Source organism: Melanotaenia boesemani, chromosome 2, assembly GCF_017639745.1.
Source record: "Melanotaenia boesemani isolate fMelBoe1 chromosome 2, fMelBoe1.pri, whole genome shotgun sequence".
Taxonomy (NCBI): Eukaryota; Metazoa; Chordata; class Actinopteri; order Atheriniformes; family Melanotaeniidae; genus Melanotaenia; species Melanotaenia boesemani.
Window position 1 is genome coordinate 6,430,480 of NC_055683.1, and position 72,089 is coordinate 6,502,568.

At 41.6% G+C, this 72,089-nt stretch overlaps 2 protein-coding genes and 1 pseudogene across 3 annotated transcripts; 1 reads left to right on the top strand and 2 right to left on the bottom strand.

Moving 5' to 3' along the window:
* The first annotated feature begins 6,532 nt into the window (after positions 1-6,532).
* On the top strand, positions 6,533-28,667 carry LOC121653710 (interferon-induced very large GTPase 1-like). 2 transcript variants are annotated; one of them, XM_042007362.1, is made up of 4 exons: positions 6,533-6,565; positions 21,183-21,294; positions 23,747-23,778; positions 23,872-28,667. In XM_042007362.1, exons 1-4 carry the CDS (start codon positions 6,536-6,538, stop codon positions 28,597-28,599), a joined length of 4,902 nt encoding a protein of 1,633 aa, XP_041863296.1. In that variant the 5' UTR covers positions 6,533-6,535; the 3' UTR covers positions 28,600-28,667. The 2 variants fall into 2 exon arrangements, with proteins under 2 accessions (XP_041863296.1, XP_041863300.1); XM_042007366.1 differs by lacking the exons at positions 6,533-6,565; positions 21,183-21,294 and adding an exon at positions 22,153-22,202.
* A 15,222-nt stretch (positions 28,668-43,889) lies between these two features.
* On the bottom strand, positions 43,890-49,849 carry LOC121648615 (annotated as a pseudogene).
* A 4,845-nt stretch (positions 49,850-54,694) lies between these two features.
* Positions 54,695-56,677, bottom strand: LOC121648628 (THAP domain-containing protein 1-like). Its single transcript, XM_041998857.1, has 3 exons — positions 56,383-56,677; positions 55,523-55,986; positions 54,695-54,787 (listed from the first exon to the last, which is right to left on the bottom strand). Exons 1-3 carry the CDS (start codon positions 56,558-56,560, stop codon positions 54,695-54,697), a joined length of 735 nt encoding a protein of 244 aa, XP_041854791.1. The 5' UTR covers positions 56,561-56,677.
* Positions 56,678-72,089: the final 15,412 nt, after the last annotated feature.

Here is a 72,089-nt window from a genome sequence, read left to right on the forward strand (position 1 = left end):
AATCCCATGGGTCAGAGTCAGGCTTACATTACAGATTATCATACATGTCCCCAATCATGGATTACCATTTCAACAGCCATTTTTAAAAAAAAAGTAAAAATAAAAATAATATCACAAAAATTTAATTAAAGTAATATTGGAACATAAAAACTATTTACAGAAGTCAATAACATTTAATTTTTACACTGGACATAAAACTTTTTCAATGTAATAGTAATATAGTTCTTGTAAAAAACAGCTCCCGTATATTCCTGGAACATACATGAAAAAGACATAGACAATGCCTATAAACTCTTAATGGTTCTGCCCAATGGTAATTTGAAATGAACACAGCCCATCGGCTGTAGATGTGTGAAAGCAGAATTGGAACGTCCCCTCACATATTAGGCAAGGCAAGGCAGTTTATTTGTATAGCACACTTCATGTACAGGACAATTCAAAGTGCTTTACATAAAACAAAAGCATTAAAGATATTAAGAAATGGTAAAAGGCATCAACACAATCACAATAAAAAAAGCAAGATGAGTTAAAAAAGTTTCCTTGCAGATTTCATGCATAGGCACATGAGAAAAGAAATGTTTTTAACCTGGATTTAAAAATGTCTACATTTGGTGAAAGTTTAATCTCCACTGGCAGTTTGTTCCACTTGTTTGAAGCAAAACAGCTAAATGCTTCTTCGCCATGTTTAATCTGGACTCTGGTTTGGACTAGTTGACCAGAGTCTTTGGATCTAAGAGCTCTGCTAGGTTTATATTCTCTGAACATATCACAGATGTATTCTGGGCCTAAACCATTCTGGGATTTGTAAACAAGCAGAAGGGTTTTAAAATCTATTCTGTGACTGACTGGAAGCCAGTGTAAAGATTTCAAAACTGGTGTGATGTGTTCAGATCTCTTAGTCCTGGTTAAAAACTCTAGCAGCAGCATTCTGGATGAGCTGCAGATGTTTAATGCTCTTTTTAGGAAGTCCTGTTAAAAGACCATTACAGTAATCCAGCCTACTGGAGATGAATGCATGGATGAGTTTCTCTTGGTCTTTCTGGGAGACTAAACTTTTAAATCTGTTGATGTTTCTGAGCTGGTAAAAAGCTTCTTAGTGACAGCTTTGATGTGGCTGCTGAAAGTCAGGTCTGAGTCTATCAACACTCCAAGGTTACGAACTTGGTTGGTGATTTTAAGGGCCCGAGTCTCCAGGTGTTTGCCAATGCTGACCCTCTTCTCTTTGCTACCAAACACTTATTTGCTCCAGACACTGACACATTAAGTCTATTGGACTACAGTCATCTGGTGACAGAGACACATAAAGTTGTGTATCATCAGCATAACTTTGATAATAAATGCTATGGTTCTGTAATATTTGACCCAAAGGGAGCATATACAAGTTGAACAGAAGATGTCCAAGGACTGACCCCTGGGGGACTCCACAAGTCATGGCCACTCACTCGGATTCATAGCTGCCGATCTTAACAAAATAACTCCGGCCTTCTAAATAGGACCTGAACCAGTTAAGAACCGCTCCAGAAAGTCCAACCCAGTTTTCCAGCCTGTGCAACAGGATTCTGTGATCTGCAGTATCAAAAGCAGCACTGAGATCTAACAGAACCAAGACTGATACTTGACCAGAATCAGTATTAAACCTAATGTCATTTAACACTTTGACCAGAGCTGTTTCAGTGCTATGATGAGGTCTGGAAGCCGGACTGAAATTTATCAAGATTTCCACTTTCATTTAAAAAGTCATTAAGCTGGTGAAATATAACTTTCTCAATAATCTTGGAAATAAAAGAGAGGTTAGAGACAGGTCTATAATTGTTCATTATAGAGGCATCTAGAGTCCTTTTCTTTAGGAGTGGCTTAATAGCAGCTATCTTTAGTGACTTGGGAAAATGCCTGATGCCAGTGAGCTGTTAACTATGAGTAGGAAATCACCTTCTACTGAGGTAAAACCTCTTTTTAAAAAGTCGGATGATATCATGTCCAGAGTGAAAGTTGTTGATTTCAAATGCCAAACTGTTTCTTGTAGGATTTTTAAATCAACCATTTTAAATTGCAACAAAACATCAGATTTATTTCCAGGTTTTAGACACAGACTAGTTTTCTTGTGTGACTGTGTGGAATTAATATTTTGCCTAATTGTTTTAATTTTTTGGCTAAAAAGGTTGGCAAAATGGTTGCATTTCTCAGTGGAAAGGAGCTGTGGGCTTATCTGTATAGGAGGATTTGTATTAGCGTCCATAGCAAACACAGTAGCAAAAGAAAAAGACTGTTTAGCTTTTCTATTCAATGATGCAATATGTTTAAGGTCCATTGGGAATGAGAAGCAGTTTTTTCATGGTTGTTCCGACAGTCACAGTCACAGGATTTGAGATCTGCTGGCAGACTGGTATCTAGACGGACGGGATCTGGAGTCCTCCTGCATCAGTGCTGCTGATCAGCAACATGGAAAAATGATAACGGCCCGCTGTACCATATGAATGGGCTAATGACCGCTTCAGTGTGAGCGTCTCATTGCTTGTTCAGTGTCTGACTACACTTCTTGTTATTACCAATATTAGCAGTGAATTCATAATAGGAGGATAAAATTATCTCGTCAGTCACATATATGAAACCATTCAGGAGTCAGTGGACTTCATACAAAATGATCTGATGACATAAAAACACACACAGCAACACAATTATGATAAAGATATTTAAAACATGTTTTCTGGACTTTCTGCTTTTTTGTTGTAATTTTGGAGCCAGAAAAGTCCTACAGACAGCACGACAAAGTGCTTTCAGTAACCTCAACACTGATTGGTTTAGAATTTCTTAGGAATATATATGAATATCTGTGCACTGATTTTTGTAGGATATAATACGAAGCATTTGTGAGAGCAGGCCGTGCCTTTCTCCCTGTTGTGCATGGAGCAGGACAGATCAAGAAAACAATGAGAAGCAATGAAGAGTGGGGGATATTATATATAGAAACATTTTTATTTATCCATTCACCTTTTTTTTCGAGACAGAGCAAAAGGAAAGGTTACTTCTTTCACTCCTTTTTTGTGCCAGTTATTTATTTACTTACTTACTTACTTATTTATTTATTCATTCATTTCTTACTTTTGTTTATTTTGACGTCTCACAGCAGCACTCCCTCCAGTAATTGCTGCCCGGAGCAGCCCCAAATATTGCCTATTTAAAGAATCAGCTCTACCTACGTCATCCTATACAGTAGAGGAGATGGAGACTGGAAGAGTAATCAAGTTAAAGGTGAGATAGTAAAATTAATTTACTTTATCTTTATACATTTTTGAGGGCACATTTTCAGTTCCAGTCCTTTTAACTATTGACTAAGTGACTAATTTATGTTGATATATATTAAACAACATAATAAAAATGCAGAACTTCAGCAGATCCACCATTAAATGAACTGTTTAATTAATCTCTGACACAAATTAACACATTCAGGAAAATTATGGGCTTCCCTCATATGTTCACAAACAAACAACAAAATCCCTCACTGTACAGCACTCCTGTCTGCTGAAAAACCTTCAGATACAGGCTCTATTTTTTATTTATTTTTTTTTGTCTCTCAATTAGAACACAAGCATTATATCAAATATCTAAGATATCCTATCAGCAGAGCCATTCGGTATACCAGGTATTTTCCCAGTGGGCCAACATGTTTTTGGGCCAACAGAGTTTATTTATTGCTCTGACTGGCCCAGAAAACTCAGTAGATCACTTGTCCAACTAACAGTGGGCTGTCCTGCTCAAATTTTTAACACCACCCCCTTTTGCCGTGGTCCCGGTGCCTGAGTAACTCATTTGTTCAAATACTCAGTACAGAAATTTGTTTTCTGACCACCAGCTCATGAAATACGATCTGCAGTACATTTGTTCTTTTCTTAACTGACACCAAGCTGAACCATACAGATAATTTAAACCCCTTTTTGGTTCTGTAGCAGTGGATGCAGCTACCTGTTAGAACTGAGGAGAGAAAATGGAGAGGGGGAGGAGAAAAACTGTTCGATTATACAAACAAACAAACAAAAATAAATAAAACAATAAAAAACTGCCAACTGTCCAAAGTTGTTTGACATATTTGCTACATCAGCTGCCATGTCTTTTTTTTTTTTTTTTTAACTTGTCCTGTCCAGCAGACGTAAGCAAATAGAATGCTGGTCTGGCTGCTGTGTTGTACTGAACAAAAGTATCTCCTAATGTATAAACCCACTGGACAACTCAGTGACTGTGTCAGCATGCAGATTATGAGGAATGAGGACTGAGCAGAGATGTGCAAATGTGACCAACCTCCACGGAGGCTAGAGGCAAACTAGGGCAGCCCAGAGACCCGGGCGATCAGCAACAATCCCAGAGCCCAAACCCAAGCCACCCCAGCACGAAGACCAAAACATAAGCCAACTTATGTTTTGAATTACAAAAAGCTATTTTCCTAACTTGTTTTTAAAATTAATCTTCCACAAACAAATTGTTTATGTGAAATAAATTACCCATGGATATTATTCACGGTGATCTAGTGATAACTCATTCTGTTTATCAAATTTGGCCATCTCGCCCATAAAGTGGTGTGTCTCGACCGACTGTGACACCTAGACTGTATGGTGACAGCCAACCTGCCCTCTGTCTGTGAAACAGGCAGAAAGACCAAGCAGCAACCTTCGCCTGTAAAATATGAAGTCTTTGCGGAAGTGCAAAAAAATTGCAGTTCACCCATTATCCGCTAGGGGCTGGCTCCAAAACAGAGCAAATCCCCATAGACTCCCATGTTAAAAAAAAAAAAAAAAAACTGTTACTGTTTCACAGCAGAAATAAACATGCTTAAAGCCTGATACAAAAATCCATTTTATGATTAATAGGTCAAGTTTACCTTTATGACAACTGTGAGGAGGCTGAATTTTTTTTCTAACTCTGCATAATTAAGGGCATGTCCTTTTGATTGACATCTATCCAATATCCACGGCAAGAAGGGTGAGTGAAGCACAACCGTGGTTTTTAGCCGGCTAACAGCAAGCCTTAACTTGCTCGGGGTTAGCTCAGTTAGCTCTTAGCTACAGGCAGCTCGGAGTTTAATGGTTGTCAATCATCCACGCTCACAGCCCCCCTCTCAGCTCAACCTCTTTGCCCATTTTTGGATTTTCGGGGACTAACGACACGCGTGAAGCTACTGAGATGGCGACAATGGGAACGCCCTACGAGCTTCACTTTTGCTCAGAAACCTACGGGTGACGTCACAGAGGCTCCGTCCATCAGAGGTTGCTAAAAATGACAGGAACCAGTAGCCTATCAGTACACAGGGGTTTGTGATGTTACAGAAAATTGCAAGCTGAGGAGTTCAGTCATTTGTAACAATTCCGCTAGCAAAAAACTAAACAAAATTAGAGCTCCATAAGCTTCTGATAGAAGTGTCAATTTAGGTGAGAAAGGATGTTTCGATAGAGTTTATATAGACAATTCTCACTGACATGGAAGCTGTAGAAAGTGCCTCAACCAAAATATTTCCTCTTCAGGTCAAAGCCAAATAAGAAAACAGCAGATGCAGATAACGTTAATGCGATGCAAAAATTAAGGATTTTAAATTGTTACTAACAATTTCTGTAAGAAAACATCACTATTTTAAGTCTTTATAGGGACCACAAGAAAAGATATGTCTAACTTGTCATTAACATCAAAAACTGTTGTAACCGTGGTGATCTGCAGTGAAGGTTGAATTTGTCGGTTGTTGAATTTGAAGGTAAAACAGCTTTTTTATTTATCTTTTTAATTGTAAAATAAAGTGAATCTGATTTAGATGTTATTGATTTGAAAACTAGTGGTAAGTAAGTAAATTGTCTTTCACATAATTGAAGCCCCATATTGAATTAAAATGGAATGAGAGTCTCCGCAAAGTGTGTGTTCATTTTAAATATACTGATAATGATGAGACTTGTGAGAGGTTCAGCAGTCTGAAATGTTTTTCATTTTATGGAAACTGCTAATTTGTATCAGGTAAAATAAAATCAGAATTAGTTATTGGGTTTGAAACTGTAAATATTCTTAATTCCCAGGATTCTAAAAACAGCGGGGGAAAAAATTAAATTCATCCAATTTTTTTAGTGTGATCAAGCAAAATGTTATGCTGAAGACTCAGAGAAGAATGACGAGGATACAGCAGAACAACCTAAAATAAAACCTGGACCATGTGAACCAAAGGAGACAGGTAACATTTTAAAAAAGAATTCCATTGAAAAGTAACACGTTGCTCTCTCTCTCTCTCTCTATATATATACATATATATATATATATATAAATCATTCACATCTGTCACTATATAATCGAACATGGCAGCAAAATAAAGAATGAATGTTTCTAATGATTATTAAAAAACAAAATCAAAATAAAAAAAAAAACACTTGAACAGAGACACATTTATGCAATGCTATAAAAATGACAAATGATAGATACAAGTGCTGGATATTTTGCTGGGTTAATGTAATTGATCAAGCATTAAACTTCTGCAATCTTTTTTCCCCCAACATCATACTATACAGTGGAGATGGAGACTGGAAATAAAATCAAGTTAAAGGTAAGCAAGTAAACTGAATATGTTTAGTCTATTTACATTTTTGGGGTAAATTAAAGGTCTACAACACTTATTTTAATTAAAACAATTGAGAGAATCCAGTTTTTTGATGCACATGCATACAGTGAGCCTCATTTGCATTTTCACAAAGGGAATAAAGGTTTAACAAATCAGAACGTGTGTTTTAATAAATCTACATGCTGTGTAGAATATTTCAGTCCAGATTTCAACATGTAGTTTTTGATCAAGACCTGATCTATTGTGGTCCTGGCTCCCAAGAATTCAGATGAATTGCCATTTACACATATGGCAAATCTCAGCATTATTTATTTAAATGTGTTGACACTTAAGAGAAGTTCTTTCTGACATTAGCTCTGTTGTTGGCCAGAAATCAATCAGTGGATAAGACAAGTCAGCCATAGTTTCCGCCTATAGAGTTTCATCTGGTCATCGATGGAGGACATTGATGGACATTTGTGTACACAGTGGTTCAATGGGCTCTCCCGAGGGTGATTTTCTGCTTGCAATTACTGTGTTATTCCCTCACAGTGCAGAAATGCCTTCTGGACTGGGATTGCATGAAAAAATCGGCCCTGGCATTTTAGCTCAGACCAGCCCATCTACGATCATGGACACCACTAATCTTTGAGCTTCCTTATATGTGAATAGCAAGCATACAACTCCTTAAAACCACTAAAACTATGCAGTTAGTTTGCAGGAATCAATTAGAGCAGACATGTTTAATACTCCCAAAAAGTGTAATTTTTTTATAAAATGAAAATCTATACTTCACCACACTGATGGATGTTGGAGCAGCATTCATCCTACTTTGTGTTTTAAGGAGAAATAAACAGAAACTGTTGATAGTTGAAGTGTAGAAACCGTGGCCCTCATTTATTAAATGAATGTACGTCAGAAATCTGCGCACGACCATTTCCACGCAAGGTTTGGCAATTTGGAAGTGAGCTTAGGATACGATCAAATCTCACAACAGGGGTGAGATTGTGTATTCAAGTTTAAGGGAGTGTGGATTAGTGGTGAAAAAGAGCAGATGCTGAAAATAATTATTTAACAAACCTCAAACTGTTGTCTAACCATAAGCAGCCACATATTCAGTCTTCATGATTACCCAGTTGCAAAAAAAAAAAAACATATATAAATGGAAACAAAATTACCAAAATGGTAAAAAAATAAAATAGCTTACTGATATGCTTGGAGTGCACGTTGATGCACTTATACAGCATAAGTCTACACATGACAATTAGAATAGCTCAAATTTAATGAATAGGCCCATAAACCATTATACACTACAGTTTAAAATCACCTATTCACCTAACTGGCAAACCCTGCCACAGAGCAGGAGTGCAGGTTCAACAGTGCACACACGTGCCATGGTGGAGTGCTGCTTTGGGTGGCTGAAGGACAGGTGGATGTGCATCTCAGACCAGCGGGGGGAACACTGCTTTACTCTCCGGAGAAAGTCTGCGACATAATTCTGTCCTGTGCAGTCTTGCACAACATTTCTCGGGTTAATAGAGCCTTTTGATGCCCCAGTGCAGCCAGAGGAGGGGATGCCCAGGGAACCGTGTGAGCACAGCCTCCACGCTCGGGGATATTAACTCCACCCTACATTGGAGTGATTAAACAACTTGGACTTCACTGCTGCCCCCACTACACCCATAGAAGTTTCCCAAGAAAGTTCCTTTACTCACGGACAAACACCACAATCCTAGCGCTGTAGTCATCCATGCAAGCTGTTGCTCCTCATTCACGTCATCAGAGCAACGTATCCTATTGGATACATAGCTTGGGCATCTCAATGGCAACACTTCTACGGGACCCAGATGATGATGACCCATTGTCCTGCATGAAAATCATGTTTTTCTTGAACGATGCTGACTTCTTCCTGTACCACTGCTTGAAGAAGGTGTCTTCCAGAAACTGGCAGTAGGACTGGGAGTTGAGCTTGACTCCATCCTCAACCCGAAAAGGTCCCACAAGCTCATCTTTGATGATACCAGCCCATACCAGTATCCCACCTCCGCCTTGCTGGCGTCTGAGTCGGAGTGGAGCTCTCTGCCCTGTACTGATCCAGCCACGGGGCCATCCATCTGGCCCATCAAGACTCACTCTCATTTCATCAGTCCATAAAACCTTAGAAAAATCAATCTTATGATAATTCTTGGCCCAGTCTTGATGTTTTATCTTGTGTGTCTTGTTCAGTGGTGGTCGTTTTTCAGCCTTCCTTACCTTGGCCATGTCCCTGAGTATTGCACACCTTGTGCTTCTTGGCACTCCAGTGATGTTGCAGCTCTGAAATATGGCAAAACTGGTGGCCAATGGCATCTTGGCAGCTTCACGCTTGATTTTCCTCAGTTCATGGGCAGTTTTTTTGCGCCTTGTTTTTTCAACACGCTTCTTGTGACCCTGTTGACTATTTTGAATGAAATGCTTGATTGTTCGATGATCATGCCTCAAAAGCTTGGCAATTTTAAGAGTGCTGCATCCCTCTGCAAGACATCTCACTATTTTTGACTTTTCAGAGTCCATCAAATCTCTCTTCTGACCCATTTTGCCAAAGAAATGGAAGTTGCCTAATAATTATGCACACCTGATATAGTGTGTTGATGTCATTAGACCACACCCCTTCTCATTACAGAGATGCACATCACCTGATATGCTTAACTGGTAGTAGGCTTTCAAGCCTGTACCGGTTGGAGTAGAACAACATGCATAAAGAGGATGATGTGATCAAAATACTCATTTGCCTAATAATTCTGCACACACTGTATATAAATCTGCAAGTGATAGAGGAATTTGGATACCAAAATATTTAAAACCGTTTTTAGGCCATTTAAATCCACTTTGAACCTTAATAGTTTGCGGTATATTGCCCCCTATATCCATAGCCAATGTTTTGTCTAGATTAACTATATAACCAGAAAGGTGTCCATAATTGTTGATTAGCTTCTTTAAATAGGGAATTGTTATTTCAGGTTCAGACAAATATAACAGCACATCGTCAGCATATATAGACACTTTATGTTGCTCTCCATTTATTGAAAATCCCTTAATGTTATTGTCATCTCTAATTAACTGTGCTAAAGGCTAAAGACTGATATTAAACAACAGAGGCGACAAAGAACATCCCTGTCTGCAGCCACGCTCTAATAAGAACCTCTCGGACATCGTTCCATTTACTTTTACAGCAGCTTGTGGACTGGAATATAAAATTTCTATCCATTGCATGAGGTTTGGGCCAAATTGAAATCTTTGCAGTGTGTGAATTAAGTACTGCCAGGATACACGATCGAGCATCAAGAGACAGTATCATTGCTTCCTTTTGTTTAGCTTTGGAATAAGACATTAAATTTAACAATCTGCAAACATTATCCCCATAGTACCTCCCTGTTATGAACCCAGTCTGGTCTGGATTTATAATTTCTGTAATGACTTTACTGATACGTTTGGCTAAAATTGATGTAAGTATGCGCAGGTCTGTATTCAGTAATGATATTGGTCTGTTTGATTGACAATTGGTGGGGTCCTTGCCCTCTTTATGTATCACAACAATTGTAGCATCATTCCAGGAAGGTGCCATAGAACTAGATTGTAGTGCATGTTGGTAGGCATTTAACAATAAAGGTGTGACTTTCTTTGTAAAGTGTGACTTTCAGGTCCAGGACTTTTGTTATTTTTCAGACTGGATATTGCCTGTTGTATTTCCTGTTCTCTAATCGATTCATCTAATTGTTTTGCCATAGATTGGTCTGGTTTAGTGATTGTGACATGATCAGACCTCAGTTTTTGGACCATATTTGAAGACTGTTGCTTCTTAAGTCTTATTGCTAGCAATCTTCCCGCCCTATTGCCGTTTTCGTAGTATTTTTGTTTGGTGAATCTTAAAGTGCCCTCTATTTTCTCTGTAATTAGACTGTCGAGTTCTCTCCGCGTAGATTTAAGCTCGCATAGCAGGTCAGGGGTTGGTGTCTTTTTATGTTGCTGCTCTAAACATTTTATTTTATACTCCAAGTCACACAGCTGAGCTTCTCTTTTCTTTCTCTTAGCACTCGCAAAAGATATAATACGGCCTCTGATGTAAGCCTTAGCACAGTCCCACAAAATTAAGGGCGATATTTCAGGGGTGGCATTTAGTTCTAAATAAGTATCTAATTCACCATTTATAAAGTCACGGAATTTCCTGTCATTCAAAAGTGACGCATTAAGTCTCCAATGTTTAATTTTTGGTGTTTGCCCTAAATTCCATGATAATATTAGAGGAGCATGATCGGATAAGGTAATTGGTAAAATTTCAATGTCTTCTATTATATGCTCTTCTGTTTTAGGGGTGAAGAATAGGTCTTTTCTAGAATAGGATGAATGTTCATGTGAATAAAAGGTAAAATCTCTGATCCTGGGGTACCTGCCTCTCCAGACATCCACCAGACCTAATTCTGTTGTCAGATGCTTTAGCACCTTACTCATTCGAGAGGCAGGAATCTTGGAATTGGGCTGTCTATCCATGTGGGGGGACATAACACAATTAAAGTCTCCTCCAAGCAATAGATTTCCAGAGCTCTGTTGGAGCACTCTATTGAAAATATTGTGCATAAAATTAGGCTTGTCCTCATTAGGAGCATATATATTAAAGAGGGAAACCTGCACTCCATCAATTACTCCCTTAACCAACACATATCTTCCCTCTGGGTCTTTACATATGGTAAGCTGTGTGAAATTCACCTGCCTGTGCACCTCTCTTTCTGCCTGACTTGTGGGATGGGTAAAATACCTGATTTGCCCATGACTTCTTCAATTTGTCATGTTCCATATCAGACAGGTGTGTCTCTTGTAAGTATGCGATTTGACAATTATCTTTCTTGATTTGACCAAGGATTTTCTTTCTTTTGATTGGGCTATGAAGCCCTTTAACGTTATAGCTTATAACTCTAAGCGGTCCCATATTTAGAAATGTAAATAAATAACTGACACGGTCGGAGACCGTAGTACCAGGAACCGGACCCAAATGCAGTAACACTCGGAGAGATGAGGTAAGATGCAAACAATATTTATTACAGTGATTGTGAGTGGCAAGGTCCAGGTCCGGTGGGTCTTTCTGTGAAGAGACTGAGGATTAGTGTGGGTCTGACAAAGAGCCTGATGATATCTGTTGTGGCTGCGGCTTACTGAAGTCCAGAGAAAGGCTAGAGCTGGAGGGGGTAACCGGGAGGTGGTGAGAGTGTTCGGTTGCAGGCAGGGCGAGCAGGCAGGCAGTCGGCTTGGCAAGCAGTTGGTTAATATCCTTGGTGCTGTGGTTATCCAGGGAATCGAGATCTAGAGCTGAGGAATACAGATATTAAAGAGAGTCTTCACTGAGAACAAGACACAAGACTTGGGAAATGGCCTGGTTACCACGCAGTAAAGTGTGACAATCTGGCGAAGACTGGAGCTCCTGCTTGCCCCTAAATAGCAGGGAGTAGAGTTAGATAATGAGCCTGCTGATGTGAGACAGGTGGCAGCAATTGTGGCTCCAGACTCCGCCCTCAGTCCCCATGGTAACCTGCTCACCCTGACCTGCAAACTCAGACACACACCAAAACATGACAGTACCCCCCCCTCAAGGGACGCCCCCAGGCGGCCCAACAGCCGCCCGCCGCCGGGAACGGTGGAAAGCAGACACCATGGCAGGATCCAGGATGAAACGCCGGGGAAGCCAAGACCGCTCCTCCGGACCGTAACCGACCCAATCCACCAGATACTGAAACCCACGGCCGCGGCGGCGAACATCCAGGATGCGACGGACCGTAAAGGCCGGAGCGCCACCAACGACCCGGGCGGGTGGAGGGGGCCCGGCCGGAGGGCACAAAGGACTGGTCAAGACAGGCTTGATCTGGGACACATGAAAGGTGGGATGAACCCTGAGCGAGGAAGGAAGACGGAGTCGAACGGCGGAAGACCCCACCAAGGAGACGACCTCGTAGGGACCAATGAAGCGAGGAGCCAGCTTAGGAGGCATATTCCGCAGAGGGATATCCTTGGCGGATAGCCACACCTTCTGGCCAGGTGAGTATGTGGGGGCAGGACGGCGGCGACGATCAGCCTGGCGTTTGTTGCGCTCAGCAGTGCGCAGCAGGACCGCTCTCGTCCGGGTCCACACCCGCTGCACCCGTTGCAGGTGATGCTGCACAGATGGGACGTCCAGTTCCCGCTCCTCCGTGGGGAACAACGGGGGCTGGTAACCCAGAGAGGCCTCAAACGGGGAACAACCAGTAGCAGAAGAGGACAGGGAATTGTGGGCATACTCGATCCAGCTTATGTAGCGGCTCCAGGAGGCGGGATTATCGGACGCAACACAGCGCAAGGCAGCCTCAAGCTCCTGATTCAGCCGTTCCGTCTGGCCGTTGGACTGGGGATGGTGACCGGAGCTCAGCGAGACCTTAGCCCCCAGGGCAGAGCAAAACGTCTTCCACACTCTGGAGATGAACTGAGGGCCCCTGTCTGAGACGATGTCCGTGGGGATACCGTGGAGGCGAAAAACGTGGTCCACCAGTAGATCCGCTGTCTCCGTGGAAGTGGGCAACTTGGCAAGAGGGATGAAATGTGCGGCTTTAGAAAAGCGATCTATAACCGTGAGAATGGTGGTTTTACCTTGTGAAGGAGGCAAGCCGGTGACGAAGTCCAGAGAGATATGCGACCAAGGCCGGCCTGGGACCTCCAACGGTTGTAGCAAGCCTGACGGGGGTTGATTGGAGGTCTTGTTCCGGGCGCAGACTGCGCAGGCCGAGACGTATTCCTTGGCGTCCGCCTGCAGTGACGACCACCAGAAACGCCTCCTGAGTAACCTGATGGTACGGTGGATCCCGGGATGGCAAGTGAACTTGGCAGAATGAATCCAGTGCAGAACTGCGGAACGAGCCGGTGTCGGCACGTACTGGCGGTTGGGAGGGCCGTGCCCAGGGTCCGGGTCCCCAAGCAGCCCCTGGCGAATCTCATCCTCCACTTGCCATGAAACCCCACCAACAACCACCGATGGAGGAAGGATGCGCACCGGCTCCATGGTCTCCTTATCTGTGGCATAGATCCTGGACAGAGCATCGGGTTTGGTGTTCTGGGACCCTGGGCGGTAAGAAATAGAAAAGTTGAATCGGTTAAAGAACAGTGACCAGCGGGCTTGACGGGCGTTCAATCTCTTAGCGTTCTGTAGATATGCTAAATTTCGGTGGTCCGTCCATACCAGGAAAGGATGTTTTGCCCCCTCAAGCCAGTGCCGCCATTCCTCCAGGGCTAGCTTAACCGCTAACAGCTCTCTATTGCCCACGTCGTAGTTCTGTTCAGAGTTGGTTAAACGTCTGGAGAAAAAGGCGCAGGGGTGCAACTTGTCCCCCTTACCTGATCGCTGGGACAACACCGCTCCCACCCCAGAATCGGAGGCGTCCACTTCTAGGACAAACTGTCGTTCAGGATCCGGCTGTACCAGGATTGGAGCGGTGATGAAGCGTTCCTTTAGGTTGCCGAAGGCCTGTTCAGCCTTCGGGGTCCAGATGAATGGACTCTTCACTGATGTTAACCCGGTGAGTGGAGCTGCAACCATGCTGTAATTTCTAATGAACCGTCGATAAAAATTAGCAAACCCAAGAAAACGTTGCAGTTCTTTCCTGTTGGTGGGCGTGGGCCACTCAGCGACAACCTTGACCTTCGTCGGGTCCGTCTTCACCTGCCCGCCCTGGAAGATGTAACCCAAGAAGGAGATTGATGAGACGTGGAAGTCACATTTTTCAGCTTTGACATACAGACGATTCTCCAGCAGTCGCTGCAAGACCAGGCGCACATGTAGTTGGTGTTCTGTTAGAGTTCGGGAGAAAATGAGAATGTCATCAAGATATACAAAAACAAAATGATGCAGAAGGTCACGTAAGACGTCGTTTATCAAGGCTTGGAAAACGGCAGGAGCGTTTGTGAGTCCAAAGGGCATGACCCGGTATTCAAAATGCCCGAGGGGAGTGTTGAAGGCAGTTTTCCACTCGTCGCCCTCTTTTATCCGGACCAAGTGGTAAGCGTTGCGCAGATCCAGTTTGGTGAAGATTCTGGCTCCCTGAATGGGTTCAAAAGCAGATGAGATCAATGGTAAAGGATATTTGTTCTTTATGGTGATATGGTTTAACCCCTGGTAATCTATGCAGGGCCGCAAGGTCTTATCTTTCTTTTGTACAAAGAAAAATCCCGCACCGAGGGGAGAAGAGGAGTGTCTGATGAGGCCTGCCTCTAGTGATTCGTGGATGTAGTTTTCCAGTACCTCACGCTCGGGTTTGGATACGTTATACAGTTTACTACCGGGGAGAGTCGCTCCCGAGACAAGGTCTATGGCACAGTCATAGGGCCGGTGTGGTGGTAGGGATTTAGCTCTGTCTTTACTGAAAACCTCGCCCAGATCGTGGTAGACTGCTGGAACGGATGATAAATCCACCGGACTCTCGGGCGGATGACCTGGTGAATTAGTGGGTGGACGTGCTGATCTAAGGCAGTTGGACAGACAGAAAAGACTCCAGCTCTCTATGCGGTTTTGACTCCAATTTATGTGAGGATTGTGCAAGGCTAACCAGGGGTAACCTAAGATGAGAGGGACATTAGCCACGGGGAACAGGAGGAAATTTACAGTCTCCCTGTGGTTACCAGAAACCAGGAGAGAAAGTGGACCAGTAGAATGAGTAATGGTGGTGAGAAGCCTACCATCCAAAGCCGTAACCGAGATAGGTGTTGTCAGCGCAACGGGGGAGAGGCCGAGTCTTTGAGCCGTTCCTGGATCCATTAAATTCTGTTCCGCTCCTGAGTCAACTAGAGCCTGTAGCTGATGGTCTGCTCCCGCTATCGTGAGTGTGACGGCAAAAATGCAACGTGGAGGATGTGGCTGTTGAACCCCGCCCACCAGTACTCCTGCCTCTACTGGCGGGCGCTGTCTTTTGGCCGCAACCGACATCCGGTAACAACGTGCGATGAAGAACCGCAATAAAAGCACAAATGATTGCGGGCTCGGTGTTGGCGTTCTTCGGCTGTTATTCCAGCGCGTCCCAACTGCATCGGCTCTCCTCGTTCGTCTGGTACGGGCAGAGCCGGAAAAGCGCCGCTGGCAACCGGAGGCGGAGCTTCCAGCCCAGCTGCCGTCCTCCTACTGGGCTGAGAATTGCGAAAACCTCGTTCGCGACGTCTCTCGGCTAACCGGTTGTCCACTTGGATCACCATGACAACCAGGTCCTCGAACGTGGCTGCTTCCTCCCGCAGAGCAAGCTGATCCTTTAGTTGATCGCTGAGTGCATTGAGCAGAACCCCCTTCAGAACGTCCGGCGGCCAGCCAGTCTCTGCTGCCAGAACCCGGAAGTCCACCACGAAGTCCACTGCGGGTTGGCTTCCCTGTCTTAAGTTTAGCAGACGTTTGACTGCGTCTGCTCCTTTCAAGGGATGATCGAAGGTAAGGCGGAGGTCTTCTAGGAAGGAGGAAAACAGAGTCGAATCAATGGTGCGTGTTTGGAAATAGGCTAGCGCCCATGCAAGCGCTTTTTCACGGAGGAGGGCGATGACGTAGGATATCCTGGCTGTATCTGAGGGAAAAGATCGGGGAGAACGAGAAATGGCTAAGGAACACTGTAGTAGAAAACCTCCACATTTGCTTACGTCCCCGGAGAACGGCTCAGGCGTGGGAAAAGCGGCGTCACGGAAGACTGGATCGGATGTAACAGGAGGTCCATTCAGGGTGGCAGTAGGAGAAGATCCGGTGGCTGCTGGAGAAGAAGCAGATAGTAATTGGTGAATACACTGCAACTGTTCGGATACTTTGTCCAGGCGATGGCTGCATAGACCCTGTTGTTCTCCGAGGAGGCGCAAAGCTTTTTCGTGCTCTCCCAGGAGTTTTCCTTGCCCTGCGAGGGCAGAATGAAGAGCGTCTGCTGGGTCCATGTTTTGGCCAGATTGTACTGACACGGTCGGAGACCGTAGTACCAGGAACCGGACCCAAATGCAGTAACACTCGGAGAGATGAGGTAAGATGCAAACAATATTTATTACAGTGATTGTGAGTGGCAAGGTCCAGGTCCGGTGGGTCTTTCTGTGAAGAGACTGAGGATTAGTGTGGGTCTGACAAAGAGCCTGATGATATCTGTTGTGGCTGCGGCTTACTGAAGTCCAGAGAAAGGCTAGAGCTGGAGGGGGTAACCGGGAGGTGGTGAGAGTGTTCGGTTGCAGGCAGGGCGAGCAGGCAGGCAGTCGGCTTGGCAAGCAGTTGGTTAATATCCTTGGTGCTGTGGTTATCCAGGGAATCGAGATCTAGAGCTGAGGAATACAGATATTAAAGAGAGTCTTCACTGAGAACAAGACACAAGACTTGGGAAATGGCCTGGTTACCACGCAGTAAAGTGTGACAATCTGGCGAAGACTGGAGCTCCTGCTTGCCCCTAAATAGCAGGGAGTAGAGTTAGATAATGAGCCTGCTGATGTGAGACAGGTGGCAGCAATTGTGGCTCCAGACTCCGCCCTCAGTCCCCATGGTAACCTGCTCACCCTGACCTGCAAACTCAGACACACACCAAAACATGACAATACTAGGGAGTGTTTTGTCCTATTCATCACAAAAGGCATCATAGTATGCAGATGGATATCTACATGACAGCCCAGGAATGCATGCATATCAGAAAGAATTAAGCCTGAAAACAAATGAAAAGTAATAAAAATAAGAACAACAAAAACCAGGATGTTTACGTATGAGCATACAGTTATATGTAAAATTTGAACAAAGCACTGTCTTACAACTCTTTTGACTGCTAAATGATCCCCGGGGAACAGTGGGATCTGAACAAGAACAGTAACTAGGAAAATAAAACGAACCCTGAGCAAAACTAGTACCAAGATCTTTCCAGTTCTTTGAGATGAAAAAAACACGTTGTAGTTCAGGGTGTATGGCTGAGCGAGCAGCTCTAAATCGCATCAGATTGCACACCGATATATAGGCCTACTTATACAATTTAACTCAGGCCACCGCACAACTATTACCTTACAATGCCTCGGAATTTTCTCTTACTATACTTTGTTACCTTTTGTCTCTCACTCTCTGACAGGGTGATTGTCATCTTCAGTTTCGGCTGGGATGACGATGTTTTCTTTTACATAGTCCATGGCTTTGTCAGCATCCACAAACTCCTTTTCCACGTTGTTGTGGGAGATGCGGAGTCTGGCGGGAAAGAGGATACCATAGCGGACACCGGGTCTGTTACTGAGCATTTTCCTGACCTCGGTAAAGGCAGCCCTGGCTTTAACAATGCTGACTGTATAGTCTGGGAATATGGCAATCGGGTGTCCTTTGTAATTAAGTTTACCTCCGCTGTTACGCGCTCTTCTCAAGATGTCCATGGCGTCTCATTCACTGTGTATTTGGCGATGATTACGTGTGGCTTGTCTCCAGGCCTTCGCTGAATTAGACTACGATGAGAGCGATCCACTCTTACCTCCCTGTCCAGCTGGAAAACTTCCTTCAGAAGAGCAGAGATAGCCTCCGGAGCGCTGGATCCCCGGAGTTCAGCGACACCGACAACCCTGATGTTACCCCTTCTCATTCGCCCCTCTAGATCCTCACATTTCTCTTTGAGCATTTCCACTTCTGTTTTGAGGCTGGTCACCATCCCTCGCATTGCCACCACCTCGTCGGACCGAGTTGACATGCCCTCCTCAACAGCTTTTACATTAGCTTTCACATGTTCAAGTTCCGCCCTGATGGCGCTAGTATTGTTGCTAATTTCCGCCTTCACGTCCTTTATTTCTCTTATCAGTGAGTCAAAATCATCTGCCAGGGCACTCTTTATTTCTTCCTTGATTATGGCGGAGATATCCTTTCGCAGGGAGGCAAGGATGTCCATTTTAATCGTTGTAGGGTCCATGCTTGCAGTAGTCTCGGGCGGTGGTTGGTGGGGATTGTCCAAACTTTTTGCCGTGGCTGTGCTGGGTCCAGCAGTGGAAGAGGCCTCGCATTTGAACTTTTGTAACTTTGACGCCATAAATGCAACTGTCGCTGGATGTTTGGGTTTTTCGAGCGTGAGAAGGCACTCAAATGCGTCAGTCTCATGGCCAGTGCATGAGAGTTGGCAGCCCTGCACAAATGTTGTGGAACGTTGAAGTTGGGCATCTTTTTTTCAATTAATAAATTTTTTTCTTAAATATTACATTTTCTCTGTGGTTCCCCTGTTTCGCTTCCTCATGACAGGTAGCTGCATCCACTGACACACAGCCAAACGGGGTTTTAAGTATCCAATTGGTTTGGCCTGGTGTCAGTCTGTAGCTAAAGACCTATATGGGCTGCATGTTGTGTCTCATTGGCCAGTGGTCAGAAAAGAAAGTTCTGAAATGACTGGATTAATGAATTATTCAGGCACAGGGACCACTGGGAGAGGGGGTAGTAATTAAACATTTGAGTGGGTCCGGTTAAGTGTTATTTGGGCTGCCGAATTTTACCAGTCAGGCCAATGAACAAATTGTGTCAACCCAAACCCTACATCGGCCCTCCAGGAAAATGCCCACCATGCCAGATTACGGTGGCCCTGAAGTGCAAACCAATCCATGCCCACTTGCAGCTACTAGTTTACTTGCTCGTATCACGTACATGCACCTGATATTTACCGTGCTCATGCTCCTTTTTCATGCGCATTGTCAGTTTTCAGGTGCTTACCTTTTAAAACTAAAGAAACGCCATGCAGCCCAGCCGACCGTTGCCTCTTTATCAGAGAATCCAACAATTCTGGACCTGACTGCATCATTATGTTAAAAATAAACTACATTTAATCTCTTGTTGAACCTGGTTAAGATAACATCTCTAGAAGTGGAGCAGACACAGAGACACTGTTTCTACACTTTGTCCATGAACGATTTTAATCTCATTCATCGTTCTCTATTTCTGTTTTCTTTCTCACTCCAACACAAATATAGGAGCCATACTATTTTGTTGTGAATATTCATGAAGTGGCACAGGTGACACGCAGCATCAGCATCTGGGTGGTGGGTGTGTTTCTGTGGGCAAGTTTGAAATGTAACTCACCGGTGTTTAGAATGAATGGATGAGGAAGTGGGGTGACCTCGGTGGTGGTCATATTTTCTGTTAACCGTGTATCAATATTTTATAATAAGTTTGTCTCAGTTAGAATATCGTTTTATTTGTCAATTGGATTTGATTTTGGAACTGTGCATGGAAAGAATAAACACATACATAAGGGCTTTGGAGTACTTTGGAATGCACGTCTGGCAGATAACACCGAGTTTAGCCCACAGTGGCCCTCAGATAAGTTACTGTTTTGCTGCAATACTGCTCTAATATTAATCGCTATGCTGGATTATAAACATTTTATTCATAAATAACACGGAAGCATTTAGCCAATTCCTGCTCACTGTAAAGCTTTAGTGGTTTTAAGGAGTTGTATGACTGATAGTCATATTTATGAAAGCTCAAAGATCCATGTGCAAGATTGCATATAGACCCCTGTGGGCCAAAATGCCAGGGCCAATTTTTTGTCACCATCATGGATCTGGTAAAAGGTTTTGGGAAATGACAGCAAGGTCAGAGGCTTACTATGATCCAGTGGTGGAATGATGTTGGAGGGGTAAAGCCAGGGAATGATCTCCAGTTGCGGTGCATGAGTTGGGTGGCAGGCAGGGCAAGCAGGCAGGCACAAACTGTAGGCAATGAGCGGGCAGAAAGAGAAATCCAGGTTCAGGGTTGTTTGTTAGTTCCAGGGCGTGAGTATCAAGGTGCTGAGGAGTAGAGATAACAAGGTCAGGTTATATGCAACGAGGTACAAGAGAATCACTAAGGCTGGCCTGATTACCACACGGTAAAGAGAGACGATCTGGCGAAGACTGGAGCTCCTGCTTGTCCCTAAATAGCCGGGTGATGATTCGGATAACGAGCAGGATGATGAGCTGCAGGTGGTGACAATTGAAGCTCCAGACTCCTCCCTGAGTCCCCATGGCAACCTGCTCACCCCTACCTGAAAACTCAGACATACACACAGAGCACAATCATGACAGATCTTCTCCCAGAAAGGGGCATGGACAGACACCACTCACCGCCACATTTTGAATGGCTGAAATCAAGGATCAAGGCTGAATTTAGGGCAATACACTTTGAAAACAGTGTTGTTGGACCTCTGAAATCCATATCAAATTGTTGAAAAAATGTATATGGGATCTTTAAAGGGAATTCACAATACAATATAGGCAAGGCACAGGAACTAGCTGAATTACCACAGATGAAGTAAGACACTCTGGCAAGGTCTGGTTGCTCCTGCAGTCCTTGAAAAGGCCTTGATGAGGGCAGATGGAGAACAGCTGTGGAAGCAAGAGCTGACCAGACTCCGTCCAGAGCTTCCTGTAACATGCTCACCCCCCACCTAAGGCTCAAGAACCAAAAACAAGCACCACAGCAAGCATAATCATTACACACCACTCTGTGGAACACTGAGAGGGCAAGCTGAAACAAATAAGCACAGAGCAGAATTAGTTATTGGAACAGGCTATTACTGAAATGATTCTAAATGCAAAAAGACTCTACTAGGGTGAAAGTAAAGTCGAAATATAGTGTACACATTTTTTTCTGTGTGATCCACCAAAGGAACATGGTGATGCTGAACATTCAAAGAAGAATGAGGACGGCACAGCAAAGCAGCCTGAAACAAAGCCTGGACATTGTGAACCAAAAAAGAAGACAGGTAACATTGTAAAGATTTTAATTTAAAATAAACAGATCACACAATCCGGCAAATGTAAACATATTATTATAGTGCTACTAATACCAATAGTACTGTAGAGCTATTTAATTAAATATTGAATAACAACAGTTCAGAAATAGCAAAAAACAAAAAATCGAAATGCTTATTTTGCAGTGAGTAACTTATTGATTTGACGTAAAAAGGCATTCAAGTCATATGAGGGGGGCTGAGAAGTGGCATTTTGCCGTGGAATGTGTTGGACAGCTGCCTCTCTGTTAATGCCTCATGAATTGAATTTAAGGATTTCAAATGTAATATAGACATATAATCAAAGTAGCAACATAAAATAAACATCTAATGAGGGAAAAAATTAAGTTACACCTGCAAGCTAGCTCAGGCAGATAGCTTGAGCTGCTATGCTGCAACGGATGGGAATTAAGACCCAGTTCCACTCAGGAACTGGTTGCAAATGTTCTAAAGCAACGCATCATACACCACTGAGCTTATCAATGCTCTCTTCCGGTGCTGAGAGGTATTGGCCAGCTCACTGACTACAAAGAAATAGACATGCACGTCTGTTTGAAATTGGAAGACCCAGAGCATGGCTACATTTCATGGTGAGACTTGGAGAGATCTTAGCGTATATACACAACTGGTTTCCTGTGTCACCTTTGTTCAAAAATCGGCTTCTCTTGCAGAGATCATTTCAAACTCAGATGTTTTCATTCAGCATGATGGATTATTTTCACCTGTAAACTATTTAGTAGTGTATTAATACATTAGCAGCTTGCACCAAGACCATGGGCTCTCACATTAGCAGCTAATGCTAATAGCTGGATTTATACCTGTGCGGCGTCTGTGTATGGTCAGTTACAGCGTAGCTGATGAACTGTGTTCAAGCGTAGCAGGTAAGTGTCGTTTTGGTGTCATGTCGCAATTTTTTTTCCTAATCTAAAGGTGGCAGCAGGATGGTATTGGCTGGTAAACTCAACAGGATGGAGTTCTTTTGATGGTTGACTTCAGTTCTGATACGTATTTCATGTTTTAAAGCAGTGGTGTCCAATATGGTGCAATGTCTTCATGAGCTTGTGAAAGCAATTGAAGAAATAATTCAATCAGCCTCTCATCAACTTGATCCATTGGTTGTTATTTTTAAAAATGGCAGTTATAACACATATTCATCAAGAAGATCCAGAAATCTATAAACACGTAATCCCAAACTGACCAGTCACAAGGGAGTCTTTCATGTATTTATCTGCATAGCAGGGGTGCATGTCAGGTCTGGAAGAGGTGCGTGTTGGCAAAATTATCATTTTTCTTGAGGTTTTCTAAAAGTATTACTTTGTAAAACTTTGCAGCTACTGCTTAGTTAATGGCACCATCGTAACGGGCTGATCCTCCAACAACTGCCATTGTTTCCGAATCAGTTTTCAGATTAAGGATCATTTTGTTTACGTCATAGACACTGCAATGCTTAATCTGGAGGTTCAACAACATTGAATGAACATATAGAACCTATAGCATTCTTCTTTTGTAACACATGAGCTACCTACGTCTGTGACCCAGCTAAAGAACTGCTGACATTTACATGTGCTAACTCTACTGAGTTGATATAACCACAACTTCCAACAAATTATCAGGTCCAGAACTGGGATAGATGAGACACGTAGCATGCTGCCATATACATTAGATATAAAATCCCTCTCTGCACCGGTACTACTGCATCATTGGCCGCCATTATTCAGCTTTGAAAAATAGGTCCATTTGACGTCCGTTTATTGTGCGAAGTGTTCGTTATTTCACACTTGATATTTGGTCGATTTTAGGGTAGCATCGGATAATTTCAGTGTACTGAATTTTTGCTTAAACTTCAGTGAATGCACTATGCACTTAAACATAGTGTTCCAAATAGGGCAAGTGCGCTGATTGAGACACACTGGTTTGATGCACAGGCAAGTCAGAGTAGACAACGTTGAGCAGAGAAAGTTAGCTGTGAGAAACTTCCTGTTTAGCAATGAATGCTTTTGCTATAAGCTTTAGCAATAAACACCACACAGCTCTTCTAGTTACAGTAGAGTCTGCTCTGTGTCTGCTTCACTAGTTCTGGGAAAAGTAATGGTAGTTAACCCTGAAGCTAGCTGCACCTTCACCCAGGAGTAATCACCTTACCTCAGCCTCCTGACCTCAGTATTGAGACCAAAGCAGGAAAGTTTAACAGCTGTTTCACTGATGGTGGAAGCCTGATGAGATAAAACACCAGACGCTTGATGATGTAATTGGGGCCTTTTGCTTTTTCATTGAAACCATTCTTTATTGTTATTCTGTTTAAAGCACAATTTTACATGTGTCTAAAAAGTCAAAATAATTAAAAACCTTTGGCTAAGTAACTGTGCCCACACATTTCCTTTTAGTTTGAAAATTTACATAACCTATATGTTCTGATGATCTACAGGCACCTGTGAAATGGATCTAAGTGGAAATAAGGTAAGGCATTTATATATTTCACAGGAAACAGTGGGAAGCAATATTATTACTCTTGTTCTAAACACTAAATTATTATTTTTTCAACATTTACAGCAGTCAGGGATTCTTACTGAAGAAACTGAGATACTGTTTGACATACTTCACCTTCAGGACAGCTATCAACAAAAGATGTCACCAGCAGACTTTCTTAAAATAGGTCCACCTGTGAAACAGAGCAATGAAACTTGTGAGAAAGATTTAACCCAAATCTTTCTTCAAAGGCTAATGATGTTAGATTACAGAGCTAGATATATTCCTGCAAGAAAAGACAGCTCTGAGGTGAGCCATCCAGAGGCTCTTCCAGAGTCTGAAAGTATTGATGCAGATGACGATGATGCTTTTTGGGCCAACAGTGAAGATTTTCATCCATCAAAACAGGCTCAGGTGCACCCAATGGATGTCCAAATGGCAGTATTTCACTGCTCAGACAGCTTCCTTAAGCAGAACATGATCACAAAGTTGTCACAGTGTCAGTATGCCCTACCATTGCTAGTTCCTGATCCTGTCGCAATGGATATTGAGTGTCCTCTGTGGACATTCAGAAAAATAACCAAAACATGGAAGAAAACTGACAAAAAGGAAAATTCAGTCACTGTCAGCATGAAGAGCATGCCAATTTGCAAAGCTGAGACACCCTTGGTGTCATTTTTCCGTCTGGGTTCACTGTCTCTGTCTAAATCTCAGCTGATGAACACTTTGATCAACCACCGTCACAGCACCTTCTTCCACAGGAACTGTCCAGGTAGCACCAAATCTCATCATTTGATGGATGGTGTGGCAGAGATCGCCTGGTACTGTCCTGCTGGAAGATCCAATGATTCATTCACTGACTGCGTTGCCTTCTGTAATCTTCACGGTGATTCTCTTTTGATTGAAAAACAGCGTGAAATACTGACTGAAAAATCTTCAGTCATTGTTCTTCTGCTTCCAACACTGAAGAAAAGTGAAAATAGTTATACAGTTGTTTCATCCCTTCTAAACTCCACAAAACCTCTGATTTGTCTCATCGCTGATAGTGACTGTGGTGCGGTTAAGGTGAAACCAGAAAAATACAAACTGGGTTTGAAGGACAGAAGCCAGTCAGATGTTTGTGAAGAGCTGAAAGGGATTATTGGAAAGATTTTGTCTGGACCACATACAGCCTTTCAGCTTGAATCTTTGGCCGAGGTCTCTGGGATCAGAGTGGATGAAAACGACTCAGTCTGCCAAAAAGGAAAATCTGCTGCCATGGAAATAGTGAAAATGATCGAGGGGATGGATATTTCCAGGATCAAAGAGGAATTTCTCCCTTGTGAAGGACAACTTTGGCATAACTGGTGCAGAATAAACAAAGAGCTGTATCACCTCAAAGGAAACATTGAGAAAGAAAAAGAACAGAAGGAAAAACAACTGATGGAAATACGACAGAAACAATGTGATATTTCCTGTAGTGAACTGATGAAGTCATTCACTAAAAGCCTCCTGAATCTGCCATCTGAACACAAAGAATATTTCCTGAAGTGGACTCAGATCCTAATAGATGGCCTCTCCACTGATGGTCTCTCTTCAATTCTCCAAAACTATAATGAAACGTGGTCTGAGGTCTTGGATCTGAAGAAGAAACATAATAAATCTGCAGAGTTAAAAGAAAAACAAACTGAACTTGAACATTTATCCAAAAAGCTGCAGTCAGCAATTTTTGGTTTGGAGCACATCTTCAGAGAAATGGGACAGATCTACGAAGCCCATAAGTCTCAGAAGAAACAAACAGGAAGCCAACACACTGACTGGATTAAATATCCTGAGCTGGCAGCAGATCTGATGATATCAGGATACCCCATGGAGCTGATGGACGGTGATGCAGGTCATGTTCCATTAACATGGATCTCTAGTCTTTTACAGGAAGTCATCAACAAACTGGGTGACCAGAGAGTGTTTGTGTTGTCAGTGTTGGGCGTACAAAGCAGTGGGAAATCAACAATGCTGAATGCCATGTTTGGATTGCAGTTTGCAGTGAATGCTGGCAGGTGCACCAAGGGTGCCTACATGCAGCTGGTCAAACTTTCTGATGAAATCAAGAACGACTACAAGTTTAACTATGTTCTGGTTGTGGACACTGAAGGACTGCGTGCTCTTGAGTTGGCTGGGATCACCACTCTTCATCATGACAGTGAACTGGCAACATTTGTTGTTGGTGTGGGAAACATGACATTGATCAACATGTTTGGTGAGAATCCAGCTGACATGCAAGATGTCCTGCAGATTGTTGTTCAGGCCATCATGAGGATGAAGAAAGTTAAGCTCTCCCCAAGTTGTGTGTTTGTTCACCAGAATGTCACAGATGTTGCAGCTGTAGAGAAAAACATGGACGGAAAGAGACGGTTGCAAGAAAAACTGGACAAGATGGCTCAACTAGCTGCAGAGGAAGAGGGGTGTGATGTTGAGTGCTTCATTGATGTCATTGCATTTGATGTGCAGAAGGATGTGAAATACTTTGCCCAGTTATGGGAGGGAAGTCCACCAATGGCGCCTCCAAATCCTGGTTATAGTGAGAGTGTCCAAGAACTGAAGAACATCATCCTGTCTAAAGCTTCAAAGTCTACAGGAATCCTTCTGTCACATTTCAGCAGCAAAATCCAGGATCTGTGGAAGGCACTGATGAATGAACACTTTGTGTTTAGCTTCAAAAGCACTCAAGAAATTGCAGCATACAGAAAACTTGAGTTCCAGTATGGTAACTGGACCTGGACCCTCAGGAGTGAGATGAGGAAAATTGAAAATACGCTTTACACTAAAATTGAAAATGGACAGTTTAAAAATACTGAGAACAGCTATCTTTCTAAAGAAATGAACAAAACATATGAAGAATTAAAAAAACAAATGGCGTCTTACTTTGAGGATGACAAAGACAAAGAAATCTTGGTTCAGTGGCGGGGCCAGTTTGAAAACAAAATTAAAGAGTTTCATGAGGAGCACATTAGAGAAGTGGAAAGAAAATTGGATGAAGTTATCCAGCAGAAGAATGCTCGAAAAAAACACGACAACAAGAAGACAGAGTTTGAGAACAAGCTGCTGCAAAAGAGCAAAGAGCTCGCACACCAGTTAAAAGATGTCATAGAAAATGAGGAACAACTCAAAACGCAGTTTGACTCTGTTTGGAGTAACTGGGTAGCTGAACTAACTTCAGATACAATACCCATTAAGGACATCAACCTGGAAGAAGATCAGTTTAATGTCCTTCAAGAACTTGCGATTGAAACGGATCTCATCAATAAGTCAAAAGAAAAAGGGAGATACAAAGTACTGTCAGAAGTTGGAAATTATTTTGATTATATAACCCCAATGAAGAACTCAAAAGTGGCAAAGGTGTTGAATTATATCCAAAACAAAACCTATTCAAAAGTGAGTCTTTTAAACCATGATGACCCGGAAATGGTCAGATCCTTCATCAACAATGTGGAACAGGAATCACTGAAGATCATTCAAACCAAACCTGTAGCAACACAAGGCTACACTTCAACTTATCTACAAGCAGTGGCCAAACATGTTCAAAAGAAAGTGACAGAATTTGAATCAGAGCGAAAGTATATCTTTAAGAAGGAGTTTACAGTTGATCTCTTACTGTATGTTTTTGATAGCGCAACAAGTTGGCTTTTACAGTCACACAAGATGTACAAAGAGAACAATGATGCCCTCACCTATTTAGAAAGCAAGAAGAAGGAATATTACAACATCTTCAAAAGCTACTGCAAGGGAAGCTCATCTGCTGTGGTGTTTGGAGAAATGATGTGTGAAAGACTGAAGGTTTCAGTCACTGAAGCCGTCATTGATCAGACTGCAGTTGATCTCGCTGGAGAAATGAGATGCAGTCTTCCAGCATTCGATGGGAACAGACTGAACCTGGAGAAACATGTGTTGACGTCACTTGCAGAGAAAGAAGACTTCAGTGAATACAAAACCTACATCCAAAGTCCAAGGAAGCAAGTAGAGGCTTTTATAAAAGAAGAAGCGAAGAAATACATCTTTTCAAATCAGAAAGAAAAAGCACTGAAAATACTCAAGAAGAATGTAGATGACATCAATAAGCTCATTAAACAAGCTTTATGTGAGGCAACAGACAAAGTGACGAAGCAGGAAGGAAACATAGACATGTGGATTGAGGAAATCTTTAGTTCACTACAAGCTAAACTGACAATTGATGCCATTTGCTGCCAAAACTTCAAAGATATAAATGATTTTGACTTTCTCGTAGCAGAGTTACAGAGAGGACTTTCAGACATCCCTGAGAAAATGTGCCTCCCACTGGATAAAGTGATGGAGTGCAGGCAGACACCTGATCAAATCCTCATTGATCAACTGTGTAACTGCTGCTGGGAACGCTGTCCTTTCTGTGCAGCTGTTTGCACCAACACCCTGAAGGACCACAGTCCTGATAAACACCATGTTCCTTTTCATCGACCAACTGGACTTACAGGATGGTACACAAGAGGCGCAGTGGATCTTACCATTGATTTCTGCACCACATTAGTTGGAAGTGACAAAAAATTCCGCCCCAGGCATAACTCAAGGAAGCTGATTTCTTATAAACAGTATCCAACTGCTGGGTATCCGTATGCTTCATGGAGGATTACTGCTGATGAATCTAAGCTAACATACTGGAAATGGTTTGTATGTCACTTTCAGAAGGAACTGGAGGACTTCTATGACCTGAAATTCCAGGGTAGAGGAGAAATTCCCAATGAATGGAGAAACTACACAAGAGAAAAAGCGATTGAAAGTCTAAATGATATGGTGAAGCAGTGAGAAAACTGCAACTGTTCTTAAAATAAAAAGTCCACATTGAGTGTCCATTACAAAGAAAGCTATGCCTTGAATAGAAGAAATTAGAATTTCCACCGTCAGTGGCAAAACATCTACTTAAAATTTGATCAATATAGTCTCAGTCTTTATAAAATAAAATATCCAAAACACTAGAAAGACTGTAATGAGAAGATCACAGAAAACGTTCTTAAAGAGAAAACGTTGTACAATCCTTTATTTCGTTCTAAAAAAAATCTACTTATTTGGTCATGTAAGGCATGTTTTTCAACTAACATCAAACATTTTTATATTTTCAATATTATAGAGATGCATGACATGGTGTTTTAATCTCTTTAGAAACAGAATCATTAGGTTGGATTTAACTTTGTTTTATTATTTGTTTAGTATATTTTACCTTATAGAGTTAAAAATCCATAAATGACATGAACTTTATATGTATTACTTGTTATATTTGTAATGTGTGGAAACAACTTTTAACTTGTCTGAAAAAAAATGTTTAAATAAATTCTTGCAGATTCCTCTTTGGATGTTTAAAGTCTGAAAAACAGTGAAAAGATGTAACATGTTAAACTTAGATGTCATGTCACACACATCATGTCATGTGTGGTTTATTTAATTTTAATTAAATTTATTTTGCAGTTTTTATATTTTTAATTTCTTATTGTTTTGTTCTTCTAAGAAATAATTTATAAAATGAACATGGAACATATATTTGAACCATTACTGTTGACAAAAAAACATTATTAGTATGTTTTGATTTTTTGTTTTGTTTTGTTTTTTTTTTTGCAAGCAGCAACCTGGCTTATCTTATTTTTGTGAGAGATTTTTAAACAACTTTCACAATGTCAGGCATCAAGTTTTTGCTTTCAAATATATTGTTTTCAACAGTTATTTACTTGATCTTCTTTTTAAGTATCTTATTTTCATGTGTGAAAATTGTTTCTTGTATGAATACATTTCCTTTGCTCCAGAAATTAAATTTCCATTAAGGTAATAAATAAACTTTGTCCATAATCAACTACTATTTTAGCCTCTTGATAATGTGTCTTCAGTAATTATGTGGTAACTGCCTGGAAATGTCTAGAAAATGTCATATATATTTATATATATATATATATATATATATATATACACACACACACATATATATTAGTGCTGGGCAATGGTTAAAACTTATAATCCCGACTAATGGCATTGGTACATGCAAAAAGAAGAAAATGCAGTAAATTCTGGTTTACAAACTCTGAACCCATGGTCTACACTCTGCGGCTCCAGAGCTGCAAGTGGCTCTCTGGACCTTTCACAATGGCTTTTAATATAAGACTAAAAATGGTAAATAGCTAAGTCTTGTTTTTTAATATATAACAAATGCAGGTTTTTAGCAATTTTCCTTTTTTTTCCAGGAATAATTGCATTGAATTTTCACAACATATCGACACTAAATGTATCAGTAATTTTTTTTTTTTTTTTTTAACGATTTTCCTTGACATTACGTTGGAAACTCTGGGCTTTTCTTTTTTTTGTTTGTTTGTTTTTTTTAAACACTATTTTGCAAAAATATCTACAACCCATAGAAGAAATGATAGTAGATATTAATAAAAAAGTTCTCTTTTTTCAAAAGGTCTTGGTGAGTTTAATCTAGCTGGTTGCAGACCCCTGCTGTTACACAAGGTCCCTTCGGAGATAGAAAGATAATTAACAAGGTTTATTGATAGAAAGATACAGAAACAGGAGGAATGATCATACGATTGGGAGAACCAACAGAGGACATGAGAAAACATCCTGGAGACATGGAGTGGTTTTGAGGAACCGAGGTGGCAGCAATTGGGCTCTGCCGGGGCTGTGGAAACTGCTGGACCAAAAACAGTTAGTTGGTTCTGATAGTTACAAGAGCTGAATATCCAGACTGAATAAATCCTCAAGAAAGATCCAGGCAATCCTCCGGATTTTCCAGGCGGGGGAGAGACAGGTTCCGTAATCCAAATTCAAATCCAGGAGACAGTCCAAGGGTCAGAGTACCAGCAGAATCAAACGATACCAGAGTTACCAGACAGGGGGCAGGCAGAGTCAGGATATCCAGGTCAAAAGCGGGTAGAAGATCAGAGAACAGGTTGGCAGGCAGGAGATCAGGGCTGGAAACGTGCAGGGATAAACCGAGATGATCTAGCAGGGTTGTCACAGGCTGGTATTTAATGTGCACAGCGAAGGTGGAGCTCATCTGCAATCAAGGCTGTGCTGGAGGGAGAATGCCTTCAGGGACGGCTAGGAAATCTCAGCGCCAGCTATACACCGTGACAGTACCCACCGTGACAGTACCCACCGTATACACTAGCCTGCCATCAAGAAACCAAGTGTTACGTCCCCCCTTTTATCCAGGGGTCATTAGGACAGTAACACAGACGAAGCCGGACCAAGGATAAATAAAATACAATGTTCTTTATTGCTGCAATGCTGCAGGCAAAACTTCCAGCATCTTCAAATTAGACAGATTAAGGCTAAACAGGGGCTCTACTCGCAAGGGGAGCTCGACATCAGATCTACTGGTTTCTGCTATCACCAGCACAACGCCGTTTGAATTTGCATCCGAGATTCATTCAATCACTGCTGTCGGATCACGGGAAACATACGCCTTACGCATTTTTACATCACACGAAGCACACCAGCGATCGAGGAGCGTGCTCTTCTCTCGCGCATACTCCACAAAAGTCTGAGAGAACTCTTTCTTATGGGCATGAAACTTCTGCCTGTATGCCTCTGGAACCAGTGCATACGCTTCGAGAACTGTGGCTTTCACAATTTCATAATTTTGGCTTGCTACAAGAGGGAGCACTGCTACTACCTCCTCAGCTTTACCAGTTAACCTGCATTGTACCAGTAATGTCTAACACTCTTTAGGCCAGTGCAGCGCAATGCGCTCAAACGCCGGAAAATAGCTGTCCACATCTGGACTCTGGGACTCTGAGACCCCGAAGGTGCGGCAGAGATCCATGGCAAGGTGGCCTTGGCCTGGGCAGCCAGCTCAAAGCGCACAGCTTTGTCGGCTTCAATTTCCAGCTTTTTGATTTCCAGCTGAAATTGTCGCTGCTGGGCCTTCTCCTTGGCTTCCATTTGAAGTCTGACCAACTTCAGCCTATAACGTGCACTCAACATTGAAGCATTAGAGTCGCTGTCTAACTGGAGAGGGTCAAAACGGGGAAGCGTGACAGGCGTCTCAGGCCTATCACCGTCCTCAATTTCCTCATCCATGTCAACCAGACCCAGCTGAGCCTTCTGCTCAGCTTCCACCCCACCCCCACTGGTGGAGGGAACAGCCTCATCAGGAGAATCCTCTGATTTCCCAGCAATCTCAGGCACTTGAAGCACCTGCCGTTCCACCAAGCCTGCCACCACTAATGACTTCAGTTCCTTTTTCTGACTTTGTTTCGGCCATGGAATGTCATAGTGGTCCGCCAAGGCTAAATCATCCTTATGACACGCCTCCAAACAATCCAGGGTCGGTTCCACAATGAACTGATCCAGGTCAAAGGGAGCACGTCGCTTAGCCATGTCACAAACTTACTATTATCCTTAAACGTACAATTCCAAACAAACTGAGTTCAGTTTCACTTACCGTGCCTGAAAAGGAGCCACACAAACACGCAGTAGTATGAGTAACCACTCGCACCATGATGGATACTCAAACCACGCGTCATACACACTTACCTAATAAATTGTGAGACAGTAACACAGACGAAGCCGGACCAAGGATAAATAAAATACAATGGTCTTTATTGATAATGAAAACAAAAATGGGTTCCAAGCAGGGAGGCGGGTGCTGGGTTGTCTCCACAGTCACTTGGTTTTCCAGCACTTCCTGTTCCTCCAGTTCCTCCTGGCTGATAAGCCGGCGGGCATAACACCGGGTGGGAAGAGGGGGTCTGGAGGTGGGAGCTAACGGACAGGAGAGAGCCAGCTTAACCCTGGAAACATGGAATGTGGGGTGGATACGAAGAGTCCTGGGGAGACGCAGGTGCACGAACCGAGGAGCCAGGTTCTGGTTCTCCAGACGCAAAGGCAGGTCCTTGGCAGAAAACCAGACGCGCTGACCAACCCGGTGTGAAGGGGCCGCAGACCTCCGACGGTTACCGGAAAACTGATACCGCATCGAAGTCCGCAGTAATGCTGACTGGGCACGGCGCCAGACACGATGACACCGGCGCACAGCCACGTGGACCGAAGGGACCCGTACCTCCTCCTCCTGGGGCTCGAACAGGGGGGGCTGAAAGCCATTGACAACTTGGAACGGAGTGAGCCCAGTGGCAAAGGATGGAAGGGAGTTATGGGCGTATTCCACCCAGGACAGGTTCCTGGCCCAAGAGGAAGGGTTCTCCGAGCAGAGGCAGCACAGACTGGTCTCCAAAATCTGGTTGACCCTCTCAGATTGCCCATCAGACTGGGGATGAAACCCGAAGGAGAGGCTGATGTTGACACCCATCAAATGACAGAAGTCAGTCCAGATCCAGGAGGTGAACTGGAATCCACATCCTGAGGAAGGCCATGCAGCCTAAACACATGTACTGCCAGAAGGTCTGTCATCTCCTTAGCCGTGAGCAATTTAGGAAGCGCCACGAAGTGGGCCATATTAGAGAACCGATCCTCCACTGTCATAATGACCGTCTTGCCGTCCGAGGTTGGAAGTCCAGTCACGAAGTCCAAAGAGATGTGAGACCAGGGCTGATGAGGGATGGACAAGGGATACAGGAGTCCAGCCGGGCGTTGGCGAGAAGACTTGGACCGGGCACAAACAGGACAGGCCGCAACAAAACTCCTGACATCCCGGCAGCAAGTGGTCCACCAAAACCGCTGAGATAAAAGGTGATGCGTCCTCTCACCCCAAGGGTGACAGGCCAGCCGGGAGGAGTGAGAGAGAACGAGGACCTTGGACCGGAGATTGGGTGGTACATAGAGGTACCGGTCTGGACAACCAGTGGGAACTTTGGTGGAACACTGTGCTCGTCTGACCTCCGTCTCCAGTTGGACACAACTTACCCCCAACCGGACGTGAGAGGGGAGGATAAAATCTTTGGACCCGTCCAAATTTGCCTCCAGGGAAGTAGCCTGTCGGGACAGAGCATCGGGTTTAACATTCTTAACTCCCGGTCAGTAAGACAGGGAAAAGTCAAACCTGTTGAAGAACAGTGCCCAACGGACTTGACAGAGGTTCAGCCTCTTGGCGGACTTCAGATACTCTAGGTTTTTGTGATCTGGCCAGACTATGAAGGTCTGGGTAGCCCCCTCCAACCAGTGTTGCCATTCTTCTAGCGCCAGCTTCACCACCAGGAGCTCCCGATCTCCAAAATCATAATTGCGTTCTGATGGTGACAAACCTTTAGAAAAAAAAGCATAAGGGTGAATCCTAGAGTTGTCTGGAGACCGCTGAGACAACACCGTGCCCACCCCGTAGTCAGCAGCATTGACTTCCACAATGAATTGTCTGGTGGGGTCCGGCATGCGTAGAACAGGGGCTGAAGTGAACCGTTGTTTTAACGAGGAGAAGGCTGCTTCAGCCTCACTTGTCCAGACGTACGGCCTTTTGGGAGAAGTCAACTGGTGTAGCGGAGCAGAGATGGAGCTGTAGTTCTTGATGAACTTTCTGTAAAAGTTGGCGAACCCCAGGAATTGTTGTAGTGCCTTACGGGTCTTGGGTGTAGGCCACTCCCGGACAGCTGAAACCTTGGCGGGATCCATCCTGAAACCTCCTGCTGATATAATGTGACCTAGGAATGAGACGGGGGAACTGTGGAATTCACACCTTTCTGCCTTTACATAGAGCTGGTGTTGGAGGAGGCACTGTAAAACTGTACTAGTGCCTGAAATACAGCAGATGCGTTTGTCAGACCAAAAGGCATTACCAGATATTCACAATGCCCCGTCGGGGTGTTGAAGGCAGTCTTCCATTTGTCTCCCTACGTACTGCGTACCAAATGGTAAGCATTACGTAAGTTCAGTATAGTGAAGATGGTGGCGTTCTGTAGCAGATCTAAAGCTGTGGACATGAGGGGCAGAGAGTAACGATTCTTGATGGTGATATTGTTCAGACCACGGTAATCAATGCAGGGATGAAGTGTATCGTATTTGCTCAAGTACCAGCAGAGGGGATGGAAGCTGGAATCGGGTGGTTTTCAGGAACCGAGATGGCAACAATGGAGCTCCACCGGGGCTGTGGAAACTGCTGGACCAAAAACAGTTAGTTGGTTCTGATAGTTAAAAGAGCTGAATATCCAGCCTGAATAAATCCTCAAGAAAGATCCAGGCAATCCTCCAGATTTTCCAGGCGGAGGAGAGACAGGTTCCGTAATCCAAATTCAAATCCAGGAGACAGTCCAAGGGTCAGAGTACCAGCAGAATCAAACGATAGACAGAGTTACCAGACAGGGGGCAGGCAGAGTCAGGATATCCAGGTCAAAAGCGGGTAGAAGATCAGAGAACAGGTTGGCAGGCAGGAGATCAGGGCTGGAAACGTGCAGGGATAAACCGAGACGATCTGGCAGGGATGAGTTGTCACAGGCTGGTATTTACTGCACACAGCGCAGGTGGAGCTCATCTGCAATCAAGGGTGTGCTGGAGGGAGAATGCCTTCAGGGACGGCTAGGAAATCTCAGTGCCAGCTATACACCGTGACAATATCTACCTCATACACAACCCATTTTCGTATACAGGATAAAGTCGGAAAGCTTTTAAAAGCACAGATGCTTATCGATATTTCCTGGCAGGCTGGGTCATTGACCCAAAAATATGGCATCTCAAAGAAAAGAAGATGTTTTTGCTGAAAGGAAAGGTAAGTCGTGTTCTGGTGATCGACTATATGTAAACAATGGCTAATGCTATGTAGCTGTTAGCACTGCACAAGAGGAGGCTACGACAATATAAATAATCCACTGAATTATAGAGCAAGACTGATAAGCGGTGTAAGAGTGATGTTAAGGTCCTAAATGAACTTTTTTAGAATTACAAGCAGTGGGTGAACGAGCATCTAACTCCGTACTGTTGCAACAAGTGAATGTGTTTACTGAAGCCTAGTACCTGAAGTTTCTTTCATGTAATGTTGTAGTTGCCACAAGGTAGTTAAAATATCACACTTGTCCTTAATAAGTATTTTTTTGTTTCTACTTCACTAACAAATTTTATTCTTTCACTTTAAGTGAATCACTCTCAGGCCATACATGCCACACCCACACAGCCCTGGGTTGTTGATAAAGAGGATGGGACAGTACTAACAGCACACTGCACCTGTAAAGCTGGACTAGGAGAAGCATGCTCCCATGCAGCTGTACCGATGTATGCACTATTGGCTGCAGTCAATCTCAAAGATGGACAGTCCAGCACACAGTACCTGGGTCCTCCCAAGCAAAAAATCTAAAATCCAGTATGAAGAATTGAGCAAAATATCAATGACCCAAAAGAATCTTTCAAAATCCAATCAACTACCCAGCATTCCTGTCCCTTCAGAGGATCAGTACATGAAGTTCTTCCAACAGCTGCATGAGTGTGAAGTTCAGGATAGTAATCCGAAAGGAACAGCTATTTTGTTTGTGATCGAGGGTCACTCTGACAGATACATACCAAAGACCCTCAAACTGAACTTGCCACAGCCTCTAACAAGTCTGTTCAGCTAACAGAGTGAGAGGTATTACAGACCAATTGGCAGTCTCATTCTTTCCCAACTTTCTAATGCACTTCCAAATTTTCTAATATTGGTGTACAAACTAACATTACCAATGTAGCTTGAGTCAATATCACCAGATGCATCAACATTAAAAACTGCATTTTACTGAAATAACCTTCAATGTTTAAAACATTTTGCAGTCCTTTTCAGTAGAAAAGGCAACTAGACAGCAGTCAGCCAGCAAGGTGTGGTTTGAGCAAAGAGCAGGCAGAGACACAGCATCAGTCTTTCATGAGGCAGGCAGGATGGACGGTGCCATATCCTTGATGAAAAGGATTTGTTACCCGCGATCCTGTCAGTTTTTTACTGAGGCAGTGAGGTAAAGACAGACGTTCATATGGAAAGGCCACGTAACTAAACAGGGTCACCCAGGGTTGGTTTTGTTAGAAGAAAATAAAGTTCAAGTTAACAGTTTTATAGTTATGTTTGTTTCAATAACGTTCATAGTTTATAGTTATAGTAGTTTTCTTCCTAAGACTATTTTAAGCATATTCTGTGAATCATATGATGTGAATCTTACATTGTAACTGTGACTGTGTGCGTTTATTACCAGTGGATACATAACTCATTTTTCTCATGGGAAAGCTGAACATGACCTTGCTGAGAAGATAATGCAGTTTTAACACTTGGACTGAACAGTTGCATCTTTAATTCACATTTGGCTCTCTTTTGGCTCACAGCTGGCTCTACACTGTGCACAGCTTGTTTGTGTCTGTTTTTGTGCTAATTGAACTCCTTGCAGGAGATTACATTGGTTTGTCGTTCCTGATTTAAAGTCTGGGATTATTTTTATCCAACAGTTTTCATTCCATTTGTAAGCCAGATTGCAGTGTAAAAACAGTCCTTATTACACTTAAAACACATCTGTTTTGCAAGCTCAAAAATCCCCCCCCACCCCCACTCCCCTAAAAAAGCAAAAAAAAAAAAAAAAAATTTGTATTTTTACATTTCTGCTCTGTCAAAATTACATAATTCCACATATAGATAATGTTTACAATGTATAATTAGATAATGTATGCGTAAGTTCTAATGTACAGGTTTTTTATGTGAACTAGTAAACTCCAACTTGCTATTGTTGGAAGTAGCAGTCGGTCTAATTAATGGGCTACTTCATTTTTCTAGATGGGGAAATCAAAACGAGCCAGCAGCAAGGATTCATTACAACACAGCAATACTAGATCATCACACAGATCTTCAAGTGACAACAACAGGCCTCATCATCAACCCATCTTTGCCCTGGGTTGGTGCATCACCAGGTGGAATTGTTACCTGTGTCTGCCATGGAAAAGGTGTGCTTGAAATAAAATGTCCCTTTGTCCTCAAAATAGCTCTATTATCAACAGCTGTAAAAGCAATATAAATTTCTGTCTAATGGAAAAAAACAATGTGATTACACTAAAGGCGAATCACAAATGCATGCCACAAGTTCAAGCAAAAATGCATATTTTGGGTGTGCAGTATTGTGACTTTGTTGTGTGGAGTCCCACTGAAACATTTATTCAGCGGATTGAGTTTGATTAAGGGTTCTTCAGAGAGACATATAGCAGAGTAGTTCAATTCATCAAAACTGGACTTCTGCCAGAACTGCTGGGAAAGTACTACACAGTACCACACACAGTGGGAAAGTAATACACAGTACCACGCACAGTGGTCTCCCCAACCTCAGAGCAACAGCGCCACTGAGGATGCTATTGTGGTGAACCAGAGGGAGCAGAAAATGTAGTTATCTGCAAATCAAAACAGTGCAAAAGACTTTCACATGTTCCAAAAGTGTGGAAATGTTATGAATGTAGGAAGATACAGAACAAATGAGACCTTACACTCTTATATAACAGACATCGCACAAAACTAATATTTTAGTCTTTATTTTTAATTATATTTAGCCCAAGGATACGTTTCTTAATGTTGTAATTCTAATGATTGTATTCTGACTTACTGTACCTACTTTACATGTAATCTAGAATTGAGGAGAGAAGGCAAGGCAAGGGCAAGGCAGTTTATTTGTATAGCACATTTCATGTACAGGACAATTCAAAGTGCTTTACATAAAACAAAGACATTACAGATATTTAGAATAGTAAAGGGCATCAACACATAATCACAATAAAATGATAAATTACATTAAAATGATTAAAAGCAAGATAAGTTAAAAAAAAGTTACCGTGCAGATTTCATGCATAGGCGCATGAGAAAAGAAATGTTTTTAACCTGAATTTAAAAATGTCTACATTTGGTGAAAGTTTAATCTCCACTGGCAGTTTGTTCCATTTGTTTGCAGCATAACAGCTAAATGCTGCTTCTCCATGTTTAGTCTGGACTCTGGTCTGGACTAGTTGACCAGAGTCTTTGGATCTAAGAGCTCTGCTAGGTTTATATTCTCTGAACATATCACAGATGTATTCTGGGTCTAAACAATTCTGGGATTTGTAAACAAGCAGAAGGGTTTTAAAATCTATTCTGTGACTGACAGGAAACCAGTGTAAATATTTCAAAACTGGTGTGATGTGTTCAGATCTTTTAATCCTGATTAAAACTCTAGCAGCAGCGTTCTGGAAGAGCTGCAGATGTTTAATGCTCTTTTTAGGAAGTCCTGTTAAAAGACCATTACCGTAATTCAGCCTACTGGAGATGAATGCATGGATGAGTTTCTCTTGGTCTTTCTGGGAGACTAAACTTTTAATTCTGTTGATGTTTCTGAGCTGGTAAAAAGCTTCTTAGTGAAGCTTTGATGTGGCTGCTGAAAGTCAGATCTGAGTCTATCAACACTCCCAGGTTACGAACTTGGTTGGTGATTTTAAGAGCCCGAGTCTCCAGGTGTTTGCCAATGCTGACCCTCTTCTCTTTGCTACCAAACAGAATAATCTCAGTTTTGTCTTCATTTAATTGTAGGAAATTCTCCTTCATCCAGGTGTTTATTTGCTCCAGACACTGACACATTAAGTCTATTGGACTGCAGTCATCTGGTGACAAAGACACATAAAGTTGTGTATCATCTGCATAACTTTGATAATTAATGCTATAGTTCTGTAATATTTTACCCAAAGGGAGCATATACAAGTTGAACAGAAGAGGTCCATGGACTGACCCCTGGGGGACTCCACACGTCATGGCCACTCGCTCGGATTCATAGCCGCCGATTGTAACAAAATAACTCCGGACTTCTAAATAGGACCTGAACCAGTTAAGGACCGCTCCAGAAAGTCCAACCCAGTTTTCCAGCCTATGCAACAGGATTCTGTGATCCACAGTATCAAACGCAGCACTAATATCCAACAGAACTTGGACTGATACTTGACCAGAATCAGTATTCAACCTAATGTCATTTAACACTTTGACCAGAGCTGTTTCAGTGCTGTGATGAGGTCGGAAGCCGGACTAAAATTTATCAAGATTTCCACTTTCATTTAAAAAGTCATTAAGCTGGTGAAATACAACTTTCTCAATAATCTTGGAAATAAAAGAGAGGTTAGAGTCGGTCTATAGTTGTTCATTATAGAGGCATCTAGAGTCCTTTTCTTTAGGAGTGGCTTAATAGCAGCTATCTTTAGTGACTTGGGAAAAATGCCTGATGCCAGTGAGCTGTATAAAAAAAGAGTATAAGTGAGCCGAGGAGGGAAGTGAAGTTGAGGAGAGGCAGAGGAGAGGAAGGAAGGTGAGGAGAGAGGCAGAGGAGGAGATGAAAGGAGGATGAGGAAGAAAGGAGAGGAAGGGCGGTGAGAGGAGAGAGCCAGAGGAAAATAAATGAAAGGATGAGGTGGGAAGGGGAGAGGAATAATAATGTTTTTGTCTTGTTTTTCTTGATTTAAATTTTGTATGTGTCGCGGTATTAAAATCATAATTGACAAATGGCTACATGTTTCTCTTGTTTTGCTCTTCTGTGGTAAAACCTAAAAAATGTTAAAATGTAAAAAAAGTAATAATGAAACAAGCATATTGTTAAACAAAATTCATCGATTTATTTAAATATGCAATTATTTGTAGGTTGGGATGATTCATTCTGCATGTCACTCTGGTGGAACAACAGGAGGGCAAAGATTACAGCGGGCACACACTTTCACCATTTTGTCTAGTGGAGTGAGTCTATCTGGGGCTGAATAACAAAGTGATATGGGTATAGTTCCTTGCAAAGTAGTGTACTTATAATTATATAAGTCCTATAATTCTTTCCACATGGATTCTCACTTCTGCCAGTCCCCACGATGACTCAACTTCTTCTGGGTAAAGCTGCCGTTTTCCTTCCGTAAAGGCAGGTATCTTTAGTCGTACATTGACAAATCCTAAAGACTGCTACACTGAGCCCCCTTTCTGCAAGAACCACATCCCCAGGGGACAACTGGTCAAGGAATCCACTATGCTCTGTCACATGCTTATTGCTTGTCCTCCCACCCCAACCTTTTGAAACAAAACTAATGACCCCTTGCAGCGTTATAGAAATTAGGTACTTGACTGTATTATGATGCTTATATTGTGAATATGTTTGTGTTAGGGCTCTCATCTCTTTAGGTCTTTCAATGAATATTTCAACACAGTCAATAATACGGGTGCAATTTTTCTTTCTGTAACACATGGGAGGACTAATTAAAATCTGATCTCTGCTAGGCCACCTCACAATGTTACACAGCCTGAAATAAAGAACATTCAGTGTGGTGTTGAAAAACCGACTAGTGGTTGATGTTGATACATGAAACAAATAGGCTAGAAAAAAGAAGTGGCAGGTTCATCTTCAAACACATTAATGTCAGTAACAGCTGCTGACAACGTGATAGACATGACTTTAAGGAAAGATGGACTCATGGACCTTCTCACCTTTGCCTTGGAAACTTTCTTGATTGAAAGATAATGAATTTAATTGCCTTTTAAGCTTATGAATTTCAGTGTTTAATCTCAAACATTTCTCGTTCAATCTTTTAATTGTACTTTGACAAGAGGCAGTGGTATAGGAACCATCTATCTCCAATCCAACCTCCTCTCTGTCATTCCCCTGGGCAGCCTCTTAACCCTGCTGGTCACTGTTGTCCTCTTCCTGTCTATCCTCTACTCGGTCCTGCTGGTTATTGTTGTCCTCTTTCTGTCTGTCTTCTCCTGCTTTTCCTGTCCCTCCTCTGTCAGCATCGCTCACTGCTCTTTTTCTTATCAGGGCCTGAGTGTGTTCAAACCTTGCCATTTGATAAATCCTCTTTCGCTACTCCGGGCTTAGTGGATTCTGGCTTTCTGGACCTGATGAGGCAGAGGTTTCAGTTAATATTACTTGACCTGTTTCCAAGGCAACTACAACCAACTAACCAGATGAATGAAATATCTTAAGTTGATCTAAGGTATCAGCACAATAAACTATCAACATTGACCTACATTGATTTACAGAAACTGAAAAATATAAATGCTGCTAATATATAGCAATGGCCATAAACAATAAAACAATTGGAAAACCGATTAAAATATCCGCTGCTGTTTTAACAACTGTCAGTTATTGTTAAGACATTACAGACTGCAGGGGAGAGTAGACTAACTTTTGTTGCTGTAGACCGATATGTAAGATAAGCTAGCCATTGCTATCTCTGTTGAAAGATCTTCATATTAAATGCTAATCTAATGGGATTGAATCAAATCACTTAATTCTCTGAAAAGTTTATACATCAAACTCCGCTAGCTAAAGCTAGCTCTCCTAGCTTGCATTGAAACTCACCTGATCTAAAATGTACACTGCACAGATGGCTATTTGCAATCAGCATCCAGTTAGCCCTCCTGATCGTTGAAAGCCATCTCTGACGACGTTCTTCTTCCCTCAGTAATCAATAAAAAGATACATCTCGGTCTCCTTTCTTTTTGTCAGACCCAACTGCACAGCATTTTGATGGCATCTCTAATGACTTGTGTGATTCAGGTACACAGTGCAGGTACTCAGTATGGCGGCTACCGTTCGAATGCAGTGGAACATGTCTGTGACATCAGCTGACATATATGAATAGCAAGGTGAGTGGATTGGATACAGGTGTGGATTATCAGGAATCCGGGGATGGACTGCTGTGGTGCATGGCTGAACCTTGTGTCGGTATAACACCTGCAATAAGCACATAAAAAGATTTAGCAGCAGTTTTCTCTTTAAACAGAAACAGTTAAAATATTTCCTAATATATAATCAAATATTCATGACAAAGAAGAATGACATTTTCAGGATTTACTAACTAAAATGTAAAAAGTTAGCAGGGTGAATTTAAAGCTGTGTAAAACTGCTTCCTTCTAAGTACAGAAAAATATCTGATGAATATCAGCTATCAGGTGAACAGACAGAAAGCAGGATTAGAATCGCACAGCTTATATTTGTGATGAGAGATAAATGTTCACAATATGCACAATAACTTCCATCCATGCACCGTTAGTGGTTCTTTATCCAGATTTCTTGCCTAGAAATTCTCTAATTTTGCATTCTGAGCTTGACTGTTCAGCTTCGGCTCTTGTTCCCCCACCCTGTACAAAAAAAAAAAAAAAAAAAAATGTTCATTTATTTTGGTTGAAAGCTTTTTATAGGCAGAAAGCACAAATGTACTCCACCTCCAGTGCTTTATTTTTGACACAGCCATGGTTGTACCACCTGTCACAGCTGTCACAGGCAATCTGAAAATTTAAAAAGACACTTGTGAATGTCAACATTCCGATAGAATAATGTCTAATAATAACAGTATAACATATATATATATATATTCTGTGTAAAGCCTAAGACAATCCATTACTTATTGACAGTGTAACATAAAATAGTCAAGCCAAAAAATAAACACACCACAATCATGAAGGTAAATGTTGAATCTTATGGTGTTTATGGCTTATGTGTTTGAGTCAAAGGTAAAGGGATTAGTGATGGTATACTTGATTCTTTTCACTGACTCGAGTTTGACTGAGTCACATACCAAAGTAAATCAGGTTTTTGAGTCATTTTGAGTCAGGTTCAGTCTGTTCCCATTTAATGCTGGGAGACTGCGCCTCATGTCTGTCCAATGACGGCTTCAACAGCTGAAACCTTCAGTCTTTCACACATAGTTTCTCCAAACACCACAGCAGATGAGCTTAGCTTGCAGTAGCTTTTGAAAATGTTGTAATATTCCATCTTCTTGCTGTTTTAATAGGTGAGGGAAACATTGTTCTTTGTACGTCTTGTGTGACTGTAAAAGCCAACTTGTTGCGCTGTCTAAAACATAGAGTAGGAGACTGTAAACTCCTTGAAGATATACTTTTGCTTTGATTCAAATTCCGTCACTTTCTTTTGAACATGTTTGGCCACTTCTTGTAGATAAATTGAAGAGTAGCCTTGTGTTGCTACAGGTTTGGTCTGAATGACCTTCAGGGACTCCTTTTCCACATTGTTGATAAAAAATCTGATCAGCATGTGTTCGTCATGGTGAAAGGAATATCTAGACTCATTATGTCCAACTATTCACTGTGTTGTCGAGGCATATCCTGTCATTTGTTTGACATAATCAAATCCAGACTTGAGAAAATCTTTCCAACCTCTCCTTGTGTTCCATCTGAGTTTCTTGAGATGGTTTAGGTTGATTTAAGCGTTTTCATTGATTTTTCATGGTTGCATAAACAAAGTAATTCCCTTCACTTCTGACAGTTCTTTATAGCTCCGTTTTTTTCTTGACTCATGGATGTGATCTGTTCCAATACCATGCTCTTAAAAGACAGTATACTGATCTTCTTCCAGGTTAATTTCCTGAATGGGTATTGTATCTGAAGTTAGTTCAGCTACCCAGTAACTCCAAACAAGTCAAATGGCACATTGAGTTCTTCCTCATTTTCTGCATCTTTTAATTGGTGAGCAAGCTTTTTGCTCTTTTTCAGCAGCTTGTGCTCAAACTCTGTTTTCTTGTTGTTGAGCTTTTTTCGAGCATTCTTCTGCTGGATAACTCACTGGCATCCAATTTTCTTTTCACTTAATTTCTTTCGAAAGATGGCTGTTCTCAATCTTGTCGAGCTGTCCATTTACAATTCTAAGATGAAGCTGGTTTTTAATTTTCAGCATCTCACTCCTGAGGGTCCAGGTCCAGTTACTGTACTGGACCTCGAGTCTTCTGTATGCTGCAATTTCTTGAGTGTTTTTGAAGCTAAACACAAAGTGTTCATTCATCAGTGCGTTCCACAGATCCTGGATTTTGCTGCTGAAATGTGACAGAAGGATTCCTGTAGACTTTGAAGCCTTAGACAGGATGATGTTCTTCAGTTCTTGGACACTCTCAATATAACCAGGATTTGGAGGCGCCATTGGTGGACTTCCCTCCCATAACTGGGCAAAGTATTTCACATCCTTCTGCACATCAAATGAAATGACATCACTGAAACACTCAACGTCACACAACTCTTCCTCTGCAGCTAGTTGAGTCATCTTGTCCAGTTTTTCTTGCAACTATCATTTTCCATCCATGTGTTTTTTCTAAAGCTGCAACATCTATGACATTCTGGTGAACAAACACACAACGTGGCTTGAACAACAATCTGCAGGACATCTTGCATGTCAGCTGGATTCTCACTAAAGATGTTGATCAATGTCATGTTTCCCACACCAACAACAAATGTTGCCAGTTCACTGTCGTGATGAAGAGTGGTGTTACCGGCCAACTCAAAAGCATGCAGTCCTTCGGTGTCCACAACCAACAACATAATCAAACTTGTAGTCTTTCTTGATTTCATCAGAAAGTTTGAGCAGCTGCATGTAGGCACCCTTGGTGCACCTGCCAGCATTCACTACAAACTGCAATCCAAACATAGCATTCAGCATTGTTGATTTCCCACTGACAACACAAACACTCTCTGGTCACCCAGTTTCTGCACTCAATCATTTTCACTATTTCCAAGGCAGCCGATTTCACTTTTTGGCAGTCATTTTCATCCACTCTGATCCCAGAGACCTCGGCCAAAGGCTGTATGTGGTCTAGATAAAATCTTTCCCATAATCCCTTTCAGCTCTTTAGAAACATCTGACTGGCTTCTGTCCTTTCCCTTGTTTCATCTGTACTGCACCACAGTCACTATCAGCAATGGAAGTTATTAGAGGCTTTGCAGACCTGTAAAGGGTCGGTAAAGCAGCACTACTCTCCTGACTTTTCTCCAGAGTTGGTAGCGGGAGAAGAATGACTGAAGATTTTTTTACATCACATCACATCAAAACTGTACAGGGATGTATCTGGCTCTATAATCTAACATCATTAACCTCTGAAGAAATCTTTCTCACAGGTTTCATTGCTGTTTCACAGGTGGATCTATTTTTTAAAATGTCTGCTGGTGACATGTTGGATTGATGTCCTTCTTAAAAGTGAATTCTGCTGAGTAGTCTTTTAGGTTTTTGTTGACCTGTCTTCATGTTTTCTTCAGAAATATTCAAAAACTTCAATACAGTAAGAATTCCATTTATTGTTTTTTCTTTTTTTAAAGACATTATGTTCTAAAAATCATGTAAATTACCATTGTTTTTTTTCCTCCTATGTTCAAATCAAAGCTGCCTGCAGAACAGAGATGATGTTGTTTCAAGCACTGTGGTCAACTTAAATTTCATTTCATATTGACTGTGGTAGTCAAAAGTCTGGATATACACTTTTTTTCCCTCTTTTTTTAAAACTACTTCCTTACAAGCAGAGTAAGATTAAATGACAAGACTAAAGACATATGAAGACATTGTAGACACAATTTATTTAGGCTTTTTTCTAACATGCAGAACAAAACCAAAGACATAATCTAGGAAATAACTCTATTCAGCACTATTTTCATTGTACAGTTAGAATCTCCAATAAATTGTTACCTTTCTTCTGTGTTTCATTTGGAACAGAGTTCATTTCAGACTCTCCAGCTTTGTTGTCATCTTTCCTCTCTGAGTGTTCAGTACCACAGTGTTCCTTTGATGGATCAAAAGAAGCACAATGTCCATTAAATTTTACTTCCTCCAGAGAGAATTCACACATACATCACCAACATTGAACTGTGAAATTCATCTGCAATGTTTGGGAGTACGCATTCTGTTTACTGCAGTAAATTTGTGGCCATGGTCTTGTTTATCTTATTCACAACCTCTGACAAGAATTTGATATCTTTGTATTTAGCTGCACCACTTGCTCTCATTCTTGATACCCAGCTACTAAAAGAACTTGAAATCAATCCTGAAATGTAAGGGGAGCCACTGCAGTGATTTTAAAACTGGTGTAATGTGTTCTCCCTCTGGTCCTCGTCAGAACTGAAGTAGTTGTAGGTTTGAAGCAGTGTTGTTTTTGGCAGGCATCTCAGTTTTAGTCATCATGACGAAAATGCTTATTAGTTTTAGTCACGCTTTAGTCATGTCTAAGTTTGATAGTTTCAGTCTAGTTTTAGTCTACAAAAACTGAAAAAGGTTTTAGTCTAGTTTTAGTCAAATAAAAAAAGTATTAGTTTTTAACAAATTCATTTAGGTAAATAATACGTATTAAAAGTGGAATCAAGGTTATAACAAGAATTGCAATTCATAAAACAAGTTAATCTCAATGCTTTTACATAATAACCAGATCCATTACTAGACTGATAGCTTTAGTCAAGACTTTCCCATCAACAGGGATGCAATGCTGCTACTTAACTGCTGTTGGGCAGAAACCTTTTATTTCTATATTTCAGCTTTTTTCATGAATTAATGCCCTACTTCATCATACAAAAATTTCCCACAAGAAAATAGCTGATCTATAAGTTCAACATATAGCAACACATTGTGAGCTTGTTGTTTGATTATTTTCATCAATAATTACAAAATTAAAAGGAACGGTTTTAGACTTAGAAGGTTTCCCAGCCAACAGCAAATACTGCAATCAATTAGTCCTAAAAACCAAAGACCAACAACATCCTTACTTTGGTAACTGTGGCTTTTTTCTGAGAATTTTCTGAAGTACAATACTCCACCCTGAACACACACGCCCAAAATATAAGCAATGGATGAGGCACACATTCTCAACTTGATCTGGTCTGCCGGTGAAATTATGATGGATTATAGTTAAGATATGTCCATATACTGTTTTGTTGCTTCCACTGAACCCCTTTGTCGACGCTGCCGTCATGATTCATCAACGTGTTATGGGATGTGTCTAACTGCTGTGTGTGTGGTTCAGCCAGCTCAGTATGTGTGTGAGCGTGAGTGAACGTGCACATGGAGGGAAACGCGCATAAGAAGTGAAGAGAGTGGAGAAGTAGTGTAAAAAGTATGAACGGGGTCTTGTAATAAAGCCATTTTTAAGCACAATCGCTGCCTTCCTTTCCTTGTGTTTCACCCCATTAACAAGTGTAGAGAGGAGCATAGGGAGTTAACCTCGAAGCGAAAACTATTTCGGCCCTGGAGAAGAAAGACCTCCCTTGTGTCTTCCAACCACGGTCAGAAGAAGAAAATGGGAAAGGTTAACATATGAATGAATAAACTGCTTGTCAGTGTCCGAGCATCATGTCTGGTGGTGGGTGTGGCCAGGGTGCAGCAGCATTGCTGACTGACAGATTGTGCTCACAATAGACAGAAATATCTGCATTTTTGATGTCAGACAATCAGCCCTTGAACATTTTTGTCTCGTCTCATCTCATCAACAAAATCTCACAAACGTCACGTCATGTTTTCGTCATCGGAGAGCCATTTTTAGCTCATCACCGTCTCATTATCGTCATGAAAAAAAGGTTTGTCAACTAAATAAATTCCTCATTGTCATCGCCTGGTTTGAAGTAGACTTTTTGGGAAGAGCAGAGAGATTTCTGATGTGAAGCGTAAAATCAGAATCAGAATCAGGTTAATTGCCAAATAGGTTTACATGTACAAGGAATCTGTGTTGTTGTGTGGGTGTGGGTGTGGGTGTGGAGGGCAAGAAACTTTTTTTTTATCGCGTGAGGTTTTGATCGTAATGGACCGCAGCGTTTTGCTGGAGGGGAGCATATCGAAGAGTTTGTGACCAGGGTGAGAGTGGTCAGCCATAATCTTTCCTGCAACAATGTAACAATGATCCAGAACATTTCCCTATCTGGTCGGGTATTTAATAAACTGTCTGTAGTTTGGGGGGTCATGGGTGAGGTTTCCTTTGTTAAAATCACCGAGATGATGACCGAGGACTGCGGGTTTGTCCGCTCCACACTCTGGTTGGTGAGCATGCGCTGTGCCTCCTGCAAATTGCCCTGCGGTGAAATGTGAACACCGACCAGAATGAATGAAACAAACTCACAGGGGGAGAAGAAGGGTTTGCAGTTAACGATAAAATATTCAAGATCAGGAGAGCAATACTGTTAGTGTAGACAGATACCGCCACCCATCTTCTTGCCAGAGAGTTCTGTGTCGCAATCCACTCTGAAAAGTCTGAAGAGTCCAATACCGATCCAGCTCAGAGTTGAAAAGAGCTCCCTACTTTTCTCACAATGAGAAGGATTGAAATGTAATTTTGATCAAATGATCTCTCTCTTACCCTAAAATACAGTTTAAAAGAGTGTTAACTGGCTCCAGGTCATCAGGTTCAGATTCAGATTCAGATTCATTTATTTGCCATTATACAAATGCGAGTACACAAGTACAACAAAATGTCTTCCAGTACAGTCGGTCCAAGAGCAAACAGTAGCAACATGTAAACACAAACAGGATTAGGCGGTCTGAGGCGGCAGCTACAGGAGCAGCGCACCTATTATGCAGATGGAAGAGAATGACATTAGGTATAGAACGGGATGAGGGGAGAAAAAAAGTATCTCCACTCTGGGCCTGAAAGGACCCAGTGTTACAAAAAAAAAAAAAAAACACACCTCAGTACATAAAAGCACCTAATACAGTTATTCACAACATAAGAAACACATGGCGGAGGGGGGGAAAGGGGTCTCCCATCGCAGCCAAGTGTAAGCCAGCTTAACTTGAACGCATCCAATCAACCTGCCGCCCAGGAGTGGAGGGAGGGGGAAAAGGGACCGACCAAGGCAGTGAAATCATGGGGGGAGGTGTGTCTGTAATAGCATGCATGAGTGTACTTGCTTTTGTGCATGCATGTGTGTGTGAGTAGTATAAGTGAGTGAGCCTGTGAAGTTTCTCCCAGTTCCTTTCTCCAGTCTCTGCCACCAGATGATAGTGGGGCGAACTTGGGAGCTGATCCAGGAAAGGTCCACAGCCCAAGAAGATGGGAGGGGGGAGGATGGGGGCAGAACATCCATCTACATAACATTCCAGGAGGACTTGATAACCAGCCATCCAAGGCCAGTACAGGGAGCCAGATTAGGATAACAGCATTTGTTTTGGATCAGGCCAGAGCATGTTTCATCTGCCTTGAGTCTCTCAGTGGTCTCGCTGGCTGTGAATCATTACCGAATCTGGCTCAATTTGGGTCAATTTCCACCCAGCCGAGCAGACAACCTCTCCAAGTTGGTGTCCACACCGCGTTCAAGCTCCAGAACCGCAGCCAGCTTGCCATTCTGAGCTAGAAAAGCATCCAGCTCCTTCAACGCCATAGCCGACAGTGTCCAAATTTTGCAGTACACCAGGAAACCGCCCACTCCAAACAGCAGAAACCCAGTTATCATGTATCCAAATGTATAAATGTCCTCTGCATCCTCAACGGAAAGAATCAACAGACACATGACCTTACACACACCCCCAGGAATCCATCACGTATCCGACTGTTCCGCCAAGACAAGCGGGCTCCCCTACGCCAGTTTTATGGTTCGAATAAATCTGGTCAATTGCATTGAGAGACCAGCCGATCAGATCCATGGTTCAAGATGGTTCAGATTTAGAACAGAAATGCAGAGAGAGGCTCAGATAAGACAGGACAAGTATCAGGGCAGAGTGGGGAGGGAGAGACAAGAAAAAGCGCCTGCCTTCGTCGAGAGCAGGAAGACATGGCGATGTAAAGCTGCATATCATCAGTCTAACAGTGATAATATATGCAGTGTCTCCTGATAAAATCTCCAAATGGCAACATGTACAGACTAAAACATATTGGGCCCACAAATGGTCTTTGGGGAATCCCACACTAGAGGTCATGGATTCCTGAGAAGCATGTATCCATACTTACTAAAATAGTCAATCTGTGAGATAGGAATAAAACCATTTAAGCTATATGAGACGCCTACTAGAATTAGAAGTCTGTTTAATAGAATCTAGTAGTCTACTGTAACGGTTCAGCAAGCTGGACCACAAAAAGATCAGGACAGGAGGGTTGGGTAAGAAAACAGGTTTATTATAAGGGACTGAATACTGCTCAGGAAATCCGGGTCTGGAGACGTCACCCACTGGCCTGTGAGAATAGGAGATCCAGGTGAGCAAAAGCGTGGCAAAAATGGGGATGTAAGAATAATGACGTCTTACGTACCGGCCAAGGAGAGGGCGATGAGAGATCCACTGGGGCTGTGGTGATGTGAAGAGTGAGACACGGCTGGTGGCAAAACTGAAGGGGAAAAACAGTTAGTTTGGCCTAAGAGCCCTGAGGTCCACTGAATCCTCTGGGGAGGAGATAGAGGACAGGTAATGTTAGGGGGGAATCTCCAAGATCACATCCACATCCAGATCCAAGTCCGAAGTCCTGTATCCAATATCCAAACAAGTAATCCAGTTATCCAAATCCAATAATCAAATCCAAAGCCAGTCCAAGGGTCAATGCACAGACAGGTTCCAAACAATAGACAGCAAAGTTACCAGACAGGGGGCAGGCAGGATCAGGTATTCCAGGTCAGAAAACGGGTCGGAGATCAGAACACAGGCAGACAGGCAGGCAATAATGGCTGGAAACGTGCAGGGTAAACCGAGACGATCTGGCAAAGGAGTGGTGCTGTGCACTGGTAAATAAAGCAAGCAGCGCAGGTGGAGCGCATCAACAATCAGGAGCGCACCGGAGGAAAGATGCCTTCAGGGATAGCTGGGAGAATCTAACCACAGGCAACCTCCGTGACAGTCTACTGTATTAAATAAGGCATTAAGATCCAGTATAACCTGGACAAAGTCTCTGTGAGTCTAAGTTAAATTCAAGGTCTAAGGAGCTGCTGAGTCAATAGCTTAATTGAGTTTGTCAATTAAAATGGTCAGCGATAAAGTCTCGATGCAGGTAAAATCTGTGCAGGAGTTTTGTCTAAAATGGTCTAAAATGTCAATAGAATTGGCATTCTCTTCAGGAGTGATAGCTTGTTTCCTCTCAGTTCTTACCGGGGCCTCCTGTTGGCTAAAACTGGTGATGTTAAAAACACAAAATAGTGGTCTGACACAGTCTTGTTTTCAGGTTGTTTTTTTTTTTTCTATGTCACCTTTATTGACACATTGAAGTAATTTTTTTTTAAGTAATTAATTTAGTTTTAATAGGCAAAAAAAAATAAATAAATAAATAAAAAATGAAGAATGATAAATGTTTAGAAAACCAAGATGTATCAAATCTTTCTTTCATATCAGCCTCAGCCTGCCTATAACAAAAACTGGACAGATAATTAATTTAGCACACTGAAGCTAGCTTTACTAAATGTCAGCTCTTTGGCTGGAAAAAACATTTATAATCAATGATTTTATTACAAAGCACAAACTTGATTTCTTGTTTTTAACAGAAATCCTGTTAGACAGAGAAAATGATTCGGTTGTTCTTATAGAAGCCACCCCTCCAAACTTCAGCTTTGTGAGTGAAAGCTTGATTACATTAGAAAGGTGGAGTAGCTGTTTTGTTTAATGACTCCCTCTAATGCAGCAGCTATCTTATTGATGTTTTGCAGACACGTGACAATATCACGTGACCGCGCCATAGTGGACGGCAAGAGACAACGCGGAAGTCGCAAGGATAACGTTAGCAAGAGTTGATATTCAATGAATACGACAATTAATCACAACCAAAAGTGGATTTCTGTGATGTCGGTCACATTGTCAGATGCTGTGAGTCACCTTGAAGGTGTCCATAAGAAACGATACGTTGAGAAGTTGGCCGTGGCAGGTTTGAATTTTGATCCATATCTTTTGTCAGCGGAGGCTGGTACAGATTTAGTGAAAGCGGCTAGCCTTCCGGATTTTACCCCTCATGACCTGTATCACTATGTGATAAATGGGATCTCGCCATACACCGGCGCCGATTTAAAGGCATATAAAAGCCTCGATGCTTATCAGTTTTTCGTTGCTGGCTGGGTGACATCGACGCGGTGCTACTGCACTGATGGCGGAAATTACCTGATCATGGGAAAGGTAAGACATCAGCTAATGTTATCAATCCACAACACATTGGCTAACAAAATGTAGTTGTAATTTAATATACTTGTATATACGGACCCAGAAATATTATTAAACACGATCAAACACATCAGAAACAATCTACTGATCATACTTATTAAACTATTGTCAGAATGTTGTAATTATGTCATACTAGACCTAACATAATATAATCATGGCTTTTCTGTTATTACAGGTTCATCATAGTCAATCACTGTCTGAAACCCAACTTAAGCCATGGGTATCTGTAAAGAAGGATGGGACTGTTCTATGCGGCCACTGTACTTGCAAAGCAGGCCTGGGTGAGGTGTGCTCCCACATTACAGCCTTGCTATATGCTTTAGCGTCAGCAGTTAAACACATGGAGGATAAAAGCTGCACTGATGGGCCCAGACAGTGGGGACATCCTTCTGTGAGAACAGGAAAAGCTCTGTTTGAAGAAGGATCAGGAATTGATTTCTCAAATCCTGCAAAGCGTCGTTCATGTTTGGACGAAAAAAGCCCTTCTGGTCCATCAGCAAAAAAAGCCACCAAAGAAGAAACAGACCAATTCGACAGTGACCTGGACAAGGCATCTCAAAAGATGACTGAGAAAAGTGGTCTCCTACGTATTCTACCTCAGTACTGTAATCAATTTAAACCGAAAGTGGTATCTCTGGGTCTACCACAGCCTCTGACAGAGTTATACAGTCCTGAGCACTGGAAGCTGTCCCAGCCTGACCTCATGAAAAAATGTGACACTGTCTTCAACGACATGAAAATCACACCAGAACAGGTACACCCATCAGTTTATATCCCAAATGACCACACTTCATATCAATGTGCAGTGTCATTCATTTCATATTTAATTTTTATTTGAATGTTATAGGCAGTAAAAATTGAGGAAGAAACGCGACAACAGGGAAAGTGTAGGCTCTGGTACAATATGAGAGCTGGTAGGGTGACAGCCTCCAGGTTCAAGGCAGCTGCCAGGACAGACCCTGCAAATCCATCCAAGTCCCTGATAAGGCAGATCTGTTACCCCGACTTATGCAGGTTTTCTTCTGTAGCTACAAGGCATGTGTGACTCCAAATGACACAAAAGAGTAAAGAAAATAGTTAGTTGGACAGGTGTTCATCAGTGGGTAACTGTAAAAATATAATGACATCTTCTGTTTCTGATTTAGTGAATTAACATGTTTTTTTTCCTGTTTGTCAGATGGGGATGTGAACATGAACAAAATGCCAGAGAGACATACAAGTCTTTAGCTTCACAACAGCATCAAGGCCTGAGTGTTTGTGACTCAGGTCTGCACATTGACCCTTCACGTCCCTACCTCGGAGCATCTCCAGACGGCTTGGTTTCCTGCACCTGTTGTGGCAGTGGTGTCTTGGAGATTAAGTGCCCACACTGTGCCAAAGACACTGGAGTCCTCAGTGCAGCTGAAAACCAGCATTTCTACATTCAGAACATTGATGGCCGATATGAACTTAACAGGGAACACCAGTACTACTACCAAGTGCAAGCCCAGTTGTTTGTGACTAACAGGAAGTATTGTGATTTTATGGTCTGGTCTGCATCTGATTGCTTCTTACAGAGAATTTTGCCTGATGCTGAGCTTTTTACAGAAGCAAACCAAAAAGTTGAAACCTTTTTTAAGTCAGGAATTTTGCCAGAGTTGTTAGCTAAAAAGTATACCTATCCACATGGTCAGACATCAGAGAGTACCCATCAGGCCACAGATGACTAAGTATGTGTTCTTGTCAGTGGCAGTTGTCAATCAAATGTGTTTATTTTTATTTTATTCTGTGGAGGAATCAATTTAGATTTTATACATCCGTTTAATGTTGTGATGTGTAAATACTTTACAAGTCCAGACACCTTGATTTAACTCTTTGAATGAAAATGATCTGGATGATGGAGAATTTTCATTGACGATGTGTAAATAAATACAAATAAGAGCAATCTGTTTAATTTGAAATTGTTTTAATAGATTTGTAAACATGTACTATGTACAGCCTGTGTGACAGTGTTAATTATCATTGTGGTCTGAAAATTAAATGACCATGTATCTATCTTTTGCATCAGATGAACTGATTTAAAAATCATTACATGACAATGTTGTTGTAAAATCCCTAAGAACCAGAGAAAATGAGTGATATGAACTCTTCACTCTGATGATTTCATTCTATATATTGTGGCTTAAAATTATTCAATCAACTGGCACCACTGAGGGACAGAGATTGGTAAGAGCACATGCCACTCTGACTGTTTTGTCCAGAGTGGTGTAGTCTGTACCATCCTTCTGCAGGACGGTAATAGGCACAGGTCCCTGCAACATCTTATATTTTTTTCAAGCTTGGCCAATTACTCTTTCCACATGTATGCGGACAGCTGCCAGCTTTCGTGAGTCCTCAAGTTCCACAGCACCCAGCTGTTTTTTGCCTCGTGTAAAGGCTGGTGTTTCCACCCTTGCACAGTATAGCCCCACCTGATCCTGAATGGTAAAACCCCGGTCAGCCAGGATCAAGTCTCCTGGGAGGAGTTTGTCCAAAAAACCACTGTTCACAGTGATATGCCGGTCAGTTGTCCGCCCACCCCAGCCCTTAGATATAAAAGATATCACCCCTTGAGGTGTAATGCCAATTAGGTACTTCATAGTGTTATGTGACTTATATTGTGAGTATGTTTGTGCTCTTGCCTTTAAATCCTTTGGTTTTTCAGTATTTATCTCAAAACAGTCAATGATTGCCATGCATCTTTTAAAAGACTTACGAAAGCACATTGGCAGGGAGATCTGCACATTTTCACGCTCAGGCCATACCACAGAAACAGGCACAAGTCGTTCATTTAAAATATTAATAACATTTGTAAAAACTCTAGAAACTGTAGATGTGTGTGCCCCAATTAAATATGACAAAAATGTAAATGACACATTAAGTTTAAGTTTAAGGAATGTCAACATCAGTTGCTGAAAGCATGACAAATTTGACATGTTACTGAGTGATGGCTTCATAAAATTGAAAACTGCCATCAGCACCTGAAAAGGCAAGCCAGTCAGAGCCTTCACCTTCTCATCTTTGTTTTCAAAACTGTTTTGTTCAAACAGGTCTAAACACCTGATTTTCTCCTTGAGTTCAGTGTTCTCTTTCTGCAGTTGCTGACACTCAAAAAGTAAGGATGATATGTCTTCAGATGACATCTCAGTCTGACACATCACACTGCTGGATAATGAGGCTTGGCAGTCACCAATGACAGCATCTTCATCAGCAATCCCATCTTCATGGCCATCATCTTGTAGGCCTATTGATAGTGTATCCTTGTCCATAGACAGTTGTTTTGCTGCTTGCCTGTGTTCTCCCTCCTGCCTCTTCCTCTTCTTCATTGCTTCCCTCCGCTGAAAATTATTAAGATTGGTAATTGCTTTTCTCTTCTGTGGGGACTTGGTGTGTGCAAAAACTGTTGGCACGTAATTTGGAGACAAAGGATTGTCGCTTTTCTGACCTGGAATAAGAGATCATAGATAGTTATTTGTCAGCTGCTCTCCAGATCATTGCACTGGCCATATCAAGCTGTTCTCTTAAGGTATACCCACAAAATCTCCTGAAAGCTCACTGATAGGGTTCATGCAGTTACTCTATAATTATCACCACAATATTTTATATTTTAACACAATGAAAATTTGAATATGCAGTGGTGGAACATGTTGTTTAACGTGTGCACTGTGATAAGTGGTAGCTCATGAAGTTAGCAGTAAGTAACTAGCATAAGTAGTTGGCTAGGCTAAAGGTGGGCTATCTACATATAATTAATTGCACATATACCAACTTAGCATTGTCGTTTTTTACGGTCTCTATCATAAATGTGATTTAGAAACAAGTATATACACACTAAACTCACCATTTAAAAAATGTTCGCTGCATAGTCTTGACAGAGCAGTTGGTTCCCAACTTTTACGATTTATAGCTGCGATCCACTGGCGTCTTCGCTCTGGATTTTTAGGAATCCTGTAAAAGGAAATCCCTGGCTTGTGGCCTTGTCTGTTGGTGCAGCCTACAGCACAACACGAAATTACCATTTTTACTTTTTTATTAGGTAAACAACATTCCCTATAAGGCGTCTTCCATTGAAATTCCCGCACTTCCGCCGTCCAGCATCAACGCGCATGTGCGGAAGTGACGTAACGTGCAAATCGTCAATAAAAACTTTGGCTCATTCAATTATGTGGCTTTCCAGATGATCTATCCCTCTCGTGCATTGTTCATTGACATTTATTAACCACTTAAATACTGTACAATGTTTCTCTATAATTTTACTGAACTGCTGTCAAAAATATGTGTTGACTTTGACTATGTAGTTACTGTTGGTGATTTCAACATTCATGTTGATAACCCTCAGGGCAGAGACCAAACAATTGTGTTGTGTTTATGATAACTTTGGTCTAACTTGCACATCAGAGGACATTGTCTGGATCTATTCATCTCTAAAGGACGGAATATTTCCAATGTTGTGGTGATGGATGTTGCTCTGTCTGATCATTCCTGTGTTTTCTTTGAGAATGCTGTTACTGTCAACAAAAAAGCCCAAACAGATGTTATCAAGAAATGTTATATTGGTGAAAATACCACTGAAATGTTTATACAAGCTTTCTCTCCCCAGCAGTCATCACTGAAAAGCAAACCTAGACTCGACACTCATGAGCAGCTACAGGCTGATATCAAACCTCCCCTTTCTTAGTAAGATTATAGAAAAAGCTGTCTTTCAACAGCTACACAACCTCCTGACACTAAATAACTGTTTGGATGTCTACCAGTCAGGTTTTTGGCCACACCACAGCACTGACACTGCTCTAGTTAAGGTCCTTAATGACATCCACCTAAGCACAGATAGCGGAAATATTTCAGTCCTGGTACTGCTAGATCTCCATGCTGCATTTGACATGGTCGACCATAACATCTTACATCTTACATAACATTGGCTGAAAAACTTGGTTGGACTTTCTGGCACTGCAATTAATTGGTTTGAGTCTTATTTAAAACACAGGGACTACTTTATGTCTATAGGTAACTATAAATCTGAGGAAACCAAAATAACCCATGGAGTTCCCTAAGGCTCCATCCTGGGGCCACTGCTGTTCAACATCTACATGCTGCCACTCACTCAAATTATGAAAAACAACTAAATATGTTACCACAGTTATGCTGATGACACACAAATCTAAATAACCATCTCACCAGGAGTCCAATCCTAACTTTGATCAACTGCATGGATCAAATCAAAGATTGGATGTGCCAGAACTTCCTTCAGTCAAATGAAGACAAAACCGAAATAATAGTTTTTGGAGCCAAGGAAGAGAGATTAAAAGTCAGTACTCAGCTTCAACCAGCAAAGTTTAAAACTAACAACCAAGCCAGAAATCTGGGAGTAGTCATGGACTCAGACCTGAATTTTGGCAGTTATATTAAGACAGTATTAAGAAACATCAGGATTAAAGGACTGATGACTCAACAGGATTTAGAAAAACTTGTCCATACATTTACCTTTAGTAGACTGGACTATTGTAATGCAGTCCTCACAGGTCTTCCTAAAAAGTCCATCAGACAGCTGTAGTTAGTCTAGAATGCTGCTGCTTGAGTCTTCACTAAGACCAAGAAAGTAGTTCATATAACTCCAGTCCTCAGATCTTTACACTGGTGTCCTGTCTCTCAAAGAATTGACTTCATAGTCAGGATCTTCTGGTTCATTATGAACCAACTAGATCCCTCAGGGTCAAGTCTGTTCCTAGAGTCAGAACTAAACATGGAGAAGCAGCGTTCAGCTTTTATGTTCCTCAGATGTGGAACAAACTCCCAGAAAACTGCAGGTCTGTTGAAACTCTCAGCAGTTTTAAAAGATTTTTTTTTTCTATTTGCTTCCTTTTATCAGAACAACAGTTAATTCCTCACAGTGGAACTTTATTTTGTGAACATCGGCTGGAACATCGGGGTGGGTGTCTGGGGGGCCCTGGTCCTCCTGGGCATGGTGCGGGCCCTCTTCCTTGGAAGGGGAGGCTTGCCTCGTGCTTTTGGGGCCCTGGGCCCTTCTCTCTGGCCGCCCTGGATGGCCAGTGCCTGGCAGGGTCGGCAGGTACCAATCATGGCTCACCAGGGCCTGTGCCCTATAGCCGTGGGGGGCTCTGGCTGGGGCTCTTCTCTGCCACCCTCTAGGTGGGACCGGGGTTGTCTTCGATGTGGGGTGACTGGGATTCATGCTCCGGGATTGCTGCTGGTGACCTGGGTAACTGGGCTGCCCAAATTTGCCTCTAGCCTCTGTGGAGGCATGGTTGCATTTGCATGATCTCACTCACCACTCCTCATGACAGATCACTCCTTATTCCTCATACTCTGCATGCTGACACAGTCAGTTGTTGAGTGGTCTATACACTAAGAGATACTTTTGTTTTTTGTCTGTGAGTGTGTTGTGATATGTTTCTTGATTGGGTTATTATTTAGGAACTCTTGATTACTGTCAGCTCTGTTTTCTTTTTTGTAAAAGCTGTAGGAAATTTTCTGGTGTGTTTCTGTACAAGTGTAGCAGGTTGCTGTCTGGTGATAGTTTGGATTGAAGGGTCGTTGCCTTCTATCTGTTGTATTTGTGTCTCCTCTTTTTTCTTTCTGCTTTCCTTTTTGCTTCTTTTTCTATCTCCTCCAGTCTGGTCCAGTAAGATTACATAGATTCCGAAACTCAGTGGAATTTGGGTTACCTATCAATACAAGCGTGAGTTTAGCCATCACTGAAAAAAACAAAGAAAAAAGCAAAAAAAAAGCAAAACAAAAACACGAGTTGTTAAAATGTCAATTTAACAACTATCTTATTCAGTTTGCAAATCATTAGAATCATTACCTGGATGACACTAAGAAAAATAATACTTTCTGAGTCATTTATGTTAAACTTGATTAAATTATAAGTTTTGAGAGGTTTTAAGCAGGAGCCTGGTTGAAAACCTGCTTCAGTACTAATTCAGAATAACAGATATACTGCATGTCAGGGGGGGGGAAGTACTGAAGTTGTATAATCATTCTGAACTTGTAAAAAGTCATAACTTTAGATAAATTAAAGTACTGTCTGTTGTAAAACTGATGTAACGATATAAGGAAAACATTTTATTTTACCTTAGTATCAGTTTCATTCTCCTCTGCTGGAACTGCAGGGTCAAAAAGTAAGCAGAAAATTTAATGAAATGAAGCTTTGACTAACTGATGAAGGATTTTTTTTTTTTATTGTTTTTGGTTTGTTCATTTGTTTGTCTTTCAGAAATGCAAACAAACCGTTAAATTTCTCAGAGGAAACAGATTTGGCTTCAGATTCTCCTTCTGCTGCAGTGTGGTCTTTTTTCTCCATCTTATCAGCTCTTCAACTTTACAGCCACAAGACAAAGTTCACACATTTACAACAGCCTACTTCAACACTGTGGATAGAAATTATTATTTATATAGCTCTGCAATGAGCCCCATCACTCAGTTTTATTAAAGATAAAGTGGTTAAGACCTGTTTCTCTCAAACCTTTGGACTAACAGGATGTTAAAGTTGCTCAATGTAGTTGACAAAAACAGCTCATATAATAGTGAAACAGGAGATAACATTTTATAGTAGTTTAATATGTACCTTATACTGCTGAGGGTGAAAGATTTTTTACCAGACAGACACAAATGTTTAGATTATTTTCAGCAACAGACACAAGCAAGTTACTTCTGAATTCAGCAGAACAAGTTCTGATGAGAACCAGGGGAAACACATCACGCCAGTTTTAAAATCACTGCAGTGGCTCCCCGTACATTTCAGGATTGATTATAATGCTCCTTTAGGGATTTATAAACATCTTAATGGTCTTGGGCCTTCTTATTTATCTGACTTGATTTCAAATTACGAACCCTTGCGGACCCGGAGGTCCTCTGGTACTGGCCTGTTAGTTGTTCCTAAAGTAAGAAATGAAACATACAGCGAGGTTTCATTCCATCATGATGGTTCTTGTCTATGGAAAAGCCTGGCTGAGGGCTTCTGGGCTACAGAGACTGTTGATGTTTTAGAAGTAGGCTCAAGACCCACCTTTTTAGCTTAGCTATAACTAATTCTTATTTAATTAATTACTCCATCTTTGCCTTTTATTTAGTTATTAAATTTTGTATTTTATTTATTTATATATTTAAATCTGCTTTTATTATTTGCTATTTTATTATATGCTATGTCAGCAAGATGGCATCCGTTTAAAGAGCGTATTGTCCATCATTTTGCACTAGATTTTTGGGCGAGTTTAGGGCAGCATCTGGATACTTTCAGTGCACTGAATTTTTACTGAAATTTCTGTGTCAGTGGGCTAAGCATTTAAATGTAGTGTTCGAAGTATAGAAGTGTGAGGATTGGGAAACAAACCAGACACACAAAGTCCGAAAAATATGTAAACACAGATGACGACCAAGATTCACCGAACCAGAGGCAGAAGAAGGCCTGATATATGCTTTATGTTTGTAAAAGTCAAAAAGCATGTTTTACCTTTGCTGTCTTGCCTAAATTAAAACTGAATTTATAATATAATAATAATAATAATAATTAAAGCTGCAAGCAGCATCCATCGGGTCCAAGCGTCCTGGACCCCGCCACCCATCTCATACACCTTTTCCTAGCATGGTAGGTAACCTGGTTAACATGGTACGTAACACGGTAAAACGTCCAGCTGAGAATCTGAAATGTTGATATACCTAGTTAGCTTTTTTTTGCTAGCATGCTAACATGCTACCTAACATGCTATGTTGCCATGACAACAGGTCTTGTAATGTGTTAGGGACCCAACAAGTATGAATCCTGTCAACTTTGGTGCAGTTCCCATGTATTCCTATGGAGATATGAGCAAACTGTGTTTCATGGCGAGAAGGCATTTTTCCGTCGGTTGCCACGGTTGCACGCATTTTCCTATTAGAAAGATTTGAGGAGCATTTGGTCCCCAACTTATCAGGAAGCTTCCCACCAAGTTTGGAGTCAGTCACACAAATCCCCTCAGACTAGTTCGTTCAAATACAATGTGTGTAAAGTGGAAAAAATGGGAAAGAAATGGACAAACACGGCAAGACGGCAGGCACCCTGTTGCCATGGCAACAGGTGTTTGATTGACTTTTTTGCTCGACTCGGGGAGTTACACGTGTGTGCCGAGTTTCGTCTTCCTACGTCGAAGTAGACGTTCGGGACCCCATTCATTTGGGGATTTTTGGGGTGTCTAGGTGGCGCTGTTGAGCCACTTTTGCATTGATGTGTATGCGGACCTTACAATATTGCGATTTTCCCCGGGCTTGACGTGTGTGCCAAATTTCACAACTTTTCATGGGTGTTTAGGGGGTCAAATTTGGCGTCAAAGCGCTTAGGAGAAAAATAAACATTTCAACCACAATAGGGTCCTTCCATACTTCGTATGGCTCGGACCCTAATAAAGACATAAAAAAACTGTAGGTTCTGATATCTAAAAACTTGGATTTTTTTTTACATGACTGTAAGCTGTTATTTCCCATTATAAACAAAAGATATAGGGTGTGTTCCAATCCGTGCACTTCTATACTTCGAACACTACATTCAAGTGCTTAGTGCGCTGACACAGAAATTTCAGTAAAAACTCAGTGCACTGAAAGTACCCGGATGCTGCCCTAAACTCAGCCAAAAATCTAGTGCGAAACGATGTACACTACACGCACTAAACGGACGCCATCTTGCTGATGTAGCAGAAGGGGAGGGACTTTTAACCAGTTTTTCAGAGCTAGCAGCCACTCAGCGGTACCGGTGCAGGCAGAGGCTGTTTTCTACTGTTGTAAGTATTAAGATATTTGATCAAAATTCTAATATAAACTGCAGCATGCTTCTTATCTCTTCTATCCCTGATGACAGTTATGGATCTGATCATTTGTTGGAGGCTGCAGTAGAATTAGTAACGTAAATGTTAGCAGTTTTATAACCAATTTCACAGGCTTTAAGTGTTAAAAATTATTAATGCTATAGGTTCTGTATGTTTATTCATGATTGTTGAACCTCCAGATTAAGCACTGCGGGGTCTCTGGCGTAAACAAAATGGTCCTTGATCTGAAAACTGATTAGGAAACACCGCTGGTTTAGAGAACCGGCCCGTTTCCATGGTACCGCTGACTAAGCCGTAGCTGATTGTACATCATTTTAGATAAGCATCTGCAAAGTACCCATAAAGTACATATACATAATAATGTTTGCTTTTATATAAACTGCCATTGTGTGTTCACCGTAGGTCACTGTGGAATCAAACCACCGAGCCAGCAGTGGCACTGAGGCATTTACCGCCTGCGGGCTAGGACGCTGCTGTGGAGAAGAGGGGGCGGCAAGTGAGAAATGATTTAATAAAAAGTTTAAATAAAATGTTTTCTACATCCCTGTTTTAGCGTCTTCATTACTGCATTTCGTATTTTAAATGATGATTTCTAGTATAATCGGTTTCCTGTTGCCAGACATGAACGGTATCAGTGTAACCACCAATAAAACAGATGGATAATGTAATGTACTTTCATTCAGTGAAGATATCTTTGCTTATTTAAAAGCTGTTTTATTAGTGTTTTAAATTGCGCTTTATACCAACAGGTATGGGGGACACATGCAAAGACACATGAACATGTGCTGATGGTTTCTATTGTTATCAACTGAGATAGATTAATACAGTGGAGGCCACGGTACTTTGTTTCACAAATGAGGCCTTTAAAAAGGCATTTAATAGCATAAAAGTATGATGACATGCAAACCTGTATGTTAACGTGATTTTGGATTTTGGAAGAAAAACAAAAAAGATAATTAACGTAGAGGCGCTGCTAAGCTGGTACGTCACTACCGGTAAGTGCAAAACGTTAGTGCTCAATTTGGATCAGGACTTATCCACGATAGTGTCACTCCAGAAGGTAGAGCTTAGTGCGCACTACACACTACCTTCCAGTGCACTCATGTAAGTGCCAGGTTTGAGACACACTCATTTTTTATTTTTTTTATTTTTACTAGTCACAAGGTTTCAGACAAAGATGGCTCCCTTTCTTTCTCTTTAACTTTTCTCATTTCTCAGAGCAGAGTTCACTGTCTATTGCAGAACATGGGAGGAGTTTATGATGAGGCTCTGATCTGATATTACATTCAGTCACTAAAGGGACTGGGGAGAGCTAAACAGAGGAATGGAGCCAAAAAAATAAAAAAAAGAACACAGCAAACAACAGAAAGTGAGTTCATGCAAACTGTGTTTTTACTTTGAAAGCTGAATTGTGCAGTTCTATATTCTGAATTAGATTTTTACCCTAAGTCTTGTACTAATTTAGATTAAAGTGATTTTTTATAAAAGACACATATTTCCTTTAGAAATTCATCTGTTCATGTAAAGTGAATGTTTTTGATTTTTCATTGAAAACATTTTAAACTTTGCATCATGCATGGAAATAGTTCTAACAGAAAAGGATCTAACAGAATATAGCATCTGCATCTGGATTGGTTTTATAATTTTCTCTGCATATACACAACTTTTTCCACTTTTGCCAGATTTTTATTCTTCCTTAAATATTTTTACTTCCCTGTCTGACAGCCTACATTTGGTGTGTCAGCATATGTTGGTGAACATAACCCTGTAATTTACGTCTGTAGGTTGTTAAATGTTCTTTAAACCATGCAATAATCTTTTGGACAAAACAGAGACTCTTTAATTCCAGTTAATCTGAACATGTTGTAGATATTAGAAATGAGACCATGAATGTCTTATACATACTTTATTTTCTATGAGAAGCTTTAAAGCGCCCCTTCAGGATATTAACCGGGAAGATGGAAAAAAGTCAATTTTCATACTGATTTTAAGTTACGTTGCATTAATTCTGGAAAACAGAATGGAACATTAAATTCGTCCAACTATCCACAAAGCACTTTGGATGATGATCTGTGTTTTTAGTGAGGAAGTATTACAACATTTTTATAATCAACTTCATCTTGTGGCTGTAAAGATGAAGAGCAGATAAGATGGAGGAGAACAAAGACAACCCAACAAGAAGAGGGAACGGTGAGTCTGAAACCAAAACTGTTTCTTCTGAGACAAATGAGGAAGGTAATTCATTTATTTGAAAATAAAACTTCATTAGAAAGAAGTATGACTTGATGGTGAGATTGTTCCATAAGTTGATCCTGTATTCTCTCTTTCATGACAATGCAGATCAGCTGGTGGAACGTACAGCTGACAGTAAGGTGGGATTTTTCTTCTTTGTGCCAGATATCATTAAATCATAATTTCACCACACAGATCGTGTTCATAAAACTTAATTTATTCATTTTTCATACAATTTTACTTACAAAAATGATCTTTCATGTGATGCTCTCATTTCATACATCATCTTCTGAAGTAGTTTAACATTATAATTATAGTTAAATAGTTTTCCTGTTTTTTTTTTTTGTTTTTTTTTACCTTTATGGAAAATGTTAACAGGTTGAGGAAATTAGGCAGGAGACCTTTGGAAAGGATTTAGGAAAGGCCTACCTCACCGCAACCAGAATCCCATTGTATATAAACTTTAATACGGGTCTGTAGAAATTAAATGTACAATTCATTTTCTCTGAACAGTGTTTTAGATACTTCAACTAATACTATACTATCAGTCTTATAAAGATGCTCTATATTGTATTAGTATTTTAAGATTCAAGATAATTTATTAAATTATGATCAAGGTGCATTATTAAGTAATGAACAACACAGGCACAAAAGTGAAAGATGAGTACACTGAACCAACTGTCCTTATATTTATCCACCCAAATAATTTGTACAACTGGATAAATGCAATCGAATATCACTTTAAAAGTTGAAGCTGCAACAAATGTTGAAATGTAAATATCCGCTTTCATCAGGAAGGAATGGGCCAGTGTTTCCTGGGCTAAAGGAGATAATACAGGAAACACTGGAGCTTCTTTTCTTTTTATTTGGAGTTTTGAAACAGTGGTTATTATGGCTGTTGCTTAGATATGTCTAGATTATTTAACTCACAATAGTTACTTAGCAAAATGGATAATTTGGCCATACACTCTGTCTCTAATAAATCTACTTTGGGTGAGAATTATGTTTTAACATCTTATGTTGTTTTTTAGTCTAATCCAGTGAATTATCCTCTCAACACTCAGCTCTCAGGGAAGAATGACAAAAACACAGAGGGGGAGGATGAAACCATATCTGCTTCAGCAGCACACAGTCACAGAGGTAATATTTTGAAATATTATACATTGTTTAAATCTTATGGATTTTTTTTTAATTTTGAATTTCTGCTAACTAAATCTTCAGTTATATTAAGCTAACGGTCTTATCACAATTATCTTTTTCAGTGATGGCTGAACTCATTCTTGTGTTAACTGGTGACCCAAACTCCATCGAGATTGGATCAGAGCACTTCATGCTTGACCATGACGAGCAAACAAACGTGAAACAGTTTTCAAACAAACTGTATGATCTTTGTGGTCGACAAATCTGTGTCATTAACATGCTTGGTCTGCCAAATGTTGCCAATATCCCATTAAATCAGGCAGTTCTTGCCTTTATCCTGCTGATACCAAATGGCCAGCACAGCAGCCATTACAGATCAGGAATAGAGTGGTTAGAAAGAACTTTTGGGAAAGAATGTCTTTCTTATGTTATGACAGTCCTGACTCACAAGTCAGATGAAACCTGTGAGAGCGCACTTGCAGACCTGAAAGCTCATAACAGTTTTCTTGAACAAAGATACCACACATGTAGAAGAAGTATGATGGATTTAGATGAGATAATAGGTCTTTTGAATAAAGTAGATGCCATGGTCTCTGAAAACAATCCACAACATAAGAGACAGATGTTTGCAGTGAATGAAGAGCAGAAAATGCAACGGCACCATCACTCCCTTGAAAAAGAAAGACGTAAAAAAGGTAAGATTATATATATATACATATATATAATTTGAATGCTGTGATTAATCCAATTAAAACATTTAATAATTTGACAGCCCTAACAACAACAACAACAACAATAATAATAATAATAATACATTTTTTGTGAGCACCTTTCTTGACACTAAAGGTCACCTTACAAGATAAAAGACAAACATAACAAATCAATAAAAACACTCATAGAATAAAGGATGCGTAAAACAAAGATCAGAAGCAGTGTGAAATATTACAGTGAGTATGCCAGTTTAAACAGATGTGTTTTGAGTTTGGATTTGAATAGTTGTATAGAATCAGAGTTGCGGAGGTCAGTAGGGAGTGAGTCCCTGAGATGAAGAGCAGAACAGCTGCAGGGTTGATGGTGAGGTGGATGGAAGAAGAGATTCTGAGGGAATGGACTGGTATGGAGACATGGAGGCGATCAGAAAGGTAGGGAGGGGCAATATTATGTTGGCCTTGTAGGTGAACAGCAGGATTTTGTAGTGTATACGTTAGGTGACGGGGAGCAAGTGGAGCTGCTGCAGGACAGGGGTGATGTGATGGGTGGATTAGACTCTTGTAATGACCGGGGCTGCTTCATTCTAAACCAGTTGAAGTTTATGAAGTGTTTTTTGGGAAGACCAAACAGAAGTGAGCTACAGTAATCAAGACAGGAGGTGACAAGACTGTGGACAGGTACGGCGGAAGTGTGAGGGGTGCGGGAGGGACGGTTGATATGTGATGTAAAAGACAGAGTGCTGTCAAGAATGACACCCAGACTCTTTACTTGAGAGGAGGGGGAAATGGAAGAGTCATCATTGGGAATGCAGAAACTGTCAGAGTTTCAGAGAGAGTGAATTTGGTGTCTACTAATAACATTTCTGTTTTGCTGCTGTTTAATTTAAGAAAGTTTGAGGTGAACCAGGACTTAATCTGTTAAAGACAGTTTGTGAGGGAAGATGGTGGGAGGGTGAAATTCGGTTTGGTGGAGAGGTAGAGCTGGGTGCCATCCACATAGCAATTAAAATGTATATGTTGTTTTCTAAAAATATAACCGAGGGGGAGGAGGTAAATGATGAACAGCAGGGGCCCGAGGACAGAGACCTGGGGCACACCAGTGGTGACTGGGAGTGACTGGGAAGTAAATGTTTGCAGCTGGATGAACTGAGTGCAGCCAGAGAGGTATGATTTGAACCAGTTGAGGGGGGTGTGGGTGATGCCGATGGAGGAGAGTCTAGCCAGGAGGATGAAGTGGGAAATGGTGTCAAAGGCCGCACTCAGATCAAGGAGGATGAGAATGGCTAACAGACCGGAATCATCTGCCAGGAGGAGGTCATTAGTGGTTTAAGCAATGCGGTTTCGGTGCTGTGGAGTGGGCGAAAACCAGATTGGAAATGTTCATACAGATTGTTGTGGTATAGAAGGGCTTGGTGCTGAGAGACAACTGCTTTTTCCAGGATTTTTTAAATAAATGGGAGATTGGAGATGGGACGGAGGTTGTTGAGATTGTTGGGATCCATACCAGGTTTCTTAAGTGTAGGTGTGATGGCAGCTGTTTTTAACAATGAGGGAACCAGTCCAATGGTGAGGGAGGAGTGAATAAGATAAATTCTTTCATATCCACTCCCCCTACTTTGATGAGTGATTTCCTTTTAATAAAGAAAGAATATTTGTAGATACAAGTGCTGGATGTTTTGCTGTATTAATGTTATTTATTTAAGTATTAAACTGATGCAATTTATTTTTCCCCTACATCATCCTATACAGTGAAGGTGGAGACTGGAAGTAAAATCAAGTTAAAGGTAAGATAGCTAACTAAATTTGTTTTGTATATATAGATTTTTGGGGGCAAATTAAAATGCTACAACACTTATTTTAGGTAAAGCACTTTTAGGTAAAACAAATTTATAGATGCACATGTATCTTTTTTGCAGTTTTACAAATAGAATAAAGGTTTTACAAATCACAAACTGTTTTTAAATAAATCTACATGCTGTATAGAATATTTCAGTCCAGATTTCAAAGTGTATTTTTGATCAAGAGCTGGTCTATTTCCACACTTGACAGTGCAGATTACTCTCTGCAAACATATGCATGTTTTGTTGTAAACATGGGTGTATGGTACAAAATTTGCACAGGCATTTGGAGTTGTTCCTAATGTGAAAAGCCTGTTACCGGCCCACAGTGGTAAACCACTGGGACCATTAAGGAAACGGCAACTACCACTACAGAAATGGCAAGTGCCATTGTAGCGAAAGTGGCTGGCCGTTTGCCGTTTTTGGATCTTAGCATCTTTTCATAAACCATTTATACACTACAGTTTGAAATAATGATGAATACAAACAAAGATCTGTGTTTGCAAACCTATTTTCACTGTCGGAGCATGTCATCACTCTGCTGGCAAACCCTGCCACAGATAAGCAGCACAGATTCGACAGTGCGCGCTCACACACACACACACACACACACACGCACATACACACACACATGCAATAGTGGAGCACCGCTTTGTGTGGCTGAAGGGTAGGTGGATGTGTCTCAGACCAGCAGGGGGAAGACTGCTGTACTCTCCAGACAGATTCTGCAACATAATTCTGTCTTGTGCAGTCTTTTACATTGTTTTGGCTAATAGAGCAATATCCTGGCACAGCCAGAGGAGCGGATGCCCAGCACACCCTCCACACTGGGGGCTATACAGAGGAGACAGGAGCTGATCCATCTTTTCTAACAAGTAGTCTATACCTTAAAGTAGGGCTGGGCAATTAATCAAATTTTCATCGCAATTACGATCTGGGTTTTCAACGAACATAAAAATGAAATGGTCTGATTATTTTTTGTCCTTCGATTTGGGCTGTTTTCAAATCGAGCGCAGCTGTCATTGCAGCGCTCTGCTGCAGACTCCTCCCACAGCCCCGACTGCTTTAGTTTTATTCAGAACGAGTTGCAGACACCTGGACACACGGGAGGCAGCGTCGCTCCTTCTCCATCATTTTCTATGTGAACTTGTGCGAGGAAGCGAAAATTGCTGCCCCCCCCCAGCCAGGCGACAGTCGTGCATGTAAAATGTTGTGTTCTTGCATGCAGACATGCACACGGAGGCTTGCAACGCAACACAAAAAAAATAGAAAAATGTAAAATTTTTGTGAGTTGCAACTAAATAATCCACCAGCTCCCAGAGTCACAGAGAGACAAACGTTATGAACAAACAGAACTTTTTTCTCAAATAACACAGTGAACAATCCCGGATTTAAGAAACTCATCAACACTTTGGACAAACGGTATCACTGCCATCTCAACACCATTTTAGTGGACTGTCTCTTTCTTCCCTGTATGATGAGTGTAGTGAGGGTGTTGTGAAAGACGTGGTGACAGTCCGATGTTTCGCCACCACTACGGACCTGTGGTAAAGCCGCACCAGAGCCATATAGAAATGTTGCGCTACATTTTATTGACGCAGATTTCAACGTGAAAATGCTTTAGGCTACAAATTTTCTCTTCTAGAGGCTGTCCTCCTTCCCCTCCTCTCATATGCCCCTAGGCATATGGGGGGTGGGTGTCTTCTGGTTTTGGTGGCAGCTTATTGGCTGCGTCGCTGTATGACCTGGTCATGGGGGACAATTACTCCTGGGCCCCCTTTAACCTGTAAACACAACCAGTTTTATTTTTATGTTTTCATCATTTCATCATAATTTTGTAAAGAGCTAGCATGTTCACCGCTAAGTGGCTCGTAGACTTGCTGGTTTTAAGGGCTAGGATATACTTGCTGTTGGCAACACACCCCACTTGGCAAAATCATTAGCCAACATTGTTATTCTGTTTATGTCTATGCTGATGACACTCAGCTGTATGTCAAAGCCACAGCTGCAACTATACCCTCATCATTGTGTTCCCCGCCACAGCTCACCATCTATTGACCTTTTCACTCTTTCAAAGTCTAAGTGCTGTGTACTGCCCTAGCAGTGACCCTAAGTATTGAGTGTTTTGTCCACACCGTGCATATGTCATTTGCAGCAAGTAGGGATGCTCCGATCAGGTTTTTTGTTGCCAATTCCGATACCGATTACCCATGAGTGCCGATCACTGCCGATCACCGATAATCACATGGATTGGCTGTAATTTTCTTATAAGCACTGCCGACTATTTGATGTGGAAAAGGAACCATAAAATCCCCCTAATTTAGACAATAACATGTACATAGTACAATGCGCTATCTTTCAGTAATCAGTAGTACTATATTTTAACAGACTGAAAACACATTAAGGCTCTCATCAGGCTAAATAAGAAAGTAAAACAAAATCTTAATATTGCCAAAAAAAAAACAAAAAAAAAAAACAAGTAAAATAGGCATCCTCCACCACTGAGAATGGTTGGTCGTCAAGGCCGATTAACTGAATTATTTTTGTGGTTATTTGCTTGACTGTCACGCTCATACGGACGAGTGTTGGTAATTGTTGGCTGCGTTAGCTGCGCTCTGGCTGCACCGGGTGTCTTCCTTTCATACTGTGCAGTGAGCCTCGAAAATTCAGCGTACTCCGTCAAGTGTTTGTTCTTTAAATGCCGTATTAGATTCCGTATTGAAGGATTTTGACTTACTTCCCCCGCGAGGTACTTTTGCGTTGCACGTGTTGCAGGATGCAAACTTTACATCACTCTCACACACAGTGTAAAACTTCCACATGGCAGACATGTTTGCTTTGGATTTGCAACCGCGCGCATGCACATTGTGGAGGAAAGCGGGAGCTACATGACACTGCACACAGTGCTTCTGCAGGTTGCAGAGTATGAAATATAGGTGGTCAGGTTTTGTGATCGGCAACAAAAGGCATTGATCGGCGAACACCGATCACATACATTTTTACGGATATCGGCCGATAAAGCAAGTATATAGACAAACATAGCGGAACGTTGACGTTTACACTTGGGTTCACAGCAAGTATATCCCAGTCCTAATATAGGTCTCTATACTCAGAATAGAACCTTAGTAATTTGAAACTAGTGCAGCTTACCACAGTCTCGACTATCATCATGACTGACAGCAGCTAATGTTTGAACTGGCAATCATTTTTTGATAGTTCACTGGTGTCTTTTTTTTCACACAATTTCTCTGTGGCTCTTCTTTGTTTCCGCTCCTCATGACAGGTAGCTGTAATGTGTCTCATGGGCCAGTGGTCAAGAAAGAACATTCTGATCTGACTGGATTAATAAATTACTCAGGCCCAGGGACCACTGGTAGGGAGGTGGAATGGTGTTTAAACATTTGGGTGGGCCTGGCCAGTGCTAATTGGGCCACCACTTCAACTTTTATGGACCAGTCACCAAATAAATAAATTGTGTCAGTTCAAACACCAAGTCGGCCCAGAAGTCAACTCAGACCACTTTACTTGCTCATATCATGTACACGCACCTGATATTTACCATGCATGCACTCCATTTTCATTAGTGATGTGTCGGTCACAAACGATTGTTCAGTATGAACTAATCCTTTATATGACTCGGGAGTAGCGGGTCCTCTCAGTGAGCGATTCGTTCATTTTCATGCGGTACCACCTCTCGCCACATGGCAGGCAGCTGCATAAACTCAGTCAGTAGGACAGGACAGGAAACAGAAATGATTCGTTCAGGACTCGCTCAGGTCCATCCTCGGGTCCTCGTTCTTTTGTCACGTGACA

Excerpts from the sequence above, each read along its gene's own strand:
- LOC121653710 (XM_042007362.1), top strand. The coding sequence starts at position 6,536 with ATGGAGACTGGAAATAAAATCAAGTTAAAG. Across the intron at positions 21,295-23,746 it reads TGAACCAAAAAAGAAGACAG|GCACCTGTGAAATGGATCTA; the intron begins GTAACATTGTAA and ends GATGATCTACAG. Across the intron at positions 23,779-23,871 it reads TGGATCTAAGTGGAAATAAG|CAGTCAGGGATTCTTACTGA; the intron begins GTAAGGCATTTA and ends CAACATTTACAG.
- LOC121648628 (XM_041998857.1), bottom strand. The coding sequence starts at position 56,560 with ATGGTAATTTCGTGTTGTGCTGTAGGCTGCACCAACAGACAAGGCCAC. Across the intron at positions 55,987-56,382 it reads CAGCGAACATTTTTTAAATG|GTCAGAAAAGCGACAATCCT; the intron begins GTGAGTTTAGTG and ends CTCTTATTCCAG. Across the intron at positions 54,788-55,522 it reads TGACTGGCTTGCCTTTTCAG|AAGGATGGTACAGACTACAC; the intron begins GTGCTGATGGCA and ends ACCGTCCTGCAG.